The following is a 67,450-nucleotide window of genomic DNA, read 5'->3' on the forward strand; positions in this document are numbered from 1 at the left end:
TGAACTCATTTTGTCTTCTCCGCTGCTAGAACCAGTTACGGATTTCTACTGATTTGACGTTTATGGATTCGATACAGCTGGACAGTTTGTTTTGGAATCCCACTTCGTTCATCTCTGCTAGTAACAACCAGCCGAGGATATTATCAGACGTTTCCCCTGACTCCCACGGAGTAACACTGAAAGGACTCCCTCCACGGTTTTTTCCTCCTGCGCACGGAGAAATTACCATGGGACTTGAGAAGTGTGTATAAAGCACACAGTGTAAGTTTTGAGTTTATTCATGCCTTTTTGGACTGAAAATCACAGATGGGTACTTAAAGATTTGTACCGGCTAAGTTAGAGAATTGCTACCTCTAGCCCAAGCTGCGTTTTTATCATTTTTATTGTTTAATGTTTTGTAGTCTATTGTTTTATCGCTTTTCGTTGCACGTTTGAGTAACAGAATAGGGACGGCGGTTTCCTGTTCTGAGGACATAGCAGACTGTTGGTCACAGATTCATGCTTGTCCATATTATTAGTTGGTGTTATTTAGCACGAGACTCCAGTTTAGTGTTGCCAGGACGAAAGTTATTTCTGTCCTGAAGGAAATCTTTACACGATTTTGTTTAGTGTACCCAGAACAAAAGCAATTGTTCTGAAGGGAGAATCTCTTGGCCAGTGCATAACCCAGCCACTTAACCACATAACAAATCGCGTGGTTATTTTATTAATAATAGCTGTTTCCAGCTACTTAATCACATAAGAAATAGCGTGGTTATTTTAATTGGTAGATTTCCTTTATGTTCCAGAACAGAACGTTCTGACGGAAATCTTCATGCTTTACGCTTACACGTCTTTGTTTTCGTCTCAGTCTTATCTTATTTTATTTTATTTAATTTCCGTCTCAGGCGACTCTGAGATGTTGAATACAGGAGCTTTTTATCTCAGCGCTCCTAAGAACATTTTTAAGAAACATGACCATTCAAGCTAAAAAAGCCCCCTGCTCCGAGAAGCAGTGTTTTTATCGTGTAAAACCTGGACCCACACGGATGAAAGGTTACAATCTGAACCCAGAACCTCTTTTTAACCCGGACCTCAAGTCATTCTGGAAGATCATCGGGGACTCCCAGTTATCAACACTGCCTAAAACTTTTCCTGGAACATGTCAATGGATATGTGCGGAGCTGTGGAGAAATCGGACATTATTTGCCACTGGATGTTCGAACCTCATCAGGAAGGAACAGAGGACGCAAGCAATGTTTTCAAGATGCTGAAGGGCTTGACAGAGCCCCCCCCCCCCCCCCCCCCCCCAGCCGAACCTGGCTGGCCTTTCACTCACAACGCGATGGGGCGCGTTGTGAGCTTGTCGATCTGCTACGTGACTTTCATGGATTACAATGTCCTGAAAAGAACAAACACTCTTGACCCTTGGGACGCCCCGAGATAATGGTACTATATATTTTGTTTACTTTTGACTAAGAACGACTTCTGGAAAGAAAAAAAAAAAAGAAAAATCAAGTTCTGACTGACAAACCTGTGTGTTAAATGTTTTTGATAATCTATCTCTGTCTAATCATCTCTAATCCAATTTTCCTCCCCTGGTTACATTTCGGTTTGTCTATTATGAAAGCAAGAAAATCAAACCAAGTATAAAGTGAGCGGTGCCACTTCTGTGTACAATATGGTACAATATGTGCTTGGCTTATGCTGCTTGCTTGCTGCTTGCCCGCGCTCGCTTGACCGATGCTTACATTTTGGTTTATTATTGTTTTATTTTGGAAAAAAACTATGAGGGGATTGCTGGAATTGTTTTTTATTTCATTTTTCTTATTTTTACCTTGAGAGGCCACGAGCCGATTCAGTTTCTGTGTGACCTTGCTCTCTCTTTCTCTCTCAAAAATGGGTTTCATTCGCTCTTGTTCTGTATAATCTACTGTTTACATTCTAATACAGGGCTTGATAACAATGTGCTGGGGTTATATTTGAATCTGTCTTATTTGAATCTGTCTTGGGTTTTTCTCCCTCTGTTGGTGTTCTAACTCACTTGCCTGGTTTGCAAAACTAGGAATTATTTACACATATGACTGTCTCTCTCTCTCTCTCTAAAAAGGGATCTCATTCACTCTTGTTATGACTACACTCGTACTGATAACAACCAACGCTTGGGTTTATTTGAATGTTGCTATGTGATGCCCCTAACGTCTTAATAATTTTTTTTCCCATCAATGACAGGTGGGCTTTATTTTATTTTAGGGGACAGGACGGACTAATGACATGGCAGAACAGGTATAGTGGAACTAACTCCACTAACTCGCTACCAACTTAACTGACTGATTATCAGTGACTGACTGACTGACTGACTGTTTTATTTCAATTTTATTTTAACCAGTTTTCTCCTGTCCTCCTGTTTTGTCGTGAAAAACACTATTTCCTGTGTAACAACTGAACCTTGTTCTTTCAAACCACACCTTATGGACATGAACCAAAAACATTTACTTTTACCATTCTTAACACATAAACTGCAGTATGGGTTAAGGATGGAAGAGGCCTAGCCCTGCTTTACTCAACCTTTAATTTCTCATGTTGGTTTATTTTTGGTAATACTTTATCCTCTTTACTTGAGTAAAAGCAGGCTGAGACGGTTCCAAAAACAATTTAGATGGCTGGGCTCCATTCAAACCCGTTCAGTCAAATTCCACAATTATTACAACCCTACTGGGCTTATACGGGATTACACATTATGGAAAAAAAAAAAATGACATTATGATTATGTTATGTATTTTTATTATTATTATTTTACTTCTTTAAAGTCTCTCTCTCTGGGACACTTTCAGTAGAGAGCCTTTCAGCAGGCCTCGCTAACTATTGTTTTGGGAAAACCTTATCTTGTTATGATACACTTCCCCCCTCACAGGCCTGGAAGCTCACTAACTCTGACAGTGAGCAGAATCACTGTCCATCCACAAGGTTTACTGTACCTCTGGACCATCTGTTTCTCATTTAACCATATTGCCTCCAAACATCAACAAAACAATTTTTGTCACACCCAATATTTTTGGCTGTGGCAAACGGGAGGGAATGTGTTTGGAGAATTAATATTTAGAATTAATATTTTTTCATTTAATTTTATTTCTTTCATATTTTCATTTTCTGAATTCATATTTCATTTTCTGATTTCATATTTTCATATTTCATTTTGTTTTCATTTCATCCCATTTAAATATATTTCACCTTATTGAAGTTGATTCCAATCCTCAACAGGGTTAATCTGTTTCCCCTAACACGGGGGTCAGCAACCCGCGGCTCTAGAGCCGCATGCGGCTCTTTAGCGCCACCCTAGTGGCTCCCTGGAGCTTTTTAAAAAATGTATGAAAAAGAAAAAAAGATGGGGGGGGAAAAAAATGTATTTTTTGTTTTAACCTTTTTTTTATCGTCACTGTCGGGCAGAATCCTTGTATGTTTTTTTTTTTTTTTCGCAAAGTAAAGTCCTGCTTTATCATACAAGACTGACGCACAAAAGTAGTGAAAACAGCAGATCTACAAGCACACAATGCCTCGCACCGTGAGGCGTTGTGTGCTTGTAGATCGGCTGTTTTCACTAGTTTAGTTCATTTTTGTAAATGATAAATACAAAACGAAGTTTTGGACATACAAGGTTTCTACCCGACAACGACGATATACAGTACAAGGCTTTTATAATGTTTTGCGGCTCCAGACAGATTTGTTTTTAGTTTCTTTGGTCCAATATGGCTCTTTCAACATTTTGGGTTGCCGACCCCTGCCCTAACAGAACAAACTGACACAACTTGTGTCCTCTTTTGGTGATGTATCTAAACATTTCAATTTAATTTCTATATATAAATACCTTATTGCCTTACATTATGGATTGATTTGTCCCTGTCTTTTCCCTTGTCTTACAGATAAAGATATTTTGAGATGATAATTGAGAATGAGTTGACAGACACATACTTCACTGCATGTCTGTCCAAAGTGGAAATGTCAAAAAGGATGATTGAAAAATCCATATGTATTTCGTGAGTATGAAACTGCATCACACACGTTTTCCCGCTGTAAAGTTTTCTTTAAGACCTTGACTCGGACAAAAGCCAGTAAGGAGGAATAGACAGTTGGCTTTAAGGCGGCTCCGGTTTGACACCTCACTATAAATGTCCCCAACCTGCAGGGACAATTAAGACCACTGATTACCTAAAGGTAACCTCGGAGGTGTACGAATTATGACCGCCAAACGGCTGATTTTCGGATGCTGTCTAAATACATTTTGAATGCTTTTGTCTTTAACCTAAATTATGGTAAAGAGTCAAGTTCGTCTTGTTTTGACTAAAATCGGCCCCAAATTGTAATAACCACCCGGGAGCGTGATGCTGATGTGTTTTTATCTTGCTTGACATGGATAATTTCCAATCAATCTTCGACACATTGAACCTTTGTAAAATACATATATATAATAATTAATAATTAAGACAATAAAAATCTTTTACCTCTACTTAAAAAACAAAAACAAAGTTCAATTATGATATTCTGATTTAAATACCTTTGGAAATATACAGTTCTTTTGACTCTACTCTTCAAAAACTATCGAAATGTTTTTGACTTAAATTGTTCAATTATTATGTTCTGTTTCTAATACCTTAAAAAAAAAGTTTAACCCATGTTTTCTTCCCTTGTTGTTTATTGCCTTGACATTTAACACTTCAAATGCTATCTCAGGAGGGAATTGATAGTACAATATGTTATTGTTGTTTAACATGGTATAGATATCATTCTCAGTGTTAAAAGTCAATGCCATGATGTTTTGATCTGATAACTAATGCACGAGACGAGAATCTGCCCCACTCCAGGGACAGAAAGATTGACCGGCGAAATGTCAAAGTGTCCCGGACACTGGATAATGAGAAACCAAAACATTCTACATCCTTGCTTCTGAGTTCACGAGACTCAGTCACAACACCATCTCATGATCCATTGTTATGTTTAATTGTCCAATCATAATGTGACTAATGTATTTTATGCTGTACACATTCAACTATATATGTGGAATCATTATGCTTTGTACTCAGAGAAACTATGGGTGAGAAAATGCTCTATACTGTACTTGTACAGTACTTTGAACTCTGACTAAACTTCAACACAAAAACGCATATTCTCCGGTGTGGTCTCATTCATTGTGTGGAGTATTTTATTATGATTGGGGAAAACTGTTTATCCATATGGAATATGATCCAAAATTCCATCAATTATGTCCTCAGTTTATTTCATACTAACCTATTATTTTAGGTGGATAAGTAATTTTAGCTGTGCCAGTTTCACGGTCTATGGCACTGAATCTCATCCCTGACTAATACTAAAAGCTAATTACAAAACGTATTACCTAAATAGCAGAAGATAATCAAGCCCACTTTGCCACAAGAAGTACAGTCACCAACCATTTCTCCCACTGCTCCTCCATCCAGTTCTCCCCATCCTCAGGAGCATCCATCCCTGAAAGCAGCACCATGGGCTGGGCAGGGAAGAGGATGAGCCCCACTGAATAGACCTTTGCTCCGGACAGTCCTGCAGTCTGGAGTCCTCCTGGCTCTACTGTCTCCTAGATAACGTTAGAAGCACTAGAGAGGATCAGTCCCAGAACCTTTTAACACAAAGTTTAACAGAAAGAAAAGCAAGGGTCTTCTTTTGCTTTCTCTGTCCCAAGAGGAGCTTTTGGTCTCTTGGAAATGTTAAGAGCAAGAAAAACTTTCTCTGGTCTCAGTCAGACAGGAGAGCATGCCTCCTCCTCTCTGCAGGGATAAGCCTGTTAATGGCCTCTCGGCTCTCACTCTCTTCTCAGAGAGCTTATCATATCAGCTTCTCCTGATGGAACAGGGATATGTCCCTGCCCCTCCCTCCGTGCAGGGACAGAGGGCTCTCTGATCGATGAAACGGCCATTTACAGCCACTTCCCCTCCTCCTCCAAACACAACACTGCTCCACAACACACCCACTCTCTCTCTCTCTCTCTCTCTCTCTCTCTCTCTCTCTCTCTCTCTCTCTCTCTCTAGCGCTGTTTGGTTTTCTATTCCTGCCGGTCTTCTTTTATAGCACTCCTTATTTTTGTCTCACCTTTCACTGAGGACGCACACGTATTCAATCCAAGGTTATTGTTAATGAAAACTAACAAAATAACAAAAAGTTACATTTATGCTAACTGAAATAAAATAAAAACGACTTTGTATAATTGTATTGTCTGTTCACAAAACAAATTAAAACAAACTAAATTATTACTTACCTATTATTTTGGGTGGATAAGTAATCCATATTTTAGCTGTGACAGTTTCACGGTCTATGGCACTGAATCTTGTCCCTGACTAATACTAAATAGTAATTACAAAACGTATTACCTAACTAAAACACTCAACACTAAAATAAATCAAAACAAACAAAACTAGCAAACCTGCTTTAAAAACGTATTAAACTAAACTAAAATTCAAAACAAACCATCTAAACGAAATATTAAAAATGCAAAATGCAAGATTGTAATAACACTGATTCACGGTCATCAGTGTCATGCTACTGTAGACACTGAAGACAAACATGCCTCAGTCTCCTCTAAAATACCATCTGAGAAAAGTATGTATCAGTATTGTCTTTTGTTTTCTCTGTTTCGCTATTTTCTATGTACACCCAGAGGCCCAAACTACTCTCTCTCATTTCATCCTGATGATGGAGGTATAGGAGGGAAGGATGGGTAGATGCTGGTGGAAATGGGGGATCTCCAAGCTAACGGCTACCTTTTACACTTGTCAAAACAGCTGTTCAACTGAGAAAAGGGACACATCGCATTGATACGTTTTGGAGAGCGATGCAGTTCGTTTTAAAGGAAAGGAGACAGTAGACAGCTAACCTGAGATAACACTGGTATGAAAAGTCTTCTGCAACCAGCAGAAGGGGAAATAGCGACACCCTCTATAGGCGCATTTCCACTGCAGGGCCAAGCCAGAACCAGAACCAGAACTTTCCAGAACCAAGAACTTTCAAGAACCTGTGAAGTTCCAGAACCAAGTTCTGCTTTTGTTTCCATATAACCAGACCCAACCGGGAAGCTCCACTGGTAGCCTGATTTGGCTGAGACAAAACAGCTGGTCATTTGAACAGCAGCACATTCGGGAATCTAAAATCTAAAATAACAGCTCAGCTGTAGTAAGAAATACGTCTGGATAAAAACATATATAACAATAGAACGTTCAAACAACCTGCTATTATAACTGTACTGAGCGTTTGCTCGGTACGCTGCCTGTGCTCTAGGGAGAAGCACCTCCTTGCTCCCGTGTGTGTGCGTGTGCGTGCGTGTGTGTCCACAGTGTGTGTACACGACAGCGCGAGCCGCTGTTTCCACCGCGTGGTCCACGTTGAGCTTTGCAATCCCTTTATTAAGTGTGCCTGCTATGCAATAGCAAAACACTTATTGTAATCCGCCATACTTAATTAATTAAGTCTTTCGCCACGAATTTCTGCACGTAATAACTGCCGCACAATTTACGCCACCGCCGCAATATATACATCAAAACGTGCGGCTCGGCCGGGAATGGTGTGCTATTACTTTTCTTTCCGATCCGCGTTACCATTGCGACGTAATTCGCAAAAAACGACGCCAAAAAACCCCATTGACTTAGAATGGGGGAAACTTCGGCACGTAATAACTGCCGCACGATTTACGCCACCCCCGCAATATATACATCAAAATGTGCGGCTCGGCCGGGAATGGTGTGCTATTACTTTTCTTTCCGATCCGCTTTACGATTGCGATGTAATTCGCAAAAAACAACGCCCAAAAACTCCATTGACTTTGAATGGGGGACTCCGAAAAAAACCCAGAAACTTTGGCGCCACATAACTCTGCCATACTTTTGCCTAGCAACGTCATTTAAAATGTAAAATGCTCACACAACTTTGGTCTTTTTCCGACCAATAGGGATGAGCTGTAATTGATTAAGCCTCGCCCCCTCTTTAACAGGAAGTGCCCTTCACCAAACAGGAAGTGCCTCTATAACTCATGAACCGTTTGTCGTACAGACTTGCGGCTGGTGTCATACCTTTTCTTTTTTTCTCAATTTTTTTTTTCTCAATTTTTTTTTTTCTCAATTTTTTTTTCTCAAAATTTTTTTTCTCAAATTTTTTTTTTCTCAAAAATTTTTTTTCTCAAATTTTTTTTTCTCAAATTTTTTTTTTCTCAAATTTTTTTTCTCAATTTTTTTTTTTCTCAAAATTTTTTTTTTCTCAAATTTTTTTTTCTCAAATTTTTTTTCTCAATTTTTTTTCTCAAAAATTTTTTTTTCTCAAAAAATGTTTTTTCTCAACATTTTTTTCTAAATTTTTTTTTTCTCAAAAAATTTTTTTCTCAATTTTTTTTTTCTCAAAATTTTTTTTTTCTCAAAATTTTTTTTTCTCAAAATTGTTTTCTCAAAATTATTTTTTTCTCAACATTTTTTTTTCTCACATTTTTTTTTCTCAAGATTTTTTTTTCTCACAATTTTTTTTTTCAAAATTTCTTTTTCTCAAAAAAGTTTTTTTCTCAAATTTTTTTTCTCACAAAACAATTTTTTCTCAAAAAACTGTCGTTAAAGTGCGACCCGTGATAACGGCCAAAAATGCTCCAAAACGCCACTAATTAGTCGAAATGGCTGACTTCCTGTTTGGTTTCTGATTGGCTGCTGGCCTTGTGACGTGGGTAGAGCTGCGAGGGCCTGGTCATCGCTGCTTGCAGCTTTAATTCATTAATCGTCCATGACCTTAATTGGGGCCTATTTCGCCAAACAGGAAGTGCCCCTCACCAAACAGGAAGTGACCCTTGATCTCGTGAACCGTTTGTCATACAGACACGCGGGTTGCGTCAAATGAAATAACGCTAATGCTAACACCAACCGCTACACAAGGTTGCACAGACTTAGCGAGCTGCAGGCACACTTAAAATTTCTTAGAAATGTTCTCTTCTAGTTTTAGTCCTATTTTCATTGAACGGAGTGAGCGCATATCACACTCGTAAAGATTATTAAATAATTAATGCAATGCGATGCAATGCAAACAGCGTCTCTCTCTCGCACGCGCGCGCACACACACTGTGTAGTGACACAAGGAAACAGGCATGTCCTGAGCCTTGCGAGTCGTGCGAATGAATGTAGAAGTGTAGACTGGCGTCGCGTCCATACTGTTTGTGTGTTTCTGTCTGTCGGACTCGGAATAGGATTTTAAAAATGACGGTGTTGTGTTGTGAGAGATTTGGGATTTCTCCCAGTTCTCCTCTGTGTTGTGTAGTCTCCGCTCGAGCGGCCCGGCTCAACCAATCAAGAGCAGGAGCGCTGCTAGCCCCGCCCATAGGTTCCCAGAACTCAAGTTTAGTTCTACATCAGGAGCAGGACCGAAAAAAGGTTCCAGGAGGTTCCAGGAACCTCGTCTGGAACCGGGCCGTTCGCAATGGAAACAAAACCAGAACCAAAAAAATAGGTTCTGGTTCCTGAAAGTTCTGGTTCCACCTTGCAGTGGAAAAGCGCCTTATGTCATTAATGAGATCTTCAGCATTTTCAGTATTTAGTCCAGTTTAACTCATTCTGTGCCAATGACGTCTCATGACGGTTTTTTTGCAAAGGCGTTCAGTGCCAATGACGTCTTTGACGTCTTTTGAGTTTTTTGTATAAAAAAAAAAAAAAAAAAAATCATTTTTTTTTTTTTTTTTTTAAGATGTCAAAATGACCTGGGATCAGAGAGATGCTTTTCTCTGTTTGTGTGTTGGCTCCCTCGTTTAGCTGATTGAGAAAATGTGTGTTCATTCTAGTGGATGGACACTTTTTTTCATTCAAACAGCTCTATCTCTGGAACCATTTGTCTGATTGACAAAATGCCACTGAATCACAACAACTGTGTCTGTTTCTGTGGGGAAAAAAATTATATAAAAAAAAACATTTTTTTTGATTGCGCAATAAAGAAAAACATACAAAACCGTGGCACAGCTACCTTGGAGCCATTTTGGCATTTGGCACAGAATGTCCAGACATGAAAGGTTCGTTAAAATTTTCGGGGGATTTTGAAAACTATATATTTTTGCAAACGTCAGGGTATAACAAATCCATGATTCCATTTGCAAAATCCGTAGGGGAATTTTTGGCAGCTGCTGAAAGTTTGTCTCATTCACTTACTATGAGAGCTACTAAGTAGCATGTGAGGGGTCAAACTAGGGGTTATTAATGATTCCGAATCCATTGCAAGCATTTGTTTCGCATGAAAAACATTCCTTGGGCTAAAAACGGATGATGAGTCATCACTTTTCAGAGTTTTGTAGGGGCTGTTTAGCAGCTGTCAAAAATTCCCCTACGGATTTTGCAAATGGAATCATGGATTTTCTGATTTGTTATACCCTGAAGTTTCCAAAAATATATAGTTTTCATAATCCCCCGAAGAAAATTAACGAAATTACACAAGCGACTTGACTAATTTCTGCATTGGCCTCATTTCCAGAGGAGAATGCTTGCCGCAGGTCAAGTGTCTTCAGGACCATGGATAGTTCAGGTGAGGGTATCATTATGGGCTGGTCCTTAAAGGGCCAGTTCACCTCTGGGACAACCAGATCTTACAGTTTTTTTCGATTGCTAAAACACAAAAAGCTAAAATTAGGCACAATTTTCACAACCTTTACTTCTGTCCCCAATCACTTGACTCAATTTGTTTCTACTTTAGATTTCCTTATCATATTAGACTCTGACTTTCCTTCTTTACACTCTGATGTAAATTTCACATCACCTTGTTGTCAAAACACAACACACAATTTTCAGGTTTGCACACACTTTTCACATAAAATCTCAAAGCATCAATCCACAACACACAAATATTCAAATCTCTAAACTTTCAGGTCTAGTGTCAATTACAAATCCCCCTGTTGTCTAAAAACCACAGTTGTTGCACAACTGAACATTGAGACAGGAACCGGGGGCAGAGATGGGCACAAAATACAAAAAAATATTTGAAATACAAAGGTATAAATACCAGGATACTGTCATCAGGATAGTATCTTGGTGACAGTATCCTGGTCAGTATTGGACCAAGTACTGACCAATTTCTTTCAAAATATGTTTTCGTTTTTTGTGCCCATCTTTGACCAGAGGCATGATGCCTAAATCTACTGTAAATCAAAACTTGTTTTTGTTTGGATGAATATTTGTGTGCTGTTTTATGTTTGACTATGAAAAAGGTAGGCCTACACTGAGTCATTTTACAAAAGGAGAAATATCTTATTCTCCAGAGCCATGGTCATTCTTATGGTGTGTTCCATTTCGACAATTGTGTTTTCAATTTTGCTCTTCAGTGTTCTGTACATGTTCAGCCAAAAGCTTAGTTGTGTTTATTCAATGAATGGTATGTGTGTGTCATGTGAAAATATGGCTGTGTTTACCAAATGAAAACATGAGTTCCATTTTGTGAACATGTTAAGAGATTTGATGGCTAAGAGTTGTTTTGCAAAGGGATGCCAGGGTTTAGCAATTTGTGTGTAATGTTTGGAGTTTTGTGTGTGCAGTTTTGAAAAGAACGTACAGTTTTGAAAAATGTGTTTTAGCAATCGAAAAAAAATGTATTTTATTGTTGTTTTGGACAGGATCAACACAATCCTGAGTTATCTTTTGTGTTCAGTCTGTGTTTTGAGATATTTTAGTATTTCAGCATGAATGATGATGCATTTTGCATCATATGAGTCATCATGCTGCATCATATGAGAGAAGCTAACCGCTGCAGCCTGCGGGAAGTCTGCATGCAGCATGTCTGCAGACGTGGGTCTGAAGACACGGGTTTGCAGACCCCATACTACTTGACTGCCCCCTAGTGCTTCGGTGACTGTGCAGACATTGTAGTCACTTGGACAGGGCGTTTATCGTGGGCTTGCCCAGGCCTTACGGCCTGGGCATAAATAGAACGATTGCATTCACCACGGCTTCGTAACTCGCGCGGCGCTCCGCCGGCCGCGCGGCCCTGGCCCGCTCTTCGCGGCCACTCGCGCCTGCGGCGCTCGGGGGCGAAGAGCAGGACCAAGGTCCGCTGGCCTTCGCGCCGCTTGCAATGTCGTGGACAATCGAGCGGCTCCGCCTGGAGCTAAGGCTGCCACTGGGAGCAGTAGAGAGGTTGACCTGGGTCTGCAGTGCTGGGTCTGCAAGTTTGCAGACCCAGGTCTCGCAGACGCCTTCCCGCAGGTTGCAGCAGTTACTACTTGTCATATGATGCAAAATGCATCATCATTCATGCTGAAATACTAAAATATCTAAAAACACAGATTGAACACAAAAGATAACTCAGGATTGTGTTGATCCTGTCCCAAACAACAATAAAATAAGATCTGGTTGTCCCAGAGGTGAACTGGCCCTTTAAATTAAATCCTATTTCCAACACTTGCATCCTTTCCTTGTATGACAGATCAGAATTGACGTCCCACTTCTCTAAACTAATGTTACTCCTTTTCCTCTCTCCTCTTCTCGTCTCCTACATGCTTACTCAGTGGGCGGGATTAACATACAAGGAAAAGAAAGAAGTGTAGGAAATGAGAATGTAATTTAAGGACCGGAGACGCAGCCATGGACCTTTTTCCAGAGCACTGTCTGCCATGTAGCTGTGGTGCCGCTTGACACCGCAGCTATGACTGCCGCTCTGATAAATCGGACAATACAATAACTAGAAAAAAGCCCCCAGTGGCCGTTTGGCCCTATCCTACGTGAATACCCTACACCAGTGTTTCTCAAAGTGGATTCCAGGGACTCTGTGGGTTCCTTTATGGGGGTCTAAATTGACCCATACAAGTTTGTAACTCTGACAGCATACAAATGGAACCAAATGGACCCTGACGGGTCCATTTGGTTCCATTTGTATGCTGTCAGAGTTAAGGGGAGACATTGAAATGTAAAAGTTTGAGAAACACTGCCCTACACCACACTGGCCCAGCCCCCTCTACCCCCCAAACCGCCCACTGGCACAAGTTGTTTTAATTCAGAGGTCGTTGCAATTACCTCTCTCCGTCAGGAGAGGGAGACAACAAACATAAAACGTACAGATTCAACTAATAGCTAGCTTAATTTCCCAGGGGAGTATGGCTCCATAGAAGGGAAATACTGTATGGAGAGGAGGATGAATGAAAGAGAAATGCTTGCTCTTCAGTAGTTTCATCAGCCATGGAGAGAACCAAGAAGATGCAACCATGGCTTATCCAACATCAACCCAACAAAGCTGTTTGTGCATTTTCACATACCTTTAGATTTACCTCCTCATTAAGTTCAGGTAAGGTCAGCCTAAATAGAGGACACGATAGATAGACAAAGGCAGAGTGCAGTAACTACGTTTTCGAATTTCACCAAAAAATGGGTTTAAAAGTGTTACAGCTTATCAGCCAAATGAGATAAAGATATAAAAGTGATATTACACTGATTGTATATCTGTTCTTGAGCTAATTGTTCATCCCCCAATATCATGAAGGCTAATTTGACCATTGGGCGACACAAATAAGTCGGTGTGTCCCAAAACGTAGTTACTGCACTCTGCCTTTGTAGGGCATTAACGGTAGGTTCTGGTCCCCTTCTTTACACTTCCTGTCCACTCAGGGCCCGCAGTATCCATTTCCAGTACCACTGAGGTATCAGTTACACATCCTGACCATGGACACACACACACACACACACACACACACACACACACACACACACACACACACACACACACACACACACACACACACACACACACAGAAATTCCTGATGGACACTACTTTTCTTGAATTCATTATTGAAGAATGGGAAACAAAATAAAGATGAAGCCTCAACAGTTAAAAATGTTGGTCTCCTCAGTGGTTCTCAACCAGTGGTCCGGGGACCACCAGTGGTCATTGAGGCGGTTCCAGATGGTCCCCAGTTAAATTATAGTTGGTAACCAAATGGACTCTTATTATAGAACTTTAACTCTTTCAGCTAAAATGAGACCAAATGGACCCATCATTTCATTTTACACATCAAGAGTTACATTTTTGTTAAGCATCTGCATTTGTTAATTAAATAATAATTGTCATTGTATCTCTCCTATGGTTATTGGTTACTACATCAGTAGGCTCCAGCATGAAATTGTGGACACAATCATATTCAACGATAACAAAAGACTTGTCTGAGAGGGTGGGAGAGTGTTTTCTGCTGGTGTTTCAGTCCGAGTGTATCAAAGGGGGCGTTCGGAAATGCGCACCGGGTCTGGGTAGGGTTAGGGTTAGGGTTAGTTTTAGCCATGAACATGTCACCATTGTACACAGAGCATCCAGTAGGAAGAACATCCACTCTTCCATGCTGTTCCTGGACCTGGACATCAGAGGCTGCTGGTAGAAACTGGATCTCTCCAAAGTGCAGTAGCAGTTGTCGGCAGCGCCGGTGATGTGGTAGGCAGGGGACCTCCTGCTGCGTTGCGGTATTCCGACATATCCCCATTCCGACACACCAGGTTAGCATTCACCACTGTCGGCAGGTTGCATTCACCAGTGTCGGTGTGAGAGGACGCCAGTAGCCTGGCTTTTAACTCTCGGCAACTTTAGCATTGTATACTTATTAACCTCGCCACATAGAGTTTAACATCAGCAGCTTTAAGAGCAATGCTGTAGGCCAATTGGGGCTCAAGCTCTGCCACAGAGGGCACTAGACACAGGGGTACAAAGTCTCCATCCTTGGTAGTGCTGTCATCAGAGGAGGGGATAACATCCTTCTGCTGGATAGTCAGATGAGTAGGAGGAATGGGACACATACATGGCTACGCCCCTGAACTAAGTAGCCTAACTCACTAAGTAAAGTTATAAAATTCCACAATGTAGACTTTTAGGCTTAGTTTTACCGAGGTTAGGGTTAGGATTAGGGTTGGGTTTGCACACACCCAGTGCGCATTTCCGAACGCACCCTTTGATACACTCGGACTGAAACAACAGCAGAAAACACTCTCCCCTGAGGGGGTATCTCATCAAATGGTGGTCCATGGCTCAAATTCAGAAAAGACATGAAAAACACTAGCCTGCTTCCAGCTCATAGACCATGGCAGTCATATTGACATAAATTGTTAGGGTATCCTAATGATAGTCTACATCTTTTACAGGTGGTAGGCCTACCAATGTCAATGATGCTATTTAACTAAGGTTATGTTTCGTTCAGGACAGGTCACTGTCCACTGTGTCCAGGGTGGCTTTGCTACATGATGGAGCCTTAATTAGCCTATCATTAACACCTGGACATCTGTTGATGTTACTGTTGATGTTTCCCTCAGGAAAGCCTGGTGAGGCGAGGTTAATGTTTCCCAGAAAAAGGTCACATAATTCAGTGATAAAGCAGATGATAAAGGAGAGTGGAGACACATCATAGTTAGGTAGACAGAATGGAGAGGAAAAAAGAGGGGGACAAAACTACCGGTATATGAAAAACAATTTCACTCACCTGTTGTTTAAAATGTGTACAAATAACGAGTCGCAAGTCTCGCAACTTGTAACCACTCCTTAAAACTGCGTCTACCCGCTGTAACGGGTCTCGTCTGAGTTCCCAGAAGTTATTTTTAGTTCAGAGTGACCCACCGAGACCCACCACCAATGAGTCAAGACGGCGTCAAAAAATGAACCGGGGCGAATTTGGGCGTCCGAAGCCTGGCTCCTGTGATAGGCTACATTCGGGGGCAGACGTCCATTCAGAAACACCCCACTGAGAAACATCGCCATTCAGAAATACCCCCACTGAGGTTAGGGTTAGGGTTTAGGTGACACCTCCATTTAGAATAAGTCAATCTTCTGACTAAATGACAATATTTCTGAATTCCACAGCCTACTACAAGCTACAATATCAAACTATCAAATATTATCAAAATGAAAAAGCACCACCATAAACCCAATTATTGTTTTCCATCACAACTTTAATGACAATACACTTTTGTACAATAATGTACAAAACAAATAAAGCCCATATGAATGAAGCCCACAGCACTCAGAGAGACTTTGGTCAAGCAGGGCATCACACTGTCATCAGTTGGAATGTACAGCAAAACACAAGCACGTGAGTTCATGGTAACCATAACTGGGGCGTTTATGAGCAGAAGAATGGAGTGTAATTAGAAGTGGACATGAAGACACACTGTCCTGATTAAGTCTCTGGACACTATTTGGTTTCACATGTATTCTGGTACTGCCATTTGGAGGCCACACATTTCCTAAATTAGCCAATAGGCCTACCAGTTATCTTGGAAGTAGCCTATAGTCATTTGGTAAATATTAGGCTACCATCATTATTAGCCTACTACTTTTACATCAAGTCACCCTTTAGGGGTGTGTATGTGAGTGGGGGTGTTCTTCGCATTCATTTAAACTACAAGTCAGTCAGCTTATGCACGTTCTTTAGAATTCCATTCATAAACTGGGTTTGAACATTTGTAATTAACGTTTTTCATTCAATGTTGTAGTTCAAAATGCACACAAATTATAAAAGGTAGGGTTAATCAAAAGCAGAGTGAAAGATCTCTTTTCATTATTAATGCAGGTTTATGCACTTGATAAACCAAGCATTTACCAATTTACCCGCCATAGACACATTTTAACAAATTAGGCAATTTCACAAAAAGTTATTTGGCTGATGTACTGTAGCATGCAAATGTACTTTAGTAATTTAGTGAAAGGCATTCTATCATCTACATCTAGAAAGAAAGTTCTGGTCAGAGAAGGTTTATTGACTTAAAAGTCACAGAGCTGGTGTTTTGAGTCCTTTGTATGTGGGTTCTTTCAGTGTCAAAAGGGAAGAAATCCATTTTCGTAAAATGAAAAAGCTTTCAGTCTGAACTAATTACTAGTTACTGACAACACTCACTGTCCCAATAGTTTTGGCCCGGTCACAAATTACTGAAAGTAATAATTTAGCATCAGCAGCTATGACATCATCTGTCATTAATAATAGGCCTAATAGTGCAAAGTGCTAGTAGTAGTGCTAGATCAGTGTTTCTCAACCTTTTTTCTGCATGGGCACACTTTTCATGTCCCAATAATCCATGGGCACACGAACATAATACAGGGGTGTAAATATCGTCACTGTCGGGAAGAAACCTTGTATCTCCAAGTTTCAAATTTGTACATTTCTTCGTAAAGTAAAGCCCTGCTTCATCATACAAGGCTGTCGCACAACAGTAGTGAAAACAGCAGATCTACAAGCACACTGTGTGCTTGTAGATCGGCTGTTTTCACTAGTTTAAATCATTTTTAAAATGATAAATACAATACTGGCTTTCAAGCAGTTTCAAGGGGCACACTTGACCCTTCTCAGGGGCACACCAAAGGTCCCCAGGCACAGTGGTTGAGAAACACTGTGCTAGATAATGCTTCTGTAATGAGTTAATGAACCAAGTGTGACAGAGAAGTATCGCTCAAGTGAATGTTAATGAAATGCATGTAGAATCAATCCCTCTCAGATTATGGGAAACGTCTGCCTCACAACTACAACGCTTTGGTAATCCAACTGAGCTTTGTGGAAATCCTCTCCGATAGACAAGATTGTCAATTAGACAGGAAAGAGAGACAGTTTATGGTTATATATATATAACATATAATATATACACAAGTTGACATAGTAAGTGCAATTAAACATAGACACACAGGAGAGAATGAGTTTAACACATTAGCGTTTCCTCTACATTCATTCCTCTGAAGAGTAGCATTATCCACTGTCAAAAGAAAACATGTCTTTATCATCCTTCTTTGTGGAGAAAATAGCATTAATTGCCAAAATATATAATACGAATATTATTATATAAGCATCCAAACAACAGTTCCACAATCCGGAACGTCATGGCAACAATCTGGAGCTATACAGTAAAGTGCCTCACCAAAATGGCAAAACTTGAATGCTTGAATTATGCTACAGTTATAGTGTATAGAGACACTAGCAATGGCAATGTAGTTTCAGTTTGTGAATTGTTGTGCCACTGTATTTGTGCATGTCTCTGTGTGCGTACTGTATATGATGCTCCTAAATCAGAAATTGATTTAGTGGTGCATGTACTGTAGGTGAATACAAATATAAATTTCAAATCAAGTAACAGTCATCTGTCACTAATTTATACAATATAGCATCTCTGCCGCAGGCCAAAATATCTGCAATATTTTCCAAAACAATCAAATTATAGTCATTTACATATTAACACCATATACAGGGCTTCAGTATATATCGTCATTGTCAGGCAGAAACCTTGTATCTCCAAGTTTCAAATGTGTACATTTTTTGGTAAAGCAAAGCTCTGCTTCATCATACTGTACAAGACCGTCGCACAAAACTAGTGAAAACAGCAGATCTACAAGCACACAAAGCCTCGCGATGCGAGGCGTTGTGTGCTTGTAGATCGGCTGTTTTCACTAGTTTAGCAAATCTTTTAGATGATAAATACGAAACGAACGGTTTTGGACATACAAGGTTTCCATCCGACAATGACGATATGCTCTATGAAGCAGTCTTTACAGTTTGAATGCGGCAAACATTAGTAAATACATCAGGGTCACAACAAGGTGAGAAGCCTCTGATTCTCTTTGAGCTAAAACGTCTTTTTATAGTTTATATGGGGAGGACTTGATCTGGTAGAAAGATTCTGGAAAGGCAAGCATCACCCATGACTTCAATTCACTTCCATCATTCAACACACTAGGATCTTTATGTCCCCGTTTCGGTTAAATGAATGTTCCCTGACACCTCATCCGCACTGCACGCAAGCGACGTCCCGCGAAATACTGTCCGCATATGGAGTGTCGGCCACTGCGTTGCGACATAGCCTGAACCAATCAAATAAATACATAATAATATAAAGTGTTTGGGGGGCGGGACATGGCCATTTACCTCTATGGACGTCGCCGCGAAACCTCGCTCAAATAGAGACTCCGCTCGTCGCTCGCGTCGCATCGCGGGCAGTGCGAATGAGCTGTAAGGTGTTCAGACTACAAATTGCAACCAAATAATTTATATAACTTTTGTACATACTTCCATTACCTTTTTCTGACTAGCCAAAGGCCAAGGACCAAAACTAAGTGAATTTAGGAGTACTGGCCCCCAGGTGCTTTGTGCATTTATACAGGGTGAGGATATACTGTACATTGCTGCACACATGGTTATCATTAATTATCAATTAATGAGCTGACATAATTCCAATTTAAAACTCCCATTTTCCTGTGGAAAACACATTGCTCATGCTCATGCGGTACATACATAAATATACATATTCACATGTGCCAGAGGTGGAAAGCAACTAGTTATAATTGCTTTAGTTACTGTACTAGAAGTACACTAGCATATTGTGCAAGTAGATTTTTATATTTAAGTAACAAAGTTAAAACCAATTTGTAATGGATGCAATGTTTATAACATAACCTTTTGTTTTAGAATACTGTATTTGAGCTATAACGAGAGTGCTTGTGCAGTGTTCTTCTATGATCAACACCAATTAACCTTGAATGTTTTCTTGATATATGTTGCCCTTCGGTCAACCGAAAAGGGCAAGAGAACCAGAGGCAGGCCCAAAACCACTTGGAGAAGAATAGCCAAAGAGTGAACTGGGAAGAAGCTGAGAGTAAGGCCATGGGCCATGCTGGACTGTACTACTGCTCCTGGTGAAGAGATTCAGTAAGTAAAGTATGTTTCCGGATATCTTGGTAACTAAGCCCTAATTTTATTTCAGTAATTATTATTAGAAAACATACAGTAGTAGAGACAAGAGAGAATAGAACATATGGTAGTTATAGCTAAATACGGTCATACAGAACGTATACCTGCCATGACTGATAGAAACTATATTAAATTGTTTGCAAGAACAATCCCACAAGAGGTAACCAATTCATTTTTGTGGCCAAGACTTGGCAAACTGCACAAAGAATTGTATCTGATCGTGCCAGGATATATTTGGGCATTAGGGTGTTTTTTAAGTAAGTAGTAACTCTTTTACTTACATACTGTCCAAAAGTGAATTTTCATACCACGCAGTAGTACTGTGTATTGGCCATTTGCATAAAGCATTTCAGCGCTCTTTCCACCTCTGGTTCAAGGGTGTGTGTTTTAGTGATCGACATTAGAAAAAAATACCTTTCCTGCCCATAACATCCAATTCAGGGGCCTTCAACGTTTTCAGGTCAAGGACCCCTTAGTTGAGAGAGAGATGAAGCAGGGACCCCCACAACCTGTTCATAGATTCCATATAGTTTCATTGTTTGACTGACAGCACAATCATCAGTGTATTTTGGATTCATGTCAATTTGTGTTTTCAGATATTTAACCACTTGAACTGTCAATACTTCATAAACTTGACCTTTCACTCCGTTCTTAGTCTGCTCTTTTTCCCCTCTACACCAAACCTCCAACCGCCAAAAAACGCGCTGCGAGGCGTTGTGAGCTTGTAGATCGGCTATTTTTGGCTAAAGCTCTCAGAATATGAACGCTAGGGTTCAAGTGAAAAAGGAGGAAAAAATCACCCAAAGATTTTTTAGGACCCCCTGTAGTAACTCTGGGGACCCCCTAGGGGTCCCGGACCCCCTGTTGAAGACCCCTGATCTAATTATATCAGTGTAATGTCCCAAACAATGGGAACAGAGGAATATGAGGATTGTCAGTCCAGTGGGAGGTTTTCTCTGTCTTCTGATGGCCTCCAACTGTTCCTGAAACACAAACAATGAGGAGTTTTAGCCAGGGTACAGGGTATGCACACAAATAATCTGACCTTAACTTTAATCTAAGCAACGGTCATTGTTACTTGAATTATCTCTATAAGGTTATGGTCAGACGCCCTTTCATAGAAAGCCTGTAAACGTGATTAAAAGGACACGTTTGGAACATATATGTTAAGATATAAAAAGGTAGGGCAAGTGATTTTCTTTGGTTAAAAGAATTGTTAAGTAGCTCTTCATTCTGATAATACTCGTTGCTATAGAGTATTTGTTCAGTAACAGGTGCCTCTCCAGCATTTTATTAAACAGAAAATGCATTTTCATTTGTATCCAATCAGGAAGGAGAAAAAGGAGAAGGAGAAAACCCTACCTTAAGTTTAAATTATAGTCCATCTCATCTCTATCACTTGCTGACCAAAAATAACTACGCTAAAAACGCCTGGCAAATCAACTCTCTCAGCAAAAGACACCGTTAGGTTATAACAGTTCCAGATTAAACCAGAATATAACCTTCCCCCCAGTGTCTTCTGCGCGCACACGCACACACACACACACACACACACACACACACACACACACACACACACACACACACACACACACACACACACACACACACCTTATTGTATCATTGCTGATTCTTCATCCTCTCCTCTGTGATCCCTTCTTCCATCCGCTCATCCTCTCCCAGTTCCTCGTCCATCTCCTCTCTGCTTCCCTCTCCTTCCCTGGTGGCCGTCACGTAGCTCTGTCTGCCCCGCTGCCGCTGGGTGCGTCTCAGTTTGCGGTACTGGCCTCTCCTCCTCTGACCGAGGCCGGGGGTCTGTGCTGAAGTGGTGGGTGATGATGCCGGGTGAGGGGAGAGTCCCGAGGTTTGACTGAGTTCTGGTGGACTAGCAGCTGGGTTGGTCAGTGGAAAAGAGAAAGGAGACGAGGTGGTGGTGGGCTGATTTATGGCCAGGTTTGACACTTGGATTTGGATTGCTGTGTGGTCATCGGATGTAGTGGATGCAGGAGGGACCGTGCGCGAGGCCGTGCTTTGACATGAGGGGGCTGAGGGTGTCTGGGTTGAGTCATTCATTGTGGCCACAACGTCCTCTAGGTCTGGATGTGACGTCATGGCCGAGGAGAGCGCATCTGGTGTGAGACGCAGGCCAGGGGCCGTAGAGGATGCTGTGCATACTGTGGAGGAGTCAGGAGCTGTGGAGCAGCCTGCCGCTTCACTGTCAACTGGCCCTCTGACAGGGGAGTCTGGAAAACACACACATACAATGCCACATCAGCATCATCCTTTAAGACAGTGGTTCTCAACATTGTGGGTCGGTCCCCAAATTATTTTGGGGGGTCCCCAGATGATTAACTTAACATTGTTAACTTAACATTAACTTACCATTGTTTTCTCACTCAACAGTAAACAAACCACATACAGTTTGAGTGTATAGAGGGTATCTGCACATTTCTAAAGTGACAATTTAAGGACTTTTTAATACTTCTAAAATGACAAATTAAAAGTTGGCCAAATTGTCAAATATTAGAGGCAGAAATTGTGAAAATAGCCGATCTACATGCTAAAAACGCAGTAGATCGGCTATTTCCACAATAGAACCGTGTTATACAAAATGTAATTTCTTGACTCTTAGTGATCGTCAGGGTGGGGGGGGGGGGGGGGGTCCCCAGTTAAAATATGATTATTTTGGGGGTCACGGCCTGAAAAGGTTGAGAACCACTGCTTCAAGAGGCTGCATCACAGTTACATGTACAAAGACGTCCGTCAAACATGTGAGGCAAAAAATAGACATACTGTATTCTAATCCTCTAAAATAATCAGCTGAAACACAGTCAGTCCGTTGTGGCGCTTTCTACAAGTTCTACACACTACTACATTTTAAACGGAATCTAAAGCCTGATACATACTTAGCTGCAGGCCGGTGTTGTTACACCGAATATAGGCATTGACACTAAGGCTTGCCACACCTGCCCCCGGCAGGTAAATAAAATGTTGGGACAGGTGAAGTTGGCTTTCAGGTTGCCCGACCGGGCAAGTGCTCATTTCAGAGGGGACGCAACCGTCAAACACAACACAAGATATCTGTCTAAACGCCTGAACGTGGCCAGAGCGCTCTGTCTTCTGCTCTGTGGAATGTAAAATAAGAGCACAGTTTACCTATAATGTGCTGTTTTCACTGTTGCTACACTTAAAAATATAAAATAGGCGTAAACCCATAGTCATATTCAATCACAGCTATGTAGGTATTTGGATAAAAAATTAGGTATGACGTTTATCGCACAGCCCCAGGGGGTAAAACAAGTGTTAAATTGAGCAGTAATTAAAATCTTAACTATCATTTTTTTAAGATTTACTTTTCGGGCAAGTGGGCATGACCTTTGGGCAAGTAGAACATTACCTATACTTGCCCGATGGGCAAGTGCCTCTGAGACCTTAGTGTCAACCCCTGGAATATAGCTAGCAGTTGGTGGATTTTAGGTGAGCCACATTGAACCATGTATAAATCAGGTGGTATAAAACCTACCAGGACCACTATCGGTCTGGGACTCATCAGTCATGGGTGGCTCCGCCTCCTCTTGAATAGTTGGCACCGAAGCAAGAAGACCTGACACACGCGCGCGCACACACACGCACGCACGCACGCACGCACGCACGCACGCACGCACACACACACACACACACACACACACACACACACACACACACACACACACACACACACACACACACACACACACACACACACACACACACACACAGAGCGTCATTCTGCGCCCTAATTCCTCTAGGAAATGGTTTAATGTAAGCATTCTACAAGCTGACAATGCAGGGAATAAGGACTGTAGAATGATTGGGTTGAGGTCTTAAAGACGGCCTACACAATAACATTTTTGTTTTAATAAAGACAATTCAATTATTTTAGGGTACATAGGGTTTATTTGAAAACGATAGTGTTCTAGGGAATACAGGGTTTTATTTCATTATGACAGTTGTCTACTTACTCAGTCCTCTGTAGTGTGACAGTTGTCTACTTACTCAGTCCTCTGTAGTGTGACAGTTGCTGGTAGACTTGTTTCATTCTCTCTATGTTCAGCCTGCTCCCCTCGGCATGGTTGATCATGGGTTTGGGGTAGTCCACTCCCACCACGCAGTTGGCAGCCTTCTGGACTGATGGTGGGGCGTTCCAGGGCTCATAGATGTACCGGTTTGGGTAGTCCTTTAGAATGGGGATGTAACGCCTGGGGGAAAAGTGTTTACATGTTTTACATGATTCTTTTATTCGCTGGTTTGGATTACTGCATTTGAAGAACAGGAACAGGTTAGAGCAGGGGTCTTCAACAGGGGGTCCGGGACCCCTAGGGGGTCCTCAGAGTTACTACAGGGGGTAAATCTTTGTGTTTTAGAAACCTTTTTTCTCCTTTTTTATATTAACCACTTGAACCATAGTGTCCATATTCAGATAACTTTTGCCAAAAATAGCAGATCTACAAGCTCACAACGTTGTTGTGAGCTTGTAGATCGGCCATTTTCGGCAAAGAGGTTTGATGTAAAGGTGAAAAAGAGCAGACTAAGTACAGAGTAGAAGGTCAAGTTTATTAGGTAATGGCAGTTCAAGTGGTTAAATATCTGAAAACACAAATTCACATGCATCCAAAATACACTGATGATTGTGCTGTCAAACAATGAACTGTCGGGCAGAAACCTTGTACTGTATCTCCAAGTTTCAAATGTGTACGTCTTTTGGTAAAGCAAAGCCCTGCTTCATCATACAAGACTGTCGCAAAACACTAGTGAAAACAGCCAATCTACAAGCACACAATGCATCACGATGCGAGGCTGTGTGTGCTTGTAGATCTGCTGTTTTCACTAGTTTAGTACATTTTAAATAGAAAATGAACGGTTTTGGACACAAGTTTTCCACCCGACAACGACGATATGCTATAAATATAAGTTGCTGGGAGTGAAAATTATAATGTAGAGGTGCCTCGGATTAAGAAAATATTCATGGGGTGCCCTGAGACAAAAAAGTTTGGGAACCCCTGCAGTAGAGAACACATGGATTTCTTAGATTTACGGATATCAACAGACAATGAGGGAAACCTGCACACACTACAATTTTTCGTAAACCAACAGACCGTAACGCTATTCTACATGCACAGAGTCATCACCCCAGACGTACTGTATGGTGAAGAATATCCCATAAATACGGACAATACAATACCTGCGTCTTAAACACATCTTTATTGATCCTGCAGATTTTGAAAAGAAGGCAGGTGACATGAGAGACAGGTTCAGAGTGGATACAAGGCATCGGTTATACACACGGCAAGAAATGAGACAAAACAGATACAAAGGGAGACCCTTTTGGGATCTGTCAATAAAGACACCCCAGGTAACATAAATTTACTGCGTTTACTGCCTAATCAATGATTCAATGATGTCTTTTACTGCCATCAAAGTAGCTTACCTTTGCGATTTTATAGAAAAAAATATCCATTCATTATTTCCAACCGCAATCTTTTTGTAAAACACAGCCATATCTCTCAAAGAAATCACACCCAATGTGAAGTGAGCGGTGGTAGTGCTTGCGTAACGTCTTCAGACTAGGATTTGAGTCTAGGATGTACAGGCTATGCTACACACACACGTTTTGCTATGGCAAAACGCTGAGGAAAAAGGCTACAGACACACAACATATGACATCACTAGACAAACATGATGCTACGTACACACATTTTGCTATGGCAAAAACGCTGAGGAAAAAGGCTACAGACACACGCACAGCCACGCACCTTAACGCCCTCATTAGCATAATGTATGCGCACCACGCCCACACGCATTTCCAAACCACGCCCCGCCCCCAATTTGCATATGTCGACTAAGCTCCTCCCCTTCATTTCCATACGGCCGCCTGAATTTTTTACGCGCTGGGAAATGCCACTTAACAGCCTCATTAGCATAATTTATGCGGACCACACCCACACGCATTTCCAAACAATGCACCGCCCCCAATTTTTTTAAGTCGACTAAGCTCCTCCCCTTCATTTACATACGGTCGTCTGCTTTTCTTACGCGCTGGGAAACCTACCTTAATGCCCTCATTAGCATAATGTATGCGAGCATAATGTATGCGCACCACGCCCACACGCATTTCCAAACCACGCCCCACCCCCAATTTGCATATGTCGACTAAGCTCCTCCCCTTCATTTACATACGGCCGCCTGCATTTTTTACGCGCTGGGAAATGCCACTTAACAGCCTCATTAGCATAATTTATGCGGACCACGCCCACACGCATTTCCAAACCATGCACCGCCCCCAATTTTTTTAAGTCGACTAAGCTCCTCCCCTTCATTTACATACGGTCGTCTGCTTATTTTACGCGCTGGGAAACCTACCTTAACGCCCTCATTAGCATAATGTATGCGAGCATAATGTATGCGCACCACGCCCACACGCATTTCCAAACCACGCCCCGCCCCCAATTTGCATATGTCGACTAAGCTCCTCCCCTTCATTTACATACGGCCGCCTGCATTTTTTACGCGCTGGGAAATGCCACTTAACAGCCTCATTAGCATAATTTATGCGGACCACGCCCACACGCATTTCCAAACCATGCACCGCCCCCAATTTTTTTAAGTCCACTAAGCTCCTCCCCTTCATTTACATACGGTCGTCTGCTTTTCTTACGCGCTGGGAAACCTACCTTAACGCCCTCATTAGCATAATGTATGCGAGCATAATGTATGCGCACCACGCCCACACGCATTTCCAAACTACGCCCCGCCCCCAATTTGCATATGTCGACTAAGCTCCTCCCCTTCATTTACATACGGCCACCTGCATTTTTTACGCGCTGGGAAATGCCACTTAACAGCCTCATTAGCATAATTTATGCGGACCACGCCCACACGCATTTCCAAACCATGCACCGCCCCCAATTTTTTTAAGTCCACTAAGCTCCTCCCCTTCATTTACATACGGTTGTCTGCTTTTTTTACGCGCTGGGAAACCTACCTTAACGCCCTCATTAGCATAATGTATGCGAGCATAATGTATGCGCACCACGCCCACACGCATTTCCAAACCACGCCCCGCCCCCAATTTGCATATGTCGACTAAGCTCCTCCCCTTCATTTACATACGGCCGCCTGCATTTTTTACGCGCTGGGAAATGCCACTTAACAGCCTCATTAGCATAATTTATGCGGACCACGCCCACACGCATTTCCAAACCATGCACCGCCCCCAATTTTTTTAAGTCGACTAAGCTCCTCCCCTTCATTTACATACGGTCGTCTGCTTTTTTTACGCGCTGGGAAACCTACCTTAACGCCCTCATTAGCATAATGTATGCGAGCATAATGTATGCGCACCACGCCCACACGCATTTCCAAACCACGCCCCGCCCCCAATTTGCATATGTCGACTAAGCTCCTCCCCTTCATTTACATACGGCCGCCTGCATTTTTTACGCGCTGGGAAATGCCACTTAACAGCCTAATTAGCATAATTTATGCGGACCACACCCACACGCATTTCCAAACCATGCACCGCCCCCAATTTTTTTAAGTCGACTAAGCTCCTCCCCTTCATTTACATACGGTCGTCTGCTTTTCTTACGCGCTGGGAAACCTACCTTAACGCCCTCATTAGCATAATGTATGCGAGCATAATGTATGCACACCACGCCCACACGCATTTCCAAACCACGCCCCGTCCCCAATTTGCATATGTCGACTAAGCTCCTCCCCTTCATTTACATACGGCCACCTGCATTTTTTACGCGCTGGGAAATGCCACTTAACAGCCTCATTAGCATAATTTATGCGGACCACGCCCACACGCATTTCCAAACCATGCACCGCCCCCAATTTTTTTAAGTCGACTAAGCTCCTCCCCTTCATTTACATACGGTCGTCTGCTTTTTTTACGCGCTGGGAAACCTACCTTAACGCCCTCATTTGCATAATGTATGCGCACCACGCCCACACGCATTTCCAAACCATGCCCCCAAGCTCATTAACATAATAAACGCAGACCTTTTTTTTTTTTTTTGGTGCTCATTAGCATAATTAATGCAGACCATGCCCCCAACCTCATTAGCATAATTAACGCAGACCACACCCCTCATTAACACAATTAACACAGACCACCTTCTTTTCTTTTTTTTGCTCATTAACACCTTGACGTCCGAAATAGAATGGTGGTTGGTAGATTAGCCGTGACATTTCTATTATTGTATTGTGATCTGAGACATAATATTATGTTTATAAACATGACCCCGCAGCCCCTCCATCTTGAACAGCGCCGCTGTTTTTTCTTTTTTTTTTTTCCCCAGGCCAGTAACTCACCATGATTTTCTCGATTTCCGTTGGGATAGAATGGGGGTTTTGGCCGATCGTCGATGTCCCCGTGCGTTTCGCGTGCGCGATCCTTTCACGTAAATGTCCCCGCAAATAGTCCATGTGTGACTGAAGAACAGAACTGAAAAGTTTCGCTAGCATAGCCCCAAGCATGGCTGCTGTAGGAGCTCGAGTGTGCAGACAGCAAACGGATGGCTGGGAGTAGCCTTGGAGAAGGAGAGGCGCTGACGTCACCTCTGCTTCATGCACGGTCTGCATGAGCTATCAGTGCACGAGTGGTGACTAGGGAAGGTTAGACGATCGCCGATTTTCGGATCAAAAGCTTTTATTCCGGTTTTAAAGACAAAGTCCGGGAATGTACGACGTGGCTGAGAGTCCCTGGGGGGATGTGTGATATAATAATAATAATAATAATGCATTTTATTTAAAGGCGCCTTTCAGGACACTCAAGGTCGCCGTACAGTTTAAAAAGAGAGGCAAAGCATAAAAATAAGACAATCAGTTAAAAACAGGCAAAGTATACATCAACAACACAACACAGTAAAATCAATACAATCAAAACACTGAAATAAAACAAATAATACATCAATATGTCAAGTAGTACTGGGGGAGTGAGTGTAGGTATACAGATACACGGGTGTTGTGGGAATTTTAGAGTGAGTATGCCAATTTGAACAGGTGGGTTTTGAGTTGGGATTTGAAAGTGGTTATGGAGTCAGATTGACGGATGTGAGGGGGTAAGGAATTCCAGAGTCTTGGTGCAGTACAGCTAAAAGCCCTGGCACCCGTGGTGCTGATGTGAGTACTGTCAGGGGGCCAGTCAAGAAGTCCAGCTGATGATGAACGCAGGGAACGGGACGGGACGTAGCCATGGAGAAGGTCAGATAGTACGGTTTTATAGTACGGTTTTAACATTAAGGGGCTCCCCGTGGCTTAGAAGGTGTTAACATAATTAACGCAGACCATGCCCCCAACCCCATTAGCATAATTAACGCAGACCACACCCCTCATTAACATATTTAATGCATACCACCTTTTTTTCTTTTTTTTTTGCTCATTAACATAATTAACGCAGACCACGCCCCTCATTAAAATAATTAACGCAGACCACACCCCTCATTAACATAATTAATGCAGACCACGCCCCAACCTCATTAGCATAATTAACGCAGACCACACCCCTCATTAACATAATAAACGCACACCACATTTTTTCTTTTTTTGGCTCATTAACATAATTATCGCAGACCACGCCCCTCATTAACATAATTAACACAGACCCCTCATTAACATAATTAACGCAGACCACTACTTTTTTCTAGCCTCATTTACATAATAATCAGGCTCGCCGCCCCGCACGCGATGACACCCTCGGGGATCCCCGCTAATTAATTAATTAATTAATTAATTAATTATTTATTTATTTATTTATTTATTTATTTATGAATGAATGAATGAATGAATGAATGAATGAATGAAAGAAAGAAAGAGGAGTTAATTAATTAATTAATTAAAGAATCAGTAGCCTACGCAGTCGGGGGAAAGTTAATTGTACCAGCGAGCCCAGCCAATGCAGGGGCGGGGCCATAATTAATTAATTAATTAATTAATTAATTAATTAATTAAAGAATCCGTACGCAGTCGGGGGAAAGTTAGTTGTACCAGTGAGCCCAGCCAATGCCGGGGCCAATGTGTCCTTTCGGCCTGGTGCAGACAGGGAAATAATTAATTAAATGAATCAATTAATTAATTAATTAATTAATTAAATAAATAATGTCAAATGTTGCAATTCCAAACATTCAAACATAACCCGCTTTACTTCAGTCTATATTAGTAGCTTAGTATAGTAGTATTAAAATGTATTCCTTTTTTGTCCAACGTATTTAAGTTCATAAAGTTAACATGAGTAACTAAATGCATTTGACATTAAATCAAAATGTTACATTTAGGATTCCAAATCAAAAGAAGCAAAAATAGCCGATCTACAAGCGTGCTGCGACTCGGCCTCATGGTGGCACTAGAAGAGGAGGGCCATGGGTGAGAATCGATGGGTGGAGGGCAAGGACAGTGTGTGCCAAATTTGGCACGGATCGTGGCAGCGGTTGCAGAGATATGAGCAGGGCAAAAGTGTGACGGAGAGACAGACAGCTGGTCGAGGTTTCGATAGTAACTTGTACCAGTGAACTGTACTGTCATGAAACTTGTCATAAAGTCTTCAATCAATCACTCGATAAAGGGATCAATACTGCATTAGATATAAATAACCCACATTTACCCAAAACAGCTGATCCACAAGCCCACATGCAGCCTTGTAGATCGGCTGTTTTTATTGTTTTATTTTTTAAATTGTTTCCCCCTGACTTAGTCTTTTCTAGGATCACCTTTTAGTTGAGCTTGTACCAGTGAACTGTACTGTCAATGACACTGTATACCTATGACAGTCCTATATCGATAATTAGTTCATTCGTGAATGACTTCCCTGTGGAAATAAGCCAAAAACATTACTGGGATCTCCTTTTAGTTGACCTTGTACCAGTGAACTGTACTGTCAATGACACTGTACCTATATGGTCCTATATCAATAATTCGTTCATTCATGAATGACTTCCCTGTGGAAATAAGCCAAAAACATTACTGGGATCTCCTTTTAGTTGACCTTGTACCAGTGAACTGTACTGTCATGAGACTCTGGCTGTTCCTATTTTAATTCATTGGATTTATCTATCTGTCTTTCTTTCTACACATATGCATTCACATTGCATTGAACGCATGCATCAGCCCAGCAGCTGTTTTTTGTTTTTTTTTCCCTCTTTCCAACCTCCAGGCAGACTACCCAGCGTCTACCCCCCGGACAGCGTGCCCAGGCTGGGCGGCGAAGCCGCCCAGCCCCCCCAACCCCCTGGAAGTGCGGTAGACTGCAAGCCTCTAGAACCTATCTGTAGGTCCCCATCAACAGGCGGCGCTGTAGCCAAGGAATTCCCCCCCGACCAGGAAGTGCCTCTCTGTCTCTGTGTTTACACCACGAGAGGAGAGGAGAGGACAGGAGAGTGGCTCTGTCGTCTGTAGGTCTTCACTCACACTGGTAGCCGTGACGTGGCGTGGACCAATCAGAATCGGGGAGCATACACGTGAGTTTAGGAGTTTATCAACAAACCTGGACGTGTTGCGGTAACTAACCGTACCGTAACCATGGTGATCAACAAACCTGGATGCAACTGAAAAGTTGTGGGGGTAGGTGTTGTTGTAACTAAGTAGCCTAACTCACTGAGTAAAGTTATAAAATTCCACAATGTAGAGGACTTTTAGGCATAGTTTTACTGAGGTTAGGGTTAGGATTAGGTTTACGCACTCACTAGTAGTCACTACACTGACTGAGCACACACCCAGTGCGCATTTCCGAACGCACCCTTTGATACACTCGGACTGAAACACCAGCAGAAAACACTCTCCCCTGAGGGGGTATCTCATCAAATGGTGGTCCATGGCTCAAATTCAGAAAAGACATGAAAAACACTAGCCTGCTTCCAGCCCATAGACCATGGCAGTCATATTGACATAAATAGTAGGGTAACCTAATGATAGTCTACATCTTGTACAGGTAGGCCTACCAATGTCAATGATGCTATTTAATTAGTTTCGTTCAGGTCACTGTCCAGGGTGGCTTTGCTACACGATGGAGCCTTAATTAGCCTATCATTAACACCTGGACATCTGTTGATGTTACTGTTGATGTTTCCCAGAAAAAGGTCACATAATCCAGTGATAAAGCAGATATATAGGTCTAAAGGAGAGTGGAGACACATCACAGTTATGTAGGGTAGACGGAATGGAGAGGAAAAAAGATGGGGACAAAACTATGAAAAACAATTTCACTCACCTCAGTCACCTGTTGTTTAAAATGTGTAAAAATAACGAGTCGCAATTTGTAACCACTCCTTAAAACTGCGTCTACCCGCTGCAACGGGTCTCGTCTGAGTTCCCAGAAGTTATTTTTAGTTCAGAGTGACCCACCAATGAGTCTGGGCTCCACCAAAAAGACGGCGTCAAAAAATGAACCGGGCGAATTTGGGCGTCCGAAGCCTGGCTCCTGTGATAGGCTACATTCGGGGGCAGACGTCCATTCAGAAACACCCCACTGAGAAACATGGCCATTCAGAAATACCCCCACTGAGGTTAGGGTTAGGGTTTAGGTGACACCTCCATTTAGAATAATGGAAGTCAATCTTCTGACTGAATGACAATATTTCTGAATTCCACAGCCTACTACAAGCTACAATATCAACTATCAAATATTAAAATGAAAAAGCACCACCATAAACCCAATTATTGTTTTCCATCACAACTTTAATGAAAATACACTTTTGTACAATAATGTACAAAACAAATAAAGCCCATATGTAGCCCACAGCACTCAGGGAGACTTTGGTCAAGCAGCCGGGCATCACACTGTCATCAGTTGGAATGTACAGCAAAACACAAGCACGTTATGAGTTCATGGTAACTATAACTAACTGGGATGTTAACTGTATGAGCAGGAGAAGTGTAATATGAAGTGGACATGAAGACACTCTGTCCTGATTAAGTCTCTGGACACTATTTGGTTTCACATGTATTCTGGTACTGCCATTTGGAGGCCACACATTAAATTAGCCTATAGGCCTACCAGTTATCTTGAAAGTAGCCTATTAGAAATTTGGTAAATATTAGGCTACCATCATTATTAGCCTACCACTTTTATATCAAGTCACCCTTTAGGGGTGTGTATGTGAGTGGGGGTGTTCTTCGCATTCATTTAAACTACAAGTCAGTCAGCTTATGCAAGTTCTTTAGAATTCCATTCATAAACTGGGTTTGAACATTTGTAATTAACGTTTTTCATTCAATGTTGTAGTTCAAAATGCACACAAATCATAAAAGGTAGGGTTAATCAAAAGCAGAGTGAAAGATCTCTTTTCATTATTAATGCAGGTTTATGCACTTGATAAACCAAGCATTTACCAATTTACCCGCCATAGACACATAACATTAACAAATTAGGCAATTTCACAAAAAGTTATTTGGCTGATGTACTGTAGCATGCAAATGTACTTTAGTAATTTAGTGAAAGGCATTCTATCATCTACATCCAGAAAGAAAGTTCTGGTCAGAGAAGGTTTATTGACTTAAAAGTCACAGAGCTGGTGTTTTGAGTCCTTTGTATGTGGGCTCTTTCAGTGTCAAAAGGGCAGAAATCCATTTTCGTAAAATTAAAAAGCTTTCAGTCTGAACTAATTACTAGTTACTGACAACACTCACTGTCCCAATAGTTTTGGCCCGGTCACAAATTACTGAAAGTAATAATTTAGCATCAGCAGCTATGACATCATCTGTCATTAATAATAGGCCTAATAGTGCAAAGTGCTAGTAGTAGTGCTAGATCAGTGTTTCTCAACCTTTTTTCTGCATGGGCACACTTTTCATGTCCCAATAATCCATGGGCACACGAACATACGGGGGTGTAAATATCGTCACTGTCGGGAAGAAACCTTGTATCTCCAAGTTTCAAATTTGTACATTTCTTCGTAAAGTAAAGCCCTGCTTCATCATACAAGGCTGTCGCACAACAGTAGTGAAAACAGCAGATCTACAAGCACACTGTGTGCTTGTAGATCGGCTGTTTTCACTAGTTTAAATCATTTTTAAAATGATAAATACAATACTGGCTTTCAAGCAGTTTCAAGGGGCACACTTGACCCTTCTCAGGGGCACACCAAAGGTCCCCAGGCACAGTGGTTGAGAAACACTGTGCTAGATAATGCTTCTGTAATGAGTTAATGAACCAAGTGTGACAGAGAAGTATCGCTCAAGTGAATGTTAATGAAATGCATGTAGAATCAATCCCTCTCAGATTATGGGAAACGTCTGCCTCACAACTACAACGCTTTGGTAATCCAACTGAGCTTTGTGGAAATCCTCTCCGATAGACAAGATTGTCAATTAGACAGGAAAGAGAGACAGTTTATGGTTATATATATATAACATATAATATATACACAAGTTGACATAGTAAGTGCAATTAAACATAGACACACAGGAGAGAATGAGTTTAACACATTAGCGTTTCCTCTACATTCATTCCTCTGAAGAGTAGCGTTATCCACTGTCAAAAGAAAACATGTCTTTATCATCCTTCTTTGTGGAGAAAATAGCATTAATTGCCAAAATATATAATACGAATATTATTATATAAGCATCCAAACAACAGTCCCACAATCCGGAACGTCATGGCAACAATCTGGAGCTATACAGTAAAGTGCCTCACCAAAATGGCAAAACTTGAATGCTTGAATTATGCTACAGTTATAGTGTATAGAGACACTAGCAATGGCAATGTAGTTTCAGTTTGTGAATTGTTGTGCCACTGTATTTGTGCATGTCTCTGTGTGCGTACTGTATATGATGCTCCTAAATCAGAAATTGATTTAGTGGTGCATGTACTGTAGGTGAATACAAATATACATTTCAAATCAAGTAACAGTCATCTGTCACTAATTTATACAATATAGCATCTCTGCCGCAGGCCAAAATATCTGCAATATTTTCCAAAACAATCAAATTATAGTCATTTACATATTAACACCATATACAGGGCTTCAGTATATATCGTCATTGTCGGGCAGAAACCTCGTATCTCCAAGTTTCAAATGTGTACGTTTTTTGGTAAAGCAAAGCTCTGCTTCATCATACTGTACAAGACCGTCGCACAAAACGAGTGAAAACAGCAGATCTACAAGCACACAAAGCCTCGCGATGCGAGGCGTTGTGTGCTTGTAGATCGTCTGTTTTCACTAGTTTAGCAAATCTTTTAGATGATAAATACGAAACGAACGGTTTTGGACATACAAGGTTTCCATCCGACAATGACGATATGCTCTATGAAGCAGTCTTTACAGTTTGAATGCGGCAAACATTAGTAAATACATCAGGGTCACAACAAGGTGAGAAGCCTCTGATTCTCTTTGAGCTAAAACGTCTTTTTATAGTTTATATGGGGAGGACTTGATCTGGTAGAAAGATTCTGGAAAGGCAAGCATCACCCATGACTTCAATTCACTTCCATCATTCAACACACTAGGATCTTTATGTCCCCGTTTCGGTTAAATGAATGTTCCCTGACACCTCATCCGCACTGCACGCAAGCGACATCCCGCGAAATACTGTCCGCATATGGCGTGTCGGCCACTGCGTTGCGACATAGCCTGAACCAATCAAATAAATACATAATAATATAAAGTGTTTGGGGGGCGGGACATGGCCATTTACCTCTATGGACGTCGCCACGAAACCTCGCTCAAATAGAGACTCCGCTCGTCGCTCGCGTCGCATCGCGGGCAGTGCGAATGAGCTGTAAGGTGTTCAGACTACAAATTGCAACCAAATAATTTATATAACTTTTGTACATACTTCCATTACCTTTTTCTGACTAGCCAAAGGCCAAGGACCAAAACTAAGTGAATTTAGGAGTACTGGCCCCCAGGTGCTTTGTGCATTTATACAGGGTGAGGATATACTGTACATTGCTGCACACATGGTTATCATTAATTATCAATTAATGAGCTGACATAATTCCAATTTAAAACTCCCATTTTCCTGTGGAAAACACATTGCTCATGCCATCAAGTGTGCGGTACATACATAAATATACATATTCACATGTGTCAGAGGTGGAAAGCAACTAGTTATAATTGCTTTAGTTACTGTACTAGAAGTACACTAGCATATTGTGCAAGTAGATATTTATATTTAAGTAACAAAGTTAAAACCAATTTGTAATGGATGCAATGTTTATAACATAACCTTTTGTTTTAGAATACTGTATTTGAGCTATAATGAGAGTGCTTGTGCAGTGTTCTTCTATGATCAACACCAATTAACCTTGAATGTTTTCTTGATATAGGTTGCCCTTCGGTCAACCGAAAAGGGCAAGAGAACCAGAGGCAGGCCCAAAACCACTTGGAGAAGAATAGCCAAAGAGTGAACTGGGGAGAAGCTGAGAGTAAGGCCATGGGCCATGCTGGACTGTACTACTGCTCCTGGTGAAGAGATTCAGTAAGTAAAGTATGTTTCCGGATATCTTGGTAACTAAGCCCTAATTTTATTTCAATAACTATTATTAGAAAACATACAGTAGTAGAGACTAGAGAGAATAGAACATGATAGTTATAGCTAAATACGGTCATACAGAACGTATACCTGCCATGACTGATAGAAACTATATTAAATTGTTTGCAAGAACAATCCCACAAGAGGTAACCAATTCATTTTTGTGGCCAAGACTTGGCAAACTGCACAAAGAATTGTATCTGATCGTGCCAGGATACTTATTTGGGCATTAGGGTGTTTTTTAAGTAAGTAGTAACTCTTTTACTTACATACTGTCCAAAAGTGAATTTTCATACCACGCAGTAGTACTGTGTATTGGCCATTTGCATAAAGCATTTCAGCGCTCTTTCCACCTCTGGTTCAAGGGTGTGTGTTTTAGTGATCGACATTAGAAAAAAATACCTTTCCTGCCCATAACATCCAATTCAGGGGCCTTCAACGTTTTCAGGTCAAGGACCCCTTAGTTGAGAGAGAGATGAAGCAGGGACCCCCACAACCTGTTCATAGATTCCATATAGTTTCATTGTTTGACTGACAGCACAATCATCAGTGTATTTTGGATTCATGTCAATTTGTGTTTTCAGATATTTAACCACTTGAACTGTCAATACTTCATAAACTTGACCTTTCACTCCGTTCTTAGTCTGCTCTTTTTCCCCTCTACACCAAACCTCCAACCGCCAAAAAACGCGCTGCGAGGCGTTGTGAGCTTGTAGATCGGCTATTTTTGGCTAAAGCTCTCAGAATATGAACGCTAGGGTTCAAGTGAAAAAGGAGGAAAAAATCACCCAAAGATTTTTGAGGACCCCCTGTAGTAACTCTGGGGACCCCCTAGGGGTCCCGGACCCCCTGTTGAAGACCCCTGATCTAATTATATCAGTGTAATGTCCCAAACAATGGGAACAGAGGAATATGAGGATTGTCAGTCCAGTGGGAGGTTTTCTCTGTCTTCTGTTGGCCTCCAACTGTTCCTGAAACACAAACAATGAGGAGTTTTAGCCAGGGTACAGGGTATGCACACAAATAATCTGACCTTAACTTTAATTTAAGCAACGGTCATTGTTACTTGAATTATCTCTATCAGGTTATGGTCAGACGCCCTTTCATAGAAAGCCTGTAAACGTGATTAAAAGGACACGTTTGGAACATATATGTTATGATATAAAAAGGTAGGGCAAGTGATTTTCTTTGGTTAAAAGAATTGTTAAGTAGCTCTTCATTCTGATAATACTCGTTGCTATAGAGTATTTGTTCAGTAACAGGTGTCTCTCCAGCATTTTATTAAACAGAAAATGCATTTTCATTTGTATCCAATCAGGAAGGAGAAAAAGGAGAAGGAGAAAACCCTACCTTAAGTTTAAATTATAGTCCATCTCATCTCTATCACTTGCTGACCAAAAATAACTACGCTAAAAACGCCTGGCAAATCAACTCTCTCAGCAAAAGACACCGTTAGGTTATAACAGTTCCAGATTAAACCAGAATATAACCTTCCCCCCAGTGTCTTCTGCACACACACACACACACACACACACACACACACACACACACACACACACACACACACACACACACACACACACACACCTTATTGTATCATTGCTGATTCTTCATCCTCTCCTCTGTGATCCCTTCTTCCATCCGCTCATCCTCTCCCAGTTCCTCGTCCATCTCCTCTCTGCTTCCCTCTCCTTCCCTGGTCGCCGTCACGTAGCTCTGTCTGCCCCGCTGCCGCTGGGTGCGTCTCAGTTTGCGGTACTGGCCTCTCCTCCTCTGACCGAGGCCGGGCGTCTGTGCTGAAGTGGTGGGTGATGATGCCGGGTGAGGGGAGAGTCCCGAGGTTTGACTGAGTTCTGGTGGACTAGCAGCTGGGTTGGTCAGTGGAAAAGAGAAAGGAGACGAGGTGGTGGGCTGATTTATGGCCAGGTTTGACACTTGGATTTGGATTGCTGTGTGGTCATCGGATGTAGTGGATGCAGGAGGGACCGTGCGCGAGGCCGTGCTTTGACATGAGGGGGCTGAGGGTGTCTGGGTTGAGTCATTCATTGTGGCCACAACGTCCTCTAGGTCTGGATGTGACGTCATGGCCGAGGAGACCGCATCTGGTGTGAGACGCAGGCCAGGGGCCGTAGAGGATGCTGTGCATACTGTGGAGGAGTCAGGTGCTGTGGAGCAGCCTGCCGCTTCACTGTCAACTGGCCCTCTGACAGGGGAGTCTGGAAAACACACACATACAATGCCACATCAGCATCATCCTTTAAGACAGTGGTTCTCAACATTGTGGGTCGGTCCCCAAATTATTTTGGGGGGTCCCCAGATGATTAACTTAACATTGTTAACTTAACATTAACTTACCATTGTTTTCTCACTCAACAGTAAACAAACCACATACAGTTTGAGTGTATAGAGGGTATCTGCACATTTCTAAAGTGACAATTTAAGGACTTTTTAATACTTCTAAAATGACAAATTAAAAATTGTCCAAATTGTCAAATATTAGAGGCAGAAATTGTGAAAATAGCCGATCTATATGCTAAAAACGCAGTAGATCGGCTATTTCCACAATAGAACCGTGTTATACAAAATGTAATTCCTTGACTCTTAGTGATCGTCAGGGTGGGGGGGGGGGGGGGGGGGGGGTCCCCAGTTAAAATATGATTATTTTGGGGGTCACGGCCTGAAAAGGTTGAGAACCACTGCTTCAAGAGGCTGCATCACAGTTACATGTACAAAGACGTCCGTCAAACATGTGAGGCAAAAAAATAGACATACTGTATTCTAATCCTCTAAAATAATCAGCTGAAACACAGTCAGTCCGTTGTGGCGCTTTCTACAAGTTCTACACACTACTACATTTTAAACGGAATCTAAAGCCTGATACATACTTAGCTGCAGGCCGGTGTTGTTACACCAAATATAGGCATTGACACTAAGGCTTGCCACACCTGCCCCCGGCAGGTAAATAAAATGTTGGGACAGGTGAAGTTGGCTTTCAGGTTGCCCGACCGGGCAAGTGCTCATTTCAGAGGGGACGCAACCGTCAAACACAACACAAGATATCTGTCTAAACGCCTGAACGTGGCCAGAGCGCTCTGTCTTCTGCTCTGTGGAATGTAAAATAAGAGCACAGTTTACCTATAATGTGCTGTTTTCACTGTTGCTACACTTAAAAATATAAAATAGGCGTAAACCCATAGTCATATTCAATCACAGCTATGTAGGTATTTGGATAAAAATTTAGGTATGACATTTATCGCACAGCCCCAGGGGGTAAAAAGAAGTGTTAAATTGAGCAGTAATTAAAATCTTAACTATCATTTTTTTAAGATTTACTTTTCGGGCAAGTGGGCATGACCTTTGGGCAAGTAGAACATTACCTATACTTGCCCGATGGGCAAGTGCCTCTGAGACCTTAGTGTCAACCCCTGGAATATAGCTAGCAGTTGGTGGATTTTAGGTGAGCCACATTGAACCATGTATAAATCAGGTGGTATAAAAACCTACCAGGACCACTATCGGTCTGAGATTCATCAGTCATGGGTGGCTCCGCCTCCTCTTGAATAGTTGGCACCGAAGCAAGAAGACCTGACACACACACACACACACACACACGCACGCACACACACACACACACACACACACACACACACACACACACACACACACACACACACACACACACACACACACACACACAGAGCGTCATTCTGCGCCCTAATTCCTCTAGGAAATGGTTTAATGTAAGCATTCTACAAGCTGACAATGCAGGGAATAAGGACTGTAGAATGATTGGGTTGAGGTCTTAAAGACGGCCTACACAATAACATTTTTGTTTTAATAAAGACAATTCAATTATTTTAGGGTACATAGGGTTTATTTGAAAACGATAGTGTTCTAGGGAATACAGGGTTTGTTTCATTATGACAGTTGTTTACTTACTCAGTCCTCTGTAGTGTGACAGTTGCTGGTAGACTTGTTTCATTCTCTCTATGTTAAGCCTGCTCCCCTCGGCATGGTTGATCATGGGTTTGGGGTAGTCCACTCCCACCACGCAGTTGGCAGCCTTCTGGACCGATGGTGGGGCGTTCCAGGGCTCATAGATGTACCGGTTTGGGTAGTCCTTTAGAATGGGGATGTAACGCCTGGGGAAAAAGCGTTTACATGTTTTACATGATTCTTTTATTCGCTGGTTTGGATTACTGCATTTGAAGAACAGGAATAGGTTAGAGCAGGGTCTTCAACAGGCGGTCCGGGACCCCTAGGTCCTCAGAGTTACTACAGGGGGTAAATCTTTGTGTTTTAGAAACCTTTTTTCTCCTTTTTTATATTAACCACTTGAACCATAGTGTCCATATTCAGATAACTTTTGCCAAAAATAGCAGATCTACAAGCTCACAACGCCTCGCGATGCGAGGCGTTGTGAGCTTGTAGATCGGCCATTTTCGGCAAAGAGGTTTGATGTAAAGGTGAAAAAGAGCAGACTAAGTACAGAGTAGAAGGTCAAGTTTATTAGGTAATGACAGTTCAAGTGGTTAAATATCTGAAAACACAAATTCACATGCATCCAAAATACACTGATGATTGTGCTGTCAAACAATGAACTGTCGGGCAGAAACCTTGTACTGTATCTCCAAGTTTCAAATGTGTACGTCTTTTGGTAAAGCAAAGCCCTGCTTCATCATACAAGACTGTCGCAAAACACTAGTGAAAACAGCCAATCTACAAGCACACAATGCATCACGATGCGAGGCTGTGTGTGCTTGTAGATCTGCTGTTTTCACTAGTTTAGTACATTTTATAGATGATAAATAGAAAATGAACGGTTTTGGACACAAGTTTTCCACCCGACAACGACGATATGCTATAAATATAAGTTGCTGGGAGTGAAAATTATAATGTAGAGGTGCCTCGGATTAAGAAAATATTCATGGGGTGCCCTGAGACAAAAAGGTTTGGGAACCCCTGCAGTAGAGAACACATGGATTTCTTAGATTTACGGATATCAACAGACAATGAGGGAAACCTGCACACACTACAATTTTTTCATAAACCAACAGACCGTAACGCTATTCTACATGCACAGAGTCATCACCCCAGACGTACTGTATGGTGAAGAATATCCCATAAATACGGACAATACAATACCTGCGTCTTAAACACATCTTTATTGATCCTGCAGATTTTGAAAAGAAGGCAGGTGACATGAGAGACAGGTTCAGAGTGGATACAAGGCATCGGTTATACACACGGCAAGAAATGAGACAAAACAGATACAAAGGGAGACCCTTTTGGGATCTGTCAATAAAGACACCCCAGGTAACATAAATTTACTGCGTTTACTGCCTAATCAATGATTCAATGATGTCTTTTACTGCCATCAAAGTAGCTTACCTTTGCGATTTTATAGAAAAAAATATCCATTCATTATTTCCAACCGCAATCTTTTTGTAAAACACAGCCATATCTCTCAAAGAAATCACACCCAATGTGAAGTGAGCGGTGGTAGTGCTTGCGTAACGTCTTCAGACTAGGATTTGAGTCTAGGATGTACAGGCTATGCTACACACACGTTTTGCTATGGCAAAACGCTGAGGAAAAAGGCTACAGACACACAACATATGACATCACTAGACAAACATGATGCTACGTACACACATTTTGCTATGGCAAAAACGCTGAGGAAAAAGGCTACAGACACACGCACAGCCACGCACCTTAATGCCCTCATTAGCATAATGTATGCGCACCACGCCCACACGCATTTCCAAACCACGCCCCGCCCCCAATTTGCATATGTTGACTAAGCTCCTCCCCTTCATTTCCATACGGCCGCCTGCATTTTTTACGCGCTGGGAAATGCCACTTAACAGCCTCATTAGCATAATTTATGCGGACCACACCCACACGCATTTCCAAACCATGCACCGCCCCCAATTTTTTTAAGTCGACTAAGCTCCTCCCCTTCATTTACATACGGTCGTCTGCTTTTCTTACGCGCTGGAAAACCTACCTTAACGCCCTCATTAGCATAATGTATGCGAGCATAATGTATGCGCACCACGCCCACACGCATTTCCAAACCACGCCCCGCCCCCAATTTGCATATGTCGACTAAGCTCCTCCCCTTCATTTACATACGGCCGCCTGCATTTTTTACGCGCTGGGAAATGCCACTTAACAGCCTCATTAGCATAATTTATGCGGACCACGCCCACACGCATTTCCAAACCATGCACCGCCCCCAATTTTTTTAAGTCCACTAAGCTCCTCCCCTTCATTTACATACGGTCGTCTGCTTTTTTTACGCGCTGGGAAACCTACCTTAACGCCCTCATTAGCATAATGTATGCGAGCATAATGTATGCGCACCACGCCCACACGCATTTCCAAACCACGCCCCGCCCCCAATTTGCATATGTCGACTAAGCTCCTCCCCTTCATTTACATACGGCCGCCTGCATTTTTTACGCGCTGGGAAATGCCACTTAACAGCCTCATTAGCATAATTTATGCGGACCACGCCCACACGCATTTCCAAACCATGCACCGCCCCCAATTTTTTTAAGTCCACTAAGCTCCTCCCCTTCATTTACATACGGTCGTCTGCTTTTCTTACGCGCTGGGAAACCTACCTTAACGCCCTCATTAGCATAATGTATGCGAGCATAATGTATGCGCACCACGCCCACACGCATTTCCAAACCACGCCCCGCCCCCAATTTGCATATGTCGACTAAGCTCCTCCCCTTCATTTACATACGGCCGCCTGCATTTTTTACGCGCTGGGAAATGCCACTTAACAGCCTCATTAGCATAATTTATGCGGACCACGCCCACACGCATTTCCAAACCATGCACCGCCCCCAATTTTTTTAAGTCCACTAAGCTCCTCCCCTTCATTTACATACGGTCGTCTGCTTTTCTTACGCGCCATAATGTATGCGAGCATAATGTATGCGCACCACGCCCACAGCATTTCCAAACCACGCCCCGCCCCCAATTTGCATATGTCGACTAAGCTCCTCCCCTTCATTTACATACGGCCGCCTGCATTTTTTACGCGCTGGGAAATGCCACTTAACAGCCTCATTAGCATAATTTATGCGGACCACGCCCACACGCATTTCCAAACCATGCACCGCCCCCAATTTTTTTAAGTCGACTAAGCTCCTCCCCTTCATTTACATACGGTCGTCTGCTTTTTTTACGCGCTGGGAAATGCCACTTAACAGCCTCATTAGCATAATTTATGCGGACCACGCCCACACGCATTTCCAAACCATGCACCGCCCCCAATTTTTTTAAGTCCACTAAGCTCCTCCCCTTCATTTACATACGGTCGTCTGCTTTTCTTACGCGCTGGGAAACCTACCTTAACGCCCTCATTAGCATAATGTATGCGAGCATAATGTATGCGCACCACGCCCACACGCATTTCCAAACCACGCCCCGCCCCCAATTTGCATATGTCGACTAAGCTCCTCCCCTTCATTTACATACGGCCGCCTGCATTTTTTACGCGCTGGGAAATGCCACTTAACAGCCTCATTAGCATAATTTATGCGGACCACGCCCACACGCATTTCCAAACCATGCACCGCCCCCAATTTTTTTAAGTCGACTAAGCTCCTCCCCTTCATTTACATACGGTCGTCTGCTTTTTTACGCGCTGGGAAACCTACCTTAACGCCCTCATTAGCATAATGTATGCGAGCATAATGTATGCGCACCACGCCCACACGCATTTCCAAACCCCGCCCCGCCCCCAATTTGCATATGTCGACTAAGCTCCTCCCCTTCATTTACATACGGCCGCCTGCATTTTTTACGCGCTGGGAAATGCCACTTAACAGCCTCATTAGCATAATTTATGCAGACCACACCCACACGCATTTCCAAACCATGCACCGCCCCCAATTTTTTTAAGTCGACTAAGCTCCTCCCCTTCATTTACATACGGTCGTCTGCTTTTCTTACGCGCTGGGAAACCTACCTTAACGCCCTCATTAGCATAATGTATGCGAGCATAATGTATGCGCACCACGCCCACACGCATTTCCAAACCACGCCCCGCCCCCAATTTGCATATGTCGACTAAGCTCCTCCCCTTCATTTACATACGGCCACCTGCATTTTTTACGCGCTGGGAAATGCCACTTAACAGCCTCATTAGCATAATTTATGCGGACCACGCCCACACGCATTTCCAAACCATGCACCGCCCCCAATTTTTTTAAGTCGACTAAGCTCCTCCCCTTCATTTACATACGGTCGTCTGCTTTTTTTACGCGCTGGGAAACCTACCTTAACGCCCTCATTTGCATAATGTATGCGCACCACGCCCACACGCATTTCCAAACCATGCCCCCAACCTCATTAGCATAATTAACGCAGACCACACCCCTCATTAACATAATTAACACAGACCACCTTTTTTTCTTTTTTTAGCTCATTAACATAATTAATGCAGACCACGCCCCAACCCCATTAGCATAATTAACGCAGACCACACCCCTCATTAACATATTTAATGCATACCACCTTTTTTTCTTTTTTTTTGCTCATTAACATAATTAACGCAGACCACGCCCCTCATTAAAATAATTAACGCAGACCACACCCCTCATTAACATAATTAATGCAGACCACGCCCCAACCTCATTAGCATAATTAACGCAGACCACACCCCTCATTAACATAATTAACGCACACCACTTTTTTTTCTTTTTTGGCTCATTAACATAATTATCGCAGACCACGCCCCTCATTAACATAATTAACACAGACCCCTCATTAACATAATTAACGCAGACCACTACTTTTTTCTAGCCTCATTTACATAATAATCAGGCTCGCCGCCCCGCACGCGATGACACCCTCGGGGATCCCCGCTATTTATTTAATTAATTAATTAATTATTTATTTATTTATTTATTTATTTATTTATTTATTTATTTATTTATGAATGAATGAATGAATGAATGAATGAATGAAAGAAAGAGGAGTTAATTAATTAATTAATTAAAGAATCAGTAGCCTACGCAGTCGGGGGAAAGTTAGTTGTACCAGTGAGCCCAGCCAATGCAGGGGGCGGGGCCATAATTAATTAATTAATTAATTAATTAATTAAAGAATCCGTACGCAGTCGGGGGAAAGTTAGTTGTACCAGTGAGCCCAGCCAATGTGTCCTTTCGGCCTGGTGCAGACAGGGAAATAATTAATTAAATGAATCAATTAATTAATTAATTAATTAATTAATTAAATAAATAATGTCAAATGTTGCAATTCCAAACATTCAAACATAACCCGCTTTACTTCAGTCTATATTAGTAGCCTAGTATAGTAGTATTAAAATGTATTCCTTTTTTGTCCAATGTATTTAAGTTCATAAAGTTAACATGAGTAACTAAATGCATTTGACATTAAATCAAAATGTTACATTTAGGATTCCAAATCAAAAGAAGCAAAAATAGCCGATCTACAAGCGTGCTGCGACTCGGCCTCATGGTGGCACTAGAAGAGGAGGGCCATGGGTGAGAATCGATGGGTGGAGGGCAGGGACAGTGTGTGCCAAATTTGGCACGGATCGTGGCAGCGGTTGCAGAGATATGAGCAGGGCAAAAGTGTGACGGAGAGACAGACAGCTGGTCGAGGTTTCGATAGTAACTTGTACCAGTGAACTGTACTGTCATGAAACTTGTCATAAAGTCTTCAATCAATCACTCGATAAAGGGATCAATACTGCATTAGATAAATAACCCACATTTACCCAAAACAGCTGATCCACAAGCCCACATGCAGCCTTGTAGATCGGCTGTTTTTATTGTTTTATTTTTTAAATTGTTTCCCCCTGACTTAGTCTTTTCTAGGATCACCTTTTAGTTGAGCTTGTACCAGTGAACTGTACTGTCAATGACACTGTATACCTATGACAGTCCTATATCGATAATTAGTTCATTCGTGAATGACTTCCCTGTGGAAATAAGCCAAAAACATTACTGGGATCTCCTTTTAGTTGACCTTGTACCAGTGAACTGTACTGTCAATGACACTGTACCTATATGGTCCTATATCAATAATTCGTTCATTCATGAATGACTTCCCTGTGGAAATAAGCCAAAAACATTACTGGGATCTCCTTTTAGTTGACCTTGTACCAGTGAACTGTACTGTCATGAGACTCTGGCTGTTCCTATTTTAATTCATTGGATTTATCTATCTGTCTTTCTTTCTACACATATGCATTCACATTGCATTGAACGCATGCATCAGCCCAGCAGCTGTTTTTTTTTTTTTTTCCCCCTCTTTCCAACCTCCAGGCAGACACGGCGTCTACCCAGCGTCTACCCCCCGGACAGCGTGCCCAGGCTGGGCGGCGAAGCCGCCCAGCCCCCCCAACCCCCTGGAAGTGCGGTAGACTGCAAACCGACAGAACCTATCTGTAGGTCCCCATCAACAGACGGCGCTGTAGCCAAGGAATTCCCCCCCGACCAGGAAGTGCCTCTCTGTCTCTGTGTTTACACCACGAGAGGAGAGGAGAGGACAGGAGAGTGGCTCTGTCGTCTGTACGTCTTCACTCACACTGGTAAATATGTGACAGTAATCTTTGCTATAGAGTGTTTGTTCAGTAACAGTGTTAAACAGCTTTATATTGTGACAGTAATCATTGCTATAGAGTGTTTGTTCAGTAACAGTGTTAAACAGCTTTATATTGTGACAGTAATCATTGCTATAGAGTGTTTGTTCAGTAACAGTGTTAAACAGCTTTATATTGTGACAGTAATCATTGCTATAGAGTGTTTGTTCAGTAACAGTGTTAAACAGCTTTATATTGTGACAGTAATCATTGCTATAGAGTGTTTGTTCAGTAACAGTGTTAAATAGCTTCATATTGTGACAGTAATCATTGCTATAGAGCGTTTGTTCAGTAACAGTGTTAAATAGCTTCATATTGTGACAGTAATCATTGCTATAGAGTGTTTGTTCAGTAACAGTGTTAAATAGCTCTATATTGACAGTAATCATTGCTATAGAGTGTTTGTTCAGTAACAGTGTTAAACAGCTTTATATTGTGACAGTAATCATTGCTATAGAGTGTTTGTTCAGTAACAGTGTTAAATAGCTTCATATTGTGACAGTAATCATTGCTATAGAGCGTTTGTTCAGTAACAGTGTTAAATAGCTTCATATTGTGACAGTAATCATTGCTATAGAGTGTTTGTTCAGTAACAGTGTTAAATAGCTCTATATTGACAGTAATCATTGCTATAGCGTGTTCAGTAACAGTGTTAAATAGCTCTATATTGTGACAGCAATCATTGCTATAGAGTGTTTTAAATAACTTACACGTGAGTTTAGGAGTTTATCAACAAACCTGGACGTGCTGCGGTAACTAACCGTACCGTAAACATGGTGATCAACAAACCTGGATGCAACTGAAATTTGTGGGGGTAGGTGTTGTTGTAACTAAGTAGCCTAACTCACTGAGTAAAGTTATAAAATTCCACAATGTAGAGGACTTTTAGGCATAGTTTTACTGAGGTTAGGGTTAGGATTAGGTTTACGCACTCACTAGTAGTCACTACACTGACTGAGCACACACCCAGTGCGCATTTCCGAACGCACCCTTTGATACACTCGGACTGAAACACCAGCAGAAAACACTCTCCCCTGAGGGGGTATCTCATCAAATGGTGGTCCATGGCTCAAATTCAGAAAAGACATGAAAAACACTAGCCTGCTTCCAGCCCATAGACCATGGCAGTCATATTGACATAAATAGTAGGGTAACCTAATGATAGTCTACATCTTGTACAGGTAGGCCTACCAATGTCAATGATGCTATTTAATTAGTTTTGTTCAGGTCACTGTCCAGGGTGGCTTTGCTACACGATGGAGCCTTAATTAGCCTATCATTAACACCTGGACATCTGTTGATGTTACTGTTGATGTTTCCCAGAAAAAGGTCACATAATCCAGTGATAAAGCAGATATATAGGTCTAAAGGAGAGTGGAGACACATCACAGTTAGGTAGGGTAGACGGAATGGAGAGGAAAAAAGATGGGGACAAAACTATGAAAAACAATTTCACTCACCTCAGTCACCTGTTGTTTAAAATGTGTAAAAATAACGAGTCGCAATTTGTAACCACTCCTTAAAACTGCGTCTACCCGCTGCAACGGGTCTCGTCTGAGTTCCCAGAAGTTATTTTTAGTTCAGAGTGACCCACCAATGAGTCTGGGCTCCACCAAAAAGACGGCGTCAAAAAATGAACCGGGCGAATTTGGGCGTCCGAAGCCTGGCTCCTGTGATAGGCTACATTCGGGGGCAGACGTCCATTCAGAAACACCCCACTGAGAAACATGGCCATTCAGAAATACCCCCACTGAGGTTAGGGTTAGGGTTTAGGTGACACCTCCATTTAGAATAATGGAAGTCAATCTTCTGACTGAATGACAATATTTCTGAATTCCACAGCCTACTACAAGCTACAATATCAACTATCAAATATTAAAATGAAAAAGCACCACCATAAACCCAATTATTGTTTTCCATCACAACTTTAATGAAAATACACTTTTGTACAATAATGTACAAAACAAATAAAGCCCATATGTAGCCCACAGCACTCAGGGAGACTTTGGTCAAGCAGCCGGGCATCACACTGTCATCAGTTGGAATGTACAGCAAAACACAAGCACGTTATGAGTTCATGGTAACTATAACTAACTGGGATGTTAACTGTATGAGCAGGAGAAGTGTAATATGAAGTGGACATGAAGACACTCTGTCCTGATTAAGTCTCTGGACACTATTTGGTTTCACATGTATTCTGGTACTGCCATTTGGAGGCCACACATTAAATTAGCCTATAGGCCTACCAGTTATCTTGAAAGTAGCCTATTAGACATTTGGTAAATATTAGGCTACCATCATTATTAGCCTACCACTTTTATATCAAGTCACCCTTTAGGGGTGTGTATGTGAGTGGGGGTGTTCTTCGCATTCATTTAAACTACAAGTCAGTCAGCTTATGCAAGTTCTTTAGAATTCCATTCATAAACTGGGTTTGAACATTTGTAATTAACGTTTTTCATTCAATGTTGTAGTTCAAAATGCACACAAATCATAAAAGGTAGGGTTAATCAAAAGCAGAGTGAAAGATCTCTTTTCATTATTAATGCAGGTTTATGCACTTGATAAACCAAGCATTTACCAATTTACCCGCCATAGACACATAACATTAACAAATTAGGCAATTTCACAAAAAGTTATTTGGCTGATGTACTGTAGCATGCAAATGTACTTTAGTAATTTAGTGAAAGGCATTCTATCATCTACATCCAGAAAGAAAGTTCTGGTCAGAGAAGGTTTATTGACTTAAAAGTCACAGAGCTGGTGTTTTGAGTCCTTTGTATGTGGGCTCTTTCAGTGTCAAAAGGGCAGAAATCCATTTTCGTAAAATTAAAAAGCTTTCAGTCTGAACTAATTACTAGTTACTGACAACACTCACTGTCCCAATAGTTTTGGCCCGGTCACAAATTACTGAAAGTAATAATTTAGCATCAGCAGCTATGACATCATCTGTCATTAATAATAGGCCTAATAGTGCAAAGTGCTAGTAGTAGTGCTAGATCAGTGTTTCTCAACCTTTTTTCTGCATGGGCACACTTTTCATGTCCCAATAATCCATGGGCACGCGAACATACGGGGGTGTAAATATCGTCACTGTCGGGAAGAAACCTTGTATCTCCAAGTTTCAAATTTGTACATTTCTTCGTAAAGTAAAGCCCTGCTTCATCATACAAGGCTGTCGCACAACAGTAGTGAAAACAGCAGATCTGTAGATCGGCTGTTTTCACTAGTTTAAATCATTTTTAAAATGATAAATACAATACTGGCTTTCAAGCAGTTTCAAGGGGCACACTTGACCCTTCTCAGGGGCACACCAAAGGTCCCCAGGCACAGTGGTTGAGAAACACTGTGCTAGATAATGCTTCTGTAATGAGTTAATGAACCAAGTGTGACAGAGAAGTATCGCTCAAGTGAATGTTAATGAAATGCATGTAGAATCAATCCCTCTCAGATTATGGGAAACGTCTGCCTCACAACTACAACGCTTTGGTAATCCAACTGAGCTTTGTGGAAATCCTCTCCGATAGACAAGATTGTCAATTAGACAGGAAAGAGAGACAGTTTATGGTTATATATATATAACATATAATATATACACAAGTTGACATAGTAAGTGCAATTAAACATAGACACACACAGGAGAGAATGAGTTTAACACATTAGCGTTTCCTCTACATTCATTCCTCTGAAGAGTAGCGTTATCCACTGTCAAAAGAAAACATGTCTTTATCATCCTTCTTTGTGGAGAAAATAGCATTAATTGCCAAAATATATAATACGAATATTATTATATAAGCATCCAAACAACAGTTCCACAATCCGGAACGTCATGGCAACAATCTGGAGCTATACAGTAAAGTGCCTCACCAAAATGGCAAAACTTGAATGCTTGAATTATGCTACAGTTATAGTGTATAGAGACACTAGCAATGGCAATGTAGTTTCAGTTTGTGAATTGTTGTGCCACTGTATTTGTGCATGTCTCTGTGTGCGTACTGTATATGATGCTCCTAAATCAGAAATTGATTTAGTGGTGCATGTACTGTAGGTGAATACAAATATAAATTTCAAATCAAGTAACAGTCATCTGTCACTAATTTATACAATATAGCATCTCTGCCGCAGGCCAAAATATCTGCAATATTTTCCAAAACAATCAAATTATAGTCATTTACATATTAACACCATATACAGGGCTTCAGTATATATTGTCATTGTCGGGCAGAAACCTTGTATCTCCAAGTTTCAAATGTGTACGTTTTTTGGTAAAGCAAAGCTCTGCTTCATCATACTGTACAAGACCGTCGCACAAAACTAGTGAAAACAGCAGATCTACAAGCACACAAAGCCTCGCATAGCAAATCTTTTAGAGATGATAAATACGAAACGAACGGTTTTGGACATACAAGGTTTCCATCCGACAATGACGATATGCTCTATGAAGCAGTCTTTACAGTTTGAATGCGGCAAACATTAGTAAATACATCAGGGTCACAACAAGGTGAGAAGCCTCTGATTCTCTTTGAGCTAAAACGTCTTTTTATAGTTTATATGGGGAGGACTTGATCTGGTAGAAAGATTCTGGAAAGGCAAGCATCACCCATGACTTCAATTCACTTCCATCATTCAACACACTAGGATCTTTATGTCCCCGTTTCGGTTAAATGAATGTTCCCTGACACCTCATCCGCACTGCACGCAAGCGACATCCCGCGAAATACTGTCCGCATATGGAGTGTCGGCCACTGCGTTGCGACATAGCCTGAACCAATCAAATAAATACATAATAATATAAAGTGTTTGGGGGGCGGGACATGGCCATGTACCTCTATGGACGTCGCCGCGAAACCTCGCTCAAATAGAGACTCCGCTCGTCGCTCGCGTCGCATCGCGGGCAGTGCGAATGAGCTGTAAGGTGTTCAGACTACAAATTGCAACCAAATAATTTATATAACTTTTGTACATACTTCCATTACCTTTTTCTGACTAGCCAAAGGCCAAGGACCAAAACTAAGTTAATTTAGGAGTACTGGCCCCCAGGTGCTTTGTGCATTTATACAGGGTGAGGATATACTGTACATTGCTGCACACATGGTTATCATTAATTATCAATTAATGAGCTGACATAGTTCCAATTTAAAACTCCCATTTTCCTGTGGAAAACACATTGCTCATGCCATCAAGTGTGCGGTACATACATAAATATACATATTCACATGTGTCAGAGGTGGAAAGCAACTAGTTATAATTGCTTTAGTCACTGTACTAGAAGTACACTAGCATATTGTGCAAGTAGATTTTTATATTTAAGTAACAAAGTTAAAACCAATTTGTAATGGATGCAATGTTTATAACATAACCTTTTGTTTTAGAATACTGTATTTGAGCTATAACGAGAGTGCTTTGTGCAGTGTTCTTCTATGATCAACACCAATTAACCTTGAATGTTTTCTTGATATAGGTTGCCCTTCGGTCAACCGAAAAGGGCAAGAGAACCAGAGGCAGGCCCAAAACCACTTGGAGAAGAATAGCCAAAGAGTGAACTGGGGAGAAGCTGAGAAAAAGTGAATTTTCATACCACACAGTAGTACTGTGTATTGGCCATTTGCATAAAGCATTTCAGCGCTCTTTCCACCTCTGGTTCAAGGGTGTGTGTTTTAGTGATCGACATTAGAAAAAAATACCTTTCCTGCCCATAACATCCAATTCAGGGGCCTTCAACGTTTTCAGGTCAAGGACCCCTTAGTTGAGAGAGAGATGAAGCAGGGACCCCCACAACCTGTTCATAGATTCCATATAGTTTCATTGTTTGACTGACAGCACAATCATCAGTGTATTTTGGATTCATGTCAATTTGTGTTTTCAGATATTTAACCACTTGAACTGTCAATACTTCATAAACTTGACCTTTCACTCCGTTCTTAGTCTGCTCTTTTTCCCCTCTACACCAAACCTCCAACCGCCAAAAAACGCGCTGCGAGGCGTTGTGAGCTTGTAGATCGGCTATTTTTGGCTAAAGCTCTCAGAATATGAACGCTAGGGTTCAAGTGAAAAAGGAGGAAAAAATCACCCAAAGATTTTTGAGGACCCCCTGTAGTAACTCTGGGGACCCCCTAGGGGTCCCGGACCCCCTGTTGAAGACCCCTGATCTAATTATATCAGTGTAATGTCCCAAACAATGGGAACAGAGGAATATGAGGATTGTCAGTCCAGTGGGAGGTTTTCTCTGTCTTCTGATGGCCTCCAACTGTTCCTGAAACACAAACAATGAAGAGTTTTAGCCAGGGTACAGGGTATGCACACAAATAATCTGACCTTAACTTTAATTTAAGCAACGGTCATTGTTACTTGAATTATCTCTATCAGGTTATGGTCAGACGCCCTTTCATAGAAAGCCTGTAAACGTGATTAAAAGGACACGTTTGGAACATATATTTTATGATATAAAAAGGTAGGGCAAGTGATTTTCTTTGGTTAAAAGAATTGTTAAGTAGCTCTTCATTCTGATAATACTCGTTGCTATAGAGTATTTGTTCAGTAACAGGTGTCTCTCCAGCATTTTATTAAACAGAAAATGCATTTTCATTTGTATCCAATCAGGAAGGAGAAAAAGGAGAAGGAGAAAACCCTACCTTAAGTTTAAATTATAGTCCATCTCATCTCTATCACTTGCTGACCAAAAATAACTACGCTAAAAACGCCTGGCAAATCAACTCTCTCAGCAAAAGACACCGTTAGGTTATAACAGTTCCAGATTAAACCAGAATATAACCTTCCCCCCAGTGTCTTCTGCACACACACACACACACACACACACACACACACACACACACACACACACACACACACACACACACACACACACCTTATTGTATCATTGCTGATTCTTCATCCTCTCCTCTGTGATCCCTTCTTCCATCCGCTCATCCTCTCCCAGTTCCTCGTCCATCTCCTCTCTGCTTCCCTCTCCTTCCCTGGTCGCCGTCACGTAGCTCTGTCTGCCCCGCTGCCGCTGGGTGCGTCTCAGTTTGCGGTACTGGCCTCTCCTCCTCTGACCGAGGCCGGGCGTCTGTGCTGAAGTGGTGGGTGATGATGCCGGGTGAGGGGAGAGTCCCGAGGTTTGACTGAGTTCTGGTGGACTAGCAGCTGGGTTGGTCAGTGGAAAAGAGAAAGGAGACGAGGTGGTGGGCTGATTTATGGCCAGGTTTGACACTTGGATTTGGATTGCTGTGTGGTCATCGGATGTAGTGGATGCAGGAGGGACCGTGCGCGAGGCCGTGCTTTGACATGAGGGGGCTGAGGGTGTCTGGGTTGAGTCATTCATTGTGGCCACAACGTCCTCTAGGTCTGGATGTGACGTCATGGCCGAGGAGACCGCATCTGGTGTGAGACGCAGGCCAGGGGCCGTAGAGGATGCTGTGCATACTGTGGAGGAGTCAGGTGCTGTGGAGCAGCCTGCCGCTTCACTGTCAACTGGCCCTCTGACAGGGGAGTCTGGAAAACACACACATACAATGCCACATCAGCATCATCCTTTAAGACAGTGGTTCTCAACATTGTGGGTCGGTCCCCAAATTATTTTGGGGGGTCCCCAGATGATTAACTTAACATTGTTAACTTAACATTAACTTACCATTGTTTTCTCACTCAACAGTAAACAAACCACATACAGTTTGAGTGTATAGAGGGTATCTGCACATTTCTAAAGTGACAATTTAAGGACTTTTTAATACTTCTAAAATGACAAATTAAAAATTGTCCAAATTGTCAAATATTAGAGGCAGAAATTGTGAAAATAGCCGATCTATATGCTAAAAACGCAGTAGATCGGCTATTTCCACAATAGAACCGTGTTATACAAAATGTAATTCCTTGACTCTTAGTGATCGTCAGGGTGGGGGGGGGGGGGGGGGGGGGTCCCCAGTTAAAATATGATTATTTTGGGGGTCACGGCCTGAAAAGGTTGAGAACCACTGCTTCAAGAGGCTGCATCACAGTTACATGTACAAAGACGTCCGTCAAACATGTGAGGCAAAAAAATAGACATACTGTATTCTAATCCTCTAAAATAATCAGCTGAAACACAGTCAGTCCGTTGTGGCGCTTTCTACAAGTTCTACACACTACTACATTTTAAACGGAATCTAAAGCCTGATACATACTTAGCTGCAGGCCGGTGTTGTTACACCAAATATAGGCATTGACACTAAGGCTTGCCACACCTGCCCCCGGCAGGTAAATAAAATGTTGGGACAGGTGAAGTTGGCTTTCAGGTTGCCCGACCGGGCAAGTGCTCATTTCAGAGGGGACGCAACCGTCAAACACAACACAAGATATCTGTCTAAACGCCTGAACGTGGCCAGAGCGCTCTGTCTTCTGCTCTGTGGAATGTAAAATAAGAGCACAGTTTACCTATAATGTGCTGTTTTCACTGTTGCTACACTTAAAAATATAAAATAGGCGTAAACCCATAGTCATATTCAATCACAGCTATGTAGGTATTTGGATAAAAATTTAGGTATGACATTTATCGCACAGCCCCAGGGGGTAAAAAGAAGTGTTAAATTGAGCAGTAATTAAAATCTTAACTATCATTTTTTTAAGATTTACTTTTCGGGCAAGTGGGCATGACCTTTGGGCAAGTAGAACATTACCTATACTTGCCCGATGGGCAAGTGCCTCTGAGACCTTAGTGTCAACCCCTGGAATATAGCTAGCAGTTGGTGGATTTTAGGTGAGCCACATTGAACCATGTATAAATCAGGTGGTATAAAAACCTACCAGGACCACTATCGGTCTGAGATTCATCAGTCATGGGTGGCTCCGCCTCCTCTTGAATAGTTGGCACCGAAGCAAGAAGACCTGACACACACACACACACACACACACGCACGCACACACACACACACACACACACACACACACACACACACACACACACACACACACACACACACACACACACACACACACACACACACACACAGAGCGTCATTCTGCGCCCTAATTCCTCTAGGAAATGGTTTAATGTAAGCATTCTACAAGCTGACAATGCAGGGAATAAGGACTGTAGAATGATTGGGTTGAGGTCTTAAAGACGGCCTACACAATAACATTTTTGTTTTAATAAAGACAATTCAATTATTTTAGGGTACATAGGGTTTATTTGAAAACGATAGTGTTCTAGGGAATACAGGGTTTGTTTCATTATGACAGTTGTTTACTTACTCAGTCCTCTGTAGTGTGACAGTTGCTGGTAGACTTGTTTCATTCTCTCTATGTTAAGCCTGCTCCCCTCGGCATGGTTGATCATGGGTTTGGGGTAGTCCACTCCCACCACGCAGTTGGCAGCCTTCTGGACCGATGGTGGGGCGTTCCAGGGCTCATAGATGTACCGGTTTGGGTAGTCCTTTAGAATGGGGATGTAACGCCTGGGGAAAAAGCGTTTACATGTTTTACATGATTCTTTTATTCGCTGGTTTGGATTACTGCATTTGAAGAACAGGAATAGGTTAGAGCAGGGTCTTCAACAGGCGGTCCGGGACCCCTAGGTCCTCAGAGTTACTACAGGGGGTAAATCTTTGTGTTTTAGAAACCTTTTTTCTCCTTTTTTATATTAACCACTTGAACCATAGTGTCCATATTCAGATAACTTTTGCCAAAAATAGCAGATCTACAAGCTCACAACGCCTCGCGATGCGAGGCGTTGTGAGCTTGTAGATCGGCCATTTTCGGCAAAGAGGTTTGATGTAAAGGTGAAAAAGAGCAGACTAAGTACAGAGTAGAAGGTCAAGTTTATTAGGTAATGACAGTTCAAGTGGTTAAATATCTGAAAACACAAATTCACATGCATCCAAAATACACTGATGATTGTGCTGTCAAACAATGAACTGTCGGGCAGAAACCTTGTACTGTATCTCCAAGTTTCAAATGTGTACGTCTTTTGGTAAAGCAAAGCCCTGCTTCATCATACAAGACTGTCGCAAAACACTAGTGAAAACAGCCAATCTACAAGCACACAATGCATCACGATGCGAGGCTGTGTGTGCTTGTAGATCTGCTGTTTTCACTAGTTTAGTACATTTTATAGATGATAAATAGAAAATGAACGGTTTTGGACACAAGTTTTCCACCCGACAACGACGATATGCTATAAATATAAGTTGCTGGGAGTGAAAATTATAATGTAGAGGTGCCTCGGATTAAGAAAATATTCATGGGGTGCCCTGAGACAAAAAGGTTTGGGAACCCCTGCAGTAGAGAACACATGGATTTCTTAGATTTACGGATATCAACAGACAATGAGGGAAACCTGCACACACTACAATTTTTTCATAAACCAACAGACCGTAACGCTATTCTACATGCACAGAGTCATCACCCCAGACGTACTGTATGGTGAAGAATATCCCATAAATACGGACAATACAATACCTGCGTCTTAAACACATCTTTATTGATCCTGCAGATTTTGAAAAGAAGGCAGGTGACATGAGAGACAGGTTCAGAGTGGATACAAGGCATCGGTTATACACACGGCAAGAAATGAGACAAAACAGATACAAAGGGAGACCCTTTTGGGATCTGTCAATAAAGACACCCCAGGTAACATAAATTTACTGCGTTTACTGCCTAATCAATGATTCAATGATGTCTTTTACTGCCATCAAAGTAGCTTACCTTTGCGATTTTATAGAAAAAAATATCCATTCATTATTTCCAACCGCAATCTTTTTGTAAAACACAGCCATATCTCTCAAAGAAATCACACCCAATGTGAAGTGAGCGGTGGTAGTGCTTGCGTAACGTCTTCAGACTAGGATTTGAGTCTAGGATGTACAGGCTATGCTACACACACGTTTTGCTATGGCAAAACGCTGAGGAAAAAGGCTACAGACACACAACATATGACATCACTAGACAAACATGATGCTACGTACACACATTTTGCTATGGCAAAAACGCTGAGGAAAAAGGCTACAGACACACGCACAGCCACGCACCTTAACACATGGGCGGCCAAGGTTTATAACATTTATAGCTGTTGCTGGTGCCACCATTGACTTACGTTATGTTTTGATGAGCCCCGCAAGCTTTGTGCGTGTGCACGTGCGTGTCCAGAGAAGATTGAGGAGGTACTCCATTTGTTTACAAACGCTCGCGAAACTCGCGGTAAAAAAATCGCGGTAAATTCGCGGTAAAGTGTCGCCGTGAAAACAATCAGCTCTCTGCCTCCATGGGGCTGTTTTTACCTCATTCTCAGATAAAGCCGTTCTTATGTTTCAAAGTAGAATCTAAAGCCATGTAAAATCCTTCCGTGTGGGGAGAGACAGGGGGCTTCCTGCCCTGGCTGGGTGACGTAATGGATTCAGGGCATGCAAAGGGAAGCTGCGGTCTCGAAAAGTTAACTATTTGTTGACTCGTCCCTCGACGATATAACTTCCTGTGGCAGGGTGACATCTAGTGGCCATAACTCGTCCCTGAACGAGTTTGGCTCCCCAAGTGTTAATGCCCTCATTAGCATAATGTATGCGCACCACGCCCACACGCATTTCCAAACCACGCCCCGCCCCCAATTTGCATATGTTGACTAAGCTCCTCCCCTTCATTTCCATACGGCCGCCTGCATTTTTTACGCGCTGGGAAATGCCACTTAACAGCCTCATTAGCATAATTTATGCGGACCACACCCACACGCATTTCCAAACCATGCACCGCCCCCAATTTTTTTAAGTCGACTAAGCTCCTCCCCTTCATTTACATACGGTCGTCTGCTTTTCTTACGCGCTGGAAAACCTACCTTAACGCCCTCATTAGCATAATGTATGCGAGCATAATGTATGCGCACCACGCCCACACGCATTTCCAAACCACGCCCCGCCCCCAATTTGCATATGTCGACTAAGCTCCTCCCCTTCATTTACATACGGCCGCCTGCATTTTTTACGCGCTGGGAAATGCCACTTAACAGCCTCATTAGCATAATTTATGCGGACCACGCCCACACGCATTTCCAAACCATGCACCGCCCCCAATTTTTTTAAGTCCACTAAGCTCCTCCCCTTCATTTACATACGGTCGTCTGCTTTTTTTACGCGCTGGGAAACCTACCTTAACGCCCTCATTAGCATAATGTATGCGAGCATAATGTATGCGCACCACGCCCACACGCATTTCCAAACCACGCCCCGCCCCCAATTTGCATATGTCGACTAAGCTCCTCCCCTTCATTTACATACGGCCGCCTGCATTTTTTACGCGCTGGGAAATGCCACTTAACAGCCTCATTAGCATAATTTATGCGGACCACGCCCACACGCATTTCCAAACCATGCACCGCCCCCAATTTTTTTAAGTCCACTAAGCTCCTCCCCTTCATTTACATACGGTCGTCTGCTTTTCTTACGCGCTGGGAAACCTACCTTAACGCCCTCATTAGCATAATGTATGCGAGCATAATGTATGCGCACCACGCCCACACGCATTTCCAAACCACGCCCCGCCCCCAATTTGCATATGTCGACTAAGCTCCTCCCCTTCATTTACATACGGCCGCCTGCATTTTTTACGCGCTGGGAAATGCCACTTAACAGCCTCATTAGCATAATTTATGCGGACCACGCCCACACGCATTTCCAAACCATGCACCGCCCCCAATTTTTTTAAGTCCACTAAGCTCCTCCCCTTCATTTACATACGGTCGTCTGCTTTTCTTACGCGCCATAATGTATGCGAGCATAATGTATGCGCACCACGCCCACAGCATTTCCAAACCACGCCCCGCCCCCAATTTGCATATGTCGACTAAGCTCCTCCCCTTCATTTACATACGGCCGCCTGCATTTTTTACGCGCTGGGAAATGCCACTTAACAGCCTCATTAGCATAATTTATGCGGACCACGCCCACACGCATTTCCAAACCATGCACCGCCCCCAATTTTTTTAAGTCGACTAAGCTCCTCCCCTTCATTTACATACGGTCGTCTGCTTTTTTTACGCGCTGGGAAATGCCACTTAACAGCCTCATTAGCATAATTTATGCGGACCACGCCCACACGCATTTCCAAACCATGCACCGCCCCCAATTTTTTTAAGTCCACTAAGCTCCTCCCCTTCATTTACATACGGTCGTCTGCTTTTCTTACGCGCTGGGAAACCTACCTTAACGCCCTCATTAGCATAATGTATGCGAGCATAATGTATGCGCACCACGCCCACACGCATTTCCAAACCACGCCCCGCCCCCAATTTGCATATGTCGACTAAGCTCCTCCCCTTCATTTACATACGGCCGCCTGCATTTTTTACGCGCTGGGAAATGCCACTTAACAGCCTCATTAGCATAATTTATGCGGACCACGCCCACACGCATTTCCAAACCATGCACCGCCCCCAATTTTTTTAAGTCGACTAAGCTCCTCCCCTTCATTTACATACGGTCGTCTGCTTTTTTACGCGCTGGGAAACCTACCTTAACGCCCTCATTAGCATAATGTATGCGAGCATAATGTATGCGCACCACGCCCACACGCATTTCCAAACCCCGCCCCGCCCCCAATTTGCATATGTCGACTAAGCTCCTCCCCTTCATTTACATACGGCCGCCTGCATTTTTTACGCGCTGGGAAATGCCACTTAACAGCCTCATTAGCATAATTTATGCAGACCACACCCACACGCATTTCCAAACCATGCACCGCCCCCAATTTTTTTAAGTCGACTAAGCTCCTCCCCTTCATTTACATACGGTCGTCTGCTTTTCTTACGCGCTGGGAAACCTACCTTAACGCCCTCATTAGCATAATGTATGCGAGCATAATGTATGCGCACCACGCCCACACGCATTTCCAAACCACGCCCCGCCCCCAATTTGCATATGTCGACTAAGCTCCTCCCCTTCATTTACATACGGCCACCTGCATTTTTTACGCGCTGGGAAATGCCACTTAACAGCCTCATTAGCATAATTTATGCGGACCACGCCCACACGCATTTCCAAACCATGCACCGCCCCCAATTTTTTTAAGTCGACTAAGCTCCTCCCCTTCATTTACATACGGTCGTCTGCTTTTTTTACGCGCTGGGAAACCTACCTTAACGCCCTCATTTGCATAATGTATGCGCACCACGCCCACACGCATTTCCAAACCATGCCCCCAACCTCATTAGCATAATTAACGCAGACCACACCCCTCATTAACATAATTAACACAGACCACCTTTTTTTCTTTTTTTAGCTCATTAACATAATTAATGCAGACCACGCCCCAACCCCATTAGCATAATTAACGCAGACCACACCCCTCATTAACATATTTAATGCATACCACCTTTTTTTCTTTTTTTTTGCTCATTAACATAATTAACGCAGACCACGCCCCTCATTAAAATAATTAACGCAGACCACACCCCTCATTAACATAATTAATGCAGACCACGCCCCAACCTCATTAGCATAATTAACGCAGACCACACCCCTCATTAACATAATTAACGCACACCACTTTTTTTTCTTTTTTGGCTCATTAACATAATTATCGCAGACCACGCCCCTCATTAACATAATTAACACAGACCCCTCATTAACATAATTAACGCAGACCACTACTTTTTTCTAGCCTCATTTACATAATAATCAGGCTCGCCGCCCCGCACGCGATGACACCCTCGGGGATCCCCGCTATTTATTTAATTAATTAATTAATTATTTATTTATTTATTTATTTATTTATTTATTTATTTATTTATTTATGAATGAATGAATGAATGAATGAATGAATGAAAGAAAGAGGAGTTAATTAATTAATTAATTAAAGAATCAGTAGCCTACGCAGTCGGGGGAAAGTTAGTTGTACCAGTGAGCCCAGCCAATGCAGGGGGCGGGGCCATAATTAATTAATTAATTAATTAATTAATTAAAGAATCCGTACGCAGTCGGGGGAAAGTTAGTTGTACCAGTGAGCCCAGCCAATGTGTCCTTTCGGCCTGGTGCAGACAGGGAAATAATTAATTAAATGAATCAATTAATTAATTAATTAATTAATTAATTAAATAAATAATGTCAAATGTTGCAATTCCAAACATTCAAACATAACCCGCTTTACTTCAGTCTATATTAGTAGCCTAGTATAGTAGTATTAAAATGTATTCCTTTTTTGTCCAATGTATTTAAGTTCATAAAGTTAACATGAGTAACTAAATGCATTTGACATTAAATCAAAATGTTACATTTAGGATTCCAAATCAAAAGAAGCAAAAATAGCCGATCTACAAGCGTGCTGCGACTCGGCCTCATGGTGGCACTAGAAGAGGAGGGCCATGGGTGAGAATCGATGGGTGGAGGGCAGGGACAGTGTGTGCCAAATTTGGCACGGATCGTGGCAGCGGTTGCAGAGATATGAGCAGGGCAAAAGTGTGACGGAGAGACAGACAGCTGGTCGAGGTTTCGATAGTAACTTGTACCAGTGAACTGTACTGTCATGAAACTTGTCATAAAGTCTTCAATCAATCACTCGATAAAGGGATCAATACTGCATTAGATAAATAACCCACATTTACCCAAAACAGCTGATCCACAAGCCCACATGCAGCCTTGTAGATCGGCTGTTTTTATTGTTTTATTTTTTAAATTGTTTCCCCCTGACTTAGTCTTTTCTAGGATCACCTTTTAGTTGAGCTTGTACCAGTGAACTGTACTGTCAATGACACTGTATACCTATGACAGTCCTATATCGATAATTAGTTCATTCGTGAATGACTTCCCTGTGGAAATAAGCCAAAAACATTACTGGGATCTCCTTTTAGTTGACCTTGTACCAGTGAACTGTACTGTCAATGACACTGTACCTATATGGTCCTATATCAATAATTCGTTCATTCATGAATGACTTCCCTGTGGAAATAAGCCAAAAACATTACTGGGATCTCCTTTTAGTTGACCTTGTACCAGTGAACTGTACTGTCATGAGACTCTGGCTGTTCCTATTTTAATTCATTGGATTTATCTATCTGTCTTTCTTTCTACACATATGCATTCACATTGCATTGAACGCATGCATCAGCCCAGCAGCTGTTTTTTTTTTTTTTCCCCCCTCTTTCCAACCTCCAGGCAGACACGGCGTCTACCCAGCGTCTACCCCCCGGACAGCGTGCCCAGGCTGGGCGGCGAAGCCGCCCAGCCCCCCCAACCCCCTGGAAGTGCGGTAGACTGCAAACCGACAGAACCTATCTGTAGGTCCCCATCAACAGACGGCGCTGTAGCCAAGGAATTCCCCCCCGACCAGGAAGTGCCTCTCTGTCTCTGTGTTTACACCACGAGAGGAGAGGAGAGGACAGGAGAGTGGCTCTGTCGTCTGTACGTCTTCACTCACACTGGTAAATATGTGACAGTAATCTTTGCTATAGAGTGTTTGTTCAGTAACAGTGTTAAACAGCTTTATATTGTGACAGTAATCATTGCTATAGAGTGTTTGTTCAGTAACAGTGTTAAACAGCTTTATATTGTGACAGTAATCATTGCTATAGAGTGTTTGTTCAGTAACAGTGTTAAACAGCTTTATATTGTGACAGTAATCATTGCTATAGAGTGTTTGTTCAGTAACAGTGTTAAACAGCTTTATATTGTGACAGTAATCATTGCTATAGAGTGTTTGTTCAGTAACAGTGTTAAATAGCTTCATATTGTGACAGTAATCATTGCTATAGAGCGTTTGTTCAGTAACAGTGTTAAATAGCTTCATATTGTGACAGTAATCATTGCTATAGAGTGTTTGTTCAGTAACAGTGTTAAATAGCTCTATATTGACAGTAATCATTGCTATAGAGTGTTTGTTCAGTAACAGTGTTAAACAGCTTTATATTGTGACAGTAATCATTGCTATAGAGTGTTTGTTCAGTAACAGTGTTAAATAGCTTCATATTGTGACAGTAATCATTGCTATAGAGCGTTTGTTCAGTAACAGTGTTAAATAGCTTCATATTGTGACAGTAATCATTGCTATAGAGTGTTTGTTCAGTAACAGTGTTAAATAGCTCTATATTGACAGTAATCATTGCTATAGCGTGTTCAGTAACAGTGTTAAATAGCTCTATATTGTGACAGCAATCATTGCTATAGAGTGTTTTAAATAACTTACACGTGAGTTTAGGAGTTTATCAACAAACCTGGACGTGCTGCGGTAACTAACCGTACCGTAAACATGGTGATCAACAAACCTGGATGCAACTGAAATTTGTGGGGGTAGGTGTTGTTGTAACTAAGTAGCCTAACTCACTGAGTAAAGTTATAAAATTCCACAATGTAGAGGACTTTTAGGCATAGTTTTACTGAGGTTAGGGTTAGGATTAGGTTTACGCACTCACTAGTAGTCACTACACTGACTGAGCACACACCCAGTGCGCATTTCCGAACGCACCCTTTGATACACTCGGACTGAAACACCAGCAGAAAACACTCTCCCCTGAGGGGGTATCTCATCAAATGGTGGTCCATGGCTCAAATTCAGAAAAGACATGAAAAACACTAGCCTGCTTCCAGCCCATAGACCATGGCAGTCATATTGACATAAATAGTAGGGTAACCTAATGATAGTCTACATCTTGTACAGGTAGGCCTACCAATGTCAATGATGCTATTTAATTAGTTTTGTTCAGGTCACTGTCCAGGGTGGCTTTGCTACACGATGGAGCCTTAATTAGCCTATCATTAACACCTGGACATCTGTTGATGTTACTGTTGATGTTTCCCAGAAAAAGGTCACATAATCCAGTGATAAAGCAGATATATAGGTCTAAAGGAGAGTGGAGACACATCACAGTTAGGTAGGGTAGACGGAATGGAGAGGAAAAAAGATGGGGACAAAACTATGAAAAACAATTTCACTCACCTCAGTCACCTGTTGTTTAAAATGTGTAAAAATAACGAGTCGCAATTTGTAACCACTCCTTAAAACTGCGTCTACCCGCTGCAACGGGTCTCGTCTGAGTTCCCAGAAGTTATTTTTAGTTCAGAGTGACCCACCAATGAGTCTGGGCTCCACCAAAAAGACGGCGTCAAAAAATGAACCGGGCGAATTTGGGCGTCCGAAGCCTGGCTCCTGTGATAGGCTACATTCGGGGGCAGACGTCCATTCAGAAACACCCCACTGAGAAACATGGCCATTCAGAAATACCCCCACTGAGGTTAGGGTTAGGGTTTAGGTGACACCTCCATTTAGAATAATGGAAGTCAATCTTCTGACTGAATGACAATATTTCTGAATTCCACAGCCTACTACAAGCTACAATATCAACTATCAAATATTAAAATGAAAAAGCACCACCATAAACCCAATTATTGTTTTCCATCACAACTTTAATGAAAATACACTTTTGTACAATAATGTACAAAACAAATAAAGCCCATATGTAGCCCACAGCACTCAGGGAGACTTTGGTCAAGCAGCCGGGCATCACACTGTCATCAGTTGGAATGTACAGCAAAACACAAGCACGTTATGAGTTCATGGTAACTATAACTAACTGGGATGTTAACTGTATGAGCAGGAGAAGTGTAATATGAAGTGGACATGAAGACACTCTGTCCTGATTAAGTCTCTGGACACTATTTGGTTTCACATGTATTCTGGTACTGCCATTTGGAGGCCACACATTAAATTAGCCTATAGGCCTACCAGTTATCTTGAAAGTAGCCTATTAGACATTTGGTAAATATTAGGCTACCATCATTATTAGCCTACCACTTTTATATCAAGTCACCCTTTAGGGGTGTGTATGTGAGTGGGGGTGTTCTTCGCATTCATTTAAACTACAAGTCAGTCAGCTTATGCAAGTTCTTTAGAATTCCATTCATAAACTGGGTTTGAACATTTGTAATTAACGTTTTTCATTCAATGTTGTAGTTCAAAATGCACACAAATCATAAAAGGTAGGGTTAATCAAAAGCAGAGTGAAAGATCTCTTTTCATTATTAATGCAGGTTTATGCACTTGATAAACCAAGCATTTACCAATTTACCCGCCATAGACACATAACATTAACAAATTAGGCAATTTCACAAAAAGTTATTTGGCTGATGTACTGTAGCATGCAAATGTACTTTAGTAATTTAGTGAAAGGCATTCTATCATCTACATCCAGAAAGAAAGTTCTGGTCAGAGAAGGTTTATTGACTTAAAAGTCACAGAGCTGGTGTTTTGAGTCCTTTGTATGTGGGCTCTTTCAGTGTCAAAAGGGCAGAAATCCATTTTCGTAAAATTAAAAAGCTTTCAGTCTGAACTAATTACTAGTTACTGACAACACTCACTGTCCCAATAGTTTTGGCCCGGTCACAAATTACTGAAAGTAATAATTTAGCATCAGCAGCTATGACATCATCTGTCATTAATAATAGGCCTAATAGTGCAAAGTGCTAGTAGTAGTGCTAGATCAGTGTTTCTCAACCTTTTTTCTGCATGGGCACACTTTTCATGTCCCAATAATCCATGGGCACGCGAACATACGGGGGTGTAAATATCGTCACTGTCGGGAAGAAACCTTGTATCTCCAAGTTTCAAATTTGTACATTTCTTCGTAAAGTAAAGCCCTGCTTCATCATACAAGGCTGTCGCACAACAGTAGTGAAAACAGCAGATCTGTAGATCGGCTGTTTTCACTAGTTTAAATCATTTTTAAAATGATAAATACAATACTGGCTTTCAAGCAGTTTCAAGGGGCACACTTGACCCTTCTCAGGGGCACACCAAAGGTCCCCAGGCACAGTGGTTGAGAAACACTGTGCTAGATAATGCTTCTGTAATGAGTTAATGAACCAAGTGTGACAGAGAAGTATCGCTCAAGTGAATGTTAATGAAATGCATGTAGAATCAATCCCTCTCAGATTATGGGAAACGTCTGCCTCACAACTACAACGCTTTGGTAATCCAACTGAGCTTTGTGGAAATCCTCTCCGATAGACAAGATTGTCAATTAGACAGGAAAGAGAGACAGTTTATGGTTATATATATATAACATATAATATATACACAAGTTGACATAGTAAGTGCAATTAAACATAGACACACACAGGAGAGAATGAGTTTAACACATTAGCGTTTCCTCTACATTCATTCCTCTGAAGAGTAGCGTTATCCACTGTCAAAAGAAAACATGTCTTTATCATCCTTCTTTGTGGAGAAAATAGCATTAATTGCCAAAATATATAATACGAATATTATTATATAAGCATCCAAACAACAGTTCCACAATCCGGAACGTCATGGCAACAATCTGGAGCTATACAGTAAAGTGCCTCACCAAAATGGCAAAACTTGAATGCTTGAATTATGCTACAGTTATAGTGTATAGAGACACTAGCAATGGCAATGTAGTTTCAGTTTGTGAATTGTTGTGCCACTGTATTTGTGCATGTCTCTGTGTGCGTACTGTATATGATGCTCCTAAATCAGAAATTGATTTAGTGGTGCATGTACTGTAGGTGAATACAAATATAAATTTCAAATCAAGTAACAGTCATCTGTCACTAATTTATACAATATAGCATCTCTGCCGCAGGCCAAAATATCTGCAATATTTTCCAAAACAATCAAATTATAGTCATTTACATATTAACAC

At 41.9% G+C, this 67,450-nt stretch overlaps 2 protein-coding genes across 2 annotated transcripts; both read right to left on the reverse strand.

Annotated features, from left to right (window-relative positions):
- Positions 1 to 35,931: 35,931 nt before the first annotated feature.
- Positions 35,932 to 40,177, reverse strand: LOC308294618 (uncharacterized protein). The gene is made up of 4 exons (XM_080737357.1): positions 40,143 to 40,177; positions 39,708 to 39,788; positions 37,791 to 38,419; positions 35,932 to 37,174 (listed from the first exon to the last, which is right to left on the reverse strand). Exons 2-3 carry the CDS (start codon positions 39,739 to 39,741, stop codon positions 37,800 to 37,802), a joined length of 654 nt encoding a protein of 217 aa, XP_080593483.1. The 5' UTR covers positions 39,742 to 39,788; positions 40,143 to 40,177; the 3' UTR covers positions 35,932 to 37,174; positions 37,791 to 37,799.
- Positions 40,178 to 53,077: 12,900 nt separating this feature from the next.
- LOC308294619 (uncharacterized protein) lies at positions 53,078 to 56,102 on the reverse strand. Its single transcript, XM_080737358.1, has 4 exons — positions 56,068 to 56,102; positions 55,621 to 55,701; positions 53,705 to 54,333; positions 53,078 to 53,092 (listed from the first exon to the last, which is right to left on the reverse strand). The coding sequence occupies exons 2-3, from the start codon at positions 55,652 to 55,654 to the stop codon at positions 53,714 to 53,716; spliced, it is 654 nt and encodes a 217-aa protein (XP_080593484.1). The 5' UTR covers positions 55,655 to 55,701; positions 56,068 to 56,102; the 3' UTR covers positions 53,078 to 53,092; positions 53,705 to 53,713.
- Between the last annotated feature and the right edge of the window lie 11,348 nt (positions 56,103 to 67,450).

This window comes from Nannobrachium achirus, assembly GCF_963921795.1.
Source record: "Nannobrachium achirus genome assembly, chromosome: 11".
In the NCBI taxonomy this organism is placed as follows: Eukaryota; Metazoa; Chordata; class Actinopteri; order Myctophiformes; family Myctophidae; genus Nannobrachium; species Nannobrachium achirus.

Bases quoted from the DNA above. Each gene is read 5' to 3' on its own strand.
- LOC308294618 (XM_080737357.1), bottom strand. From the start codon at position 39,741: ATGACTGATGAATCTCAGACCGATAGTGGTCCTG. The intron at 38,420-39,707 runs GTAGGTTTTTAT...TGTGTTTTCCAG, and splicing joins TCAGACCGATAGTGGTCCTG to ACTCCCCTGTCAGAGGGCCA.
- LOC308294619 (XM_080737358.1), bottom strand. From the start codon at position 55,654: ATGACTGATGAATCTCAGACCGATAGTGGTCCTG. The intron at 54,334-55,620 runs GTAGGTTTTTAT...TGTGTTTTCCAG, and splicing joins TCAGACCGATAGTGGTCCTG to ACTCCCCTGTCAGAGGGCCA.